This window comes from Chiloscyllium plagiosum, chromosome 12, assembly GCF_004010195.1.
Source record: "Chiloscyllium plagiosum isolate BGI_BamShark_2017 chromosome 12, ASM401019v2, whole genome shotgun sequence".
Taxonomy (NCBI): domain Eukaryota; kingdom Metazoa; phylum Chordata; class Chondrichthyes; order Orectolobiformes; family Hemiscylliidae; genus Chiloscyllium; species Chiloscyllium plagiosum.
Window position 1 is genome coordinate 49,606,884 of NC_057721.1, and position 72,089 is coordinate 49,678,972.

At 41.4% G+C, this 72,089-nt stretch overlaps 1 protein-coding gene across 3 annotated transcripts; it reads right to left on the reverse strand.

The window, feature by feature from the left end:
• Positions 1–7,538: 7,538 nt before the first annotated feature.
• Positions 7,539–38,797, reverse strand: pla1a (phospholipase A1 member A). Of its 3 annotated transcripts, none has more exons than XM_043701011.1 (11): positions 38,657–38,797; positions 34,442–34,646; positions 32,153–32,330; positions 29,370–29,478; positions 27,721–27,822; positions 26,870–26,962; positions 23,482–23,649; positions 20,267–20,356; positions 15,080–15,194; positions 12,225–12,392; positions 7,539–9,206 (listed from the first exon to the last, which is right to left on the reverse strand). In XM_043701011.1, the coding sequence occupies exons 1-11, from the start codon at positions 38,721–38,723 to the stop codon at positions 9,128–9,130; spliced, it is 1,374 nt and encodes a 457-aa protein (XP_043556946.1). In that variant the 5' UTR covers positions 38,724–38,797; the 3' UTR covers positions 7,539–9,127. The 3 variants fall into 3 exon arrangements, with proteins under 3 accessions (XP_043556946.1, XP_043556945.1, XP_043556949.1); XM_043701010.1 differs by lacking the exon at positions 38,657–38,797 and adding an exon at positions 37,564–37,701; XM_043701014.1 differs by lacking the exons at positions 23,482–23,649; positions 38,657–38,797 and adding an exon at positions 37,564–37,701.
• Positions 38,798–72,089: the final 33,292 nt, after the last annotated feature.

Genomic DNA, 72,089 nt, shown 5'->3' on the forward strand with positions numbered 1-72,089 from the left:
TCTTTAAAGAGCTTGTACATACTTCTGTAGTTTTGGAGATTTCCTTTAAAGCACAGTAAAGTGAGAGACTTCATGGAGAGTAGTGAGGTTGTGTTTCTATGGGTGGGTTTATAAGCAAACAATGCAAACACTTTTGAATTAGGTTCCAGAAAGAAGGATCCAGAGATTGTGCATTTTTGTCTTAGGGGAAATGCCCACAGCTTGATGAAAGCCATTTTGGTTTCAGGTTTGATGGTATCTTAGTTGAAACTGGATTAAAGCAGCTGCTCCTAAAGAAGGGAGACAGATTAGAACAATTGACAAATATATTATTTGAAGCTGGGAAAATCTAAGCTCGGTCATAAAAAGATTCAAGGAAGACATGAACTGATTCTCAAGACTGGGGGATTGAAGTCACAGCTGCACCCGATGTGGCCTCCTCTTTTGGGGAGACAGGTCGCCTACTTGCGGAACGTTTCAGAGAACACCTCTGGGACACCCAGACCAACCAACCCAACCACCCCGTGGCTCAACTCCCCGTCCCGCTCCACCAAGGACATGCAGGTCCTTGGACTCCACCATTGGCAGACCATAGCAACACGACGGCTGGAGGAAGAGCGCCTCATCTTCCGCCTAGGAACCCTCCAACCACAAGGGATGAACTCAGATTTCTCCAGTTTCCTCATTTCCCCTCCCCCCACCTTGTCTCAGTCAAATCCCTCGAACTCCTTTTCCAGCAACACATTTTCAGCTCTGATCTCCAGCATCTGCAGTCCTCACTTTCTCCTTATGATTAGATTAGTGTGGAAATAGGCCATTTGGCCCAACAAGTCCACACCAACCCTCTGAAGAGTAACCTACCCAGACCCATTTCCCTCTGATTAATGGACCTAATACTGTGGGCAATTTAGCATGGCCAATTCACCTGACCTGCACATCTTTGGACTGTGGGAGGAAACCACAGACACAGGGAGAATGTACAAACTCCACACAATCATCCGAGGCTGGAATCAAACCCAGGTGCCTGGTGCTGTGAGGCAGCAGTGCTAACCACTGAGCCACCCTAATGTGCAAACTCCACACAGACAATGGCCCAGTGGTGGAATTGAACTCAGATCCCTGGTGCTGTAAGGCAGCAGAGTTAACGACCATGCCACCATGTCTGTAGACATGTTATGCACCTGAGCTTTGGTCTAAAGTAAAGTCCTTTATAATAGGCCTAGCCACAATATTATTTCAGAAAGGCTGTGCATGTGGTGGCCATGTTCTCTTATTCACTGGTGATGTGATATCTTCATGACTGCAAATCAAAAATAACTCACTCGGGCAGTATCAAATAAACTGTTACTCGTCTGCCACCTACTGGCACATTTAGGAATAACGATGCATCATTTCTGTAAAAATATACAGTAATTCAGTGTCATATCAGCCGACATGTCTTGTTTCAGAGGAACAGGGGTCAAAACTAGGACTACAACACATAAAGCTTATTCTGTATCTTGTAGCTTGAGAATACATAGCAGCTATAGGAGATTACAGAGCCAGGGAAAGGTGGAACCAGAGAGAAATTTGAAAGCATGGATGACAATTTAAAATTAACTTGTCCCTTTACTGGGGGCAAGCAATGTAGTTTAGTGAGCACAGAAATAATAGGTGAATAAGACTCAGTGAGAGTTAAAGGCAACAGAGATTTGGCTGATCCCAAGTTTACAAAGGCAAGAATGTAGGTAAAAGGGCCAGGAATACATTAGAATACTAAGTTGGAGGGGTAACAAATAGGAATTTCAGCAACTGATGAACTGAGGCAGGGAAAGTAGTATAAAAATAGGAATCATACGTGGTCAGAGGCTCATCATCAAATATAACAATAAAGGGACAAAAAGGAGGATAACATGGAATGAACTATCAATGTGGGACAAAAAGGAAGATGCAGCAATCCAGGCCCAATGTTTATGCCTGCCTTATCTCTTAATGATATATAATTAGTTACTTAAGGGTGTGGACATGTGGGCAAAGTTCTCCATCTACAATGAAAATTTCTGTTTGTGAGAATAAGTTGTTAATGAACATCCTTGAACTAAAAATTATGCCATTTAAAAAGCAATGCTATTTTCCATCTTCATGCTACATGCACATATTTCTTGATTTAGCCCAAATGGAATTGAATCACCAGAACTGAGCATTTATTTACAAAGCTGTTTAAAGGAACTATTTGCACTCTTTGCTTTTCCTTCAAATTTCTTTTAGCATTCTTTTAGCTTTATTTTAGGCCTGCTCTTGTATGAAGAGGTTAGCAGGATAGATTTTGCTCCACCCATGTGACAGGAGGCATTTGTCAGCTAGATATTCTGGCTTGAAGCTCATTTATTCTACTGGTTGTAATTTTGCCTCTAGCAGGGTGTTGTGGCAATGCTTATGTTATCCTTCCTAATATAAAAAAAAGGGCTTGGATGTCATAGTATTGAAGAATCCAACAGACATTATCACTATTACAAACAAACATTACATTTCTCAGATACCATACTCTCAGGTCTAACATTATGCTATTAAGTTAAAACAGAGCAGCATCCTACCAGTACAGTGTCATGCTTCAAGTGAACTGAGGTAAGATGGAGAATGAGACCTTTATACCTTCAGGTCACATGCTATAATGCAGTGCATATGTCATGAGCATGTCTCTTGAAACTATACTGACTGAGGTATATAGCATAACACTACACTACTTGTTACTTTGCATTGAGCTTCAGCATTCATCATTTTTCATTCCTCTAATGTCCCTTAGCTTTGGTGCCTCAGACTCAGGCTTCATCTCTATGACTCTATGACTGATTAAAACAAGTTTTATTTAGCGCCAAAGCAACCATACCACATTTATCCAATAAAATATTGCTCAACATTTTTTTGCCCAAATATCAAATAATCTGTGATGCAATTCCTTCCATTCCTCCCACAATGCTTTGGGCAAAGAAATACCAAGCAATTTTCAGCAAAATTGGATAATGTAAGTGTTCACTGAAGTCATCAGAGTAGCAGATGTTTCCATTAGGTGAGAACTTTTACTGAAAAACAATAACCATGAACAAACCAGTAGCTTTTCTTGCCTATTAAAGAAACAATAGACAACAGAGAAGGAACTGAAATTTCTGAGAATCTTCAGAGGAAAACTTAAAATAGTGGAAATGTTTAGCAAGTCAGTCAGCATCTGCAGAAGGAAACTAGCTCCTGGGATTTGCGCTATGTTCTCCTTATCAATAACAAACTATTTCTATTTATAGACACCCATGGCTCCAGGGTTGACCCTCAAAATCTCCTGAGGACACACAAATTATGAAGCCTATCTGACATCAACCTTCTTTCATGGGTCCACAATCACCTGAAGAAGGAGCGTCGCTCCGAAAGCTAGTGTGCTTCCAATTAAACCTGTTGGACTATAACCTGGTGTTGTGTGATTTTTAACTTCTTTAATGGGGTTATCAATGAAAATGAAAATGATATTTATACAGTGCCTTTAACATAATTGTATGTTCCAAGTTGTTTCATAGGAGCATCATGGAATATAGTGTGACACTGAAACCACATAAGGAGGTATTAGGTCAGATAACCAAACGTTTTGCCAAAGACGGAGGTTAAGAAGTATTTTAAAGGGAAGGTATTTCAGAGAAGGGCCCAGACAGCTGAAGGAATGGCCAGTGTGGAATGATTAAAACTGGGGTGATCCAGGATTAGAGAAATATAGATGTTTCAGAGGAGCTGTTGGAGATTACAGAAATAGGAAAGAGATCTTATAAAGGATTTGAAAGCAAGGATGAGAATTTTAAAATCAGAATAGATACAGATGAAAGATATGCATTGAACCTATCTTCACTGGTGATATGTTTGTCTAGCATTCCATAGAATTCCAATAGTGTGGAAGCAGACCATCAAGTCCACACCACCCCTTCAAAGAGTATCTTACCCAGACCCAACTCCCTGCCCTATATTTACCATGACTAATCCACCTAGCCCTAGACACAGTAGAAAATTTAGCATGACCAATCCACCTAACCTGCACATCTTTGGACTGTGGGAGGAAACCCACCAGACACAGGGAGAATGTGTAAACACCACTCAGACACTCACCCAAGGGTGGAATTGAACCCAAATCCCTGACCACTGAGCCACCACAGCACAACTAACACACGTTAATGTTTACCCTCCATATAAGCAGTGTCTAAGTCTCCTAGGACAACTTTGCCACTTCTATGGCTGGAATCTTGACCCGGGGCTGAGGGTCAATTTCACCGGTTGAAGAATCGCTGAGATCTCCGAGTCATATCAGTTTGAGAAAATCTGTCACAACTTACACCGATCAAGCACTTAGCAGACCAGCGTCATGCATCGCCCCCAGAAAGTAGGATGTGAAAAATGTGTTGCTGGAAAAGCGCAGCAGGTCAGGCAGCATCCAGGGAACAGGAGAATCGACGTTTCGGGCATAAGCCCTTCTTCAGCCCTCCTTCCTGAAGAAGGGCTTATGCCCGAAATGTCGATTCTCCTGATCCTTGGATGCTGCCTGGCCTGCTGTGCTTTTCCAGCAACACATTTTTCAGCTCTGATCTCCAGCATTTGCAGTCCTCACTTTCTCCCAGAAAGTAGGAGCCAATCACCACAAGGTGCTGAGCAATTACCGATCTGTATTCAGCAGCAGCACTGAGGAGGAAACGACTGGAGTCACCTTTCCAAGACCTCAGCTCGAGGAGGAGCCCAGGCACGGCTGGGTGATAGCAGGATGGGTGTCAAGGGAGAGTGCTGGACAGGGTGTCAGCATCAAGGGCTGGCAAGTGGGTCTCAGTGGCCCCCCACCCCGAACCCCATAAACAATCTCTTCATCAGGCACTGAGAGCCTTAGGACAAGGCACATGCCTTTCAAGCTGACAAGCAAACACGCCCAAGTCTGCTTTTCATTCTCCACGCATGATGGATGACACCCCATTAACTTTACCCCATCTCCCCTCCAACCTACCACTGGGCTAATCCCAGCAGCAGTGGGATGAGGATCCATTAGTGAGCATTAAGAGCCCACATAAGGGCCACAGTTAGTGGGAACCCTGTCCTTCACTCTCCCACGTGATGAGGATGGATGCTGAGAGATGGTAGCATCCTCCCATCACCCATCTCCAATCTGATTAATGTCTGTCTGTCACCAAACTCGCCATAACCTATTCTTACATTTGACAGTGTTTCTGCTTAAATCAAATTCCACCATCAGCATTTATATTGAAAAATGATTATTCCTGTTCTCTGTCAAACCTGTTGCCCTCCTTGTCCTAACTAGATCCTCCAACCCACTGAAACAGCATTTCAGCAGATGCTTTATCCCTCCCTGTCATGAATTTAAACAATGGTGTCGGAATCTCATAGAGGCAATGGCAGATTTATAGCTGAATGGAACCCAAACTCCAGCGAAACCCATCTTGATGTCAGAAGCAACAATGGTGACCAGTGCTGTGGGAATGAGACTCGGCAAGTGAGATTTTGGAACTGGGGTCTGTAAGCTTTGGGAAAGGAGGGTTACAATTGTGAAGGGGGCAACAGGATTTATAAATGGGAATTATGGTAAAGCATGATGGGAATGGGGTCATGCTTAAGGGGCATCATCCATGGTCAGGGCCAGCCTGGCATCATGGGTGGAGCAATGAATAACTGCACATGGCATGGCCATCTCAAATACCAGGGGCTGGAGGAGGAAGGTGGCAGGTGAAAGTCCATGTAGGTGGATTGGAAGACTCAAAGAAGTATGAAACCTGTGAGTTTATGGGAAAGGTTACCAGAAAGGGGATCTGGATGTTTGGGGATGTTCAGGCAGATGTTGGAAACCACTTGACCCAGGAATACTCACTGCCATCTTCCATTGTGCTGAAAAGTAAAACTGTGACCATACTCGGTGTTGGTGGGTAAATAGGTCTAAATGTGTGGGACGGGTTACCGTGCCAATGATGAGAGGGTTTTTAAGGGAAAGGATGTTGCACACAGACCCATCTACTACACAGGATACAGATCTATGGGGCCTGAAATCCTTGGTCATCCTAATCTATTGCCCTTCCTATGCTGTATCTTCCTGACACATACATGGCTATTTGAATCATTGACAGATAGACTTCCGGGCACTGAGGCCACAAAGTAAAGATGTTGTACAAGGAGGGCAAAGGGTATCAGCCTGACTCAAGGCCATGTACACATATTGTTCACCTTGCTTCTACGTGATGGTTGCCACAGTGGTTCAGTGATTAGCATTGCTGTCTCACAACACCAGGGACCAGGGCTTGATTCCACCCTGGGGCGACTGTCTATGTGGAGTTTGCATGTTCACCCCGTGTCTGCATGGGTTTGCTCTGGTTTCCTCCTATGGTCCAAAGATGTGCAGGTTAGATGGATTGGCCACACTAAACTGTAGCACTGCTGGTCATTCCTCCACATCCTGCAGACCACACTGATCTGCATGGCAACCTCAGGGCAGAGGTCAGGTTGGCACAGGCCATTCACCAGGTGCTCTAAGTCCCTGTTTGTGAATTGTGGCACCATCTTGCCCCTTTCCACCATGTTTAGATTCTGTCTGTCAATCAGCAGGGCAGCTTTGGAATACTAGTGCACAGTGACCATTTAAAGATGGCACAGACACAAGAGCTGCCAGTCTTCCAGCAGATATCTGTTGAATGGCAGGGTGCTCCAGGAATGGCATATGGGAAGATAGGGTTGGAAGTGGATGTGAAGGATCCCATGGGGTGGGCTCAGTAATTCATCATTTGAGTTTGGCAAGATACATCAAGGAAACACACTAGACCCCACAGTGACAAGCCCTCGCAAAACCTCAACACATCTGTGGCTTAGCCCCTTCTTTCAAATTATTCAGTAAGCTCACCTCACAGAATAACCTCAATTCTTCCAGCTTCTGGATTTGTATGTTCAGACCTCGCACCATGTCTCCCTGGGGATTTGGGTGAGGGATATTCGCTGCACAGAATTCCTTCCCCTCATCCAAAAATGGAGTTTTACAATAAGCAAGTGCTTCCCCAGCGTAACTCACTGCCTTGCAACTCCCTGAACAAATGCTTTGTAATTAATCCCAGCAATCGTAGAATTGTCTGACTTCACCATCAATCTCTAACACCTTCTGCAATTCCATTCATCAATACCTCGAATTCCTACCAAACCGGTTGTGTAACTTCACTTTAAAGAAGCTGTACCTGCATTTTCAAGGCTTTGTGTAGGAAATCTTGATGCCCTTTCTCCAAGATCTGCATCTGCAACAGAGAACTGGGACAGGTGTACCACAGCATTACACCACACTGAAGCAAGCACACAAGAATTCTATGAGCTGCTATCATCAGTGTTGAGACCTGAAGAACACAGAGAATCATGAAAGAATCTGAGTGGGTCCAGGGATTTTTTATTTATTGTTCATTATCCTCATCTTTCTTTAGATCAGACCTAGTGACCATTTGTCTCCTTTTCTCAGTTTTGTTGAAATGTTTCCACTCAGAACTTTAATGAGTCCACATTTTAGATTCTGGTAGGGCCAGCTGTGCATTTCTAATATCTTCCAGTTTTATTGTAAATTTTTTTATCATTTACAGCTTTTTTATTCCATACATCACTAACAATTATTCAAATCTATAACCCTAACATGGCATTATATATTATGCAAACAACTACAGGCCAGCAGCATCTTTTTTTCACTCTTTTTAACTCGTTTTCTTTTTTCTCTTTTCTTCACCTTCCTGATGTCACAGGGAAGCCACGGCAGTGTGGCAGGGTCTCCTGACTTTGTAGGCCCGATGCATGGACTCCTGGAATTGGCAGCAAGGCGTTGACTGCAGCAATGACAGAACGGGGACTCCTGGTTGCAATAGGCCCAGAGCAGGGGGCCTGGATGAGACTTTGCAAAAGTCCTGGAGCTGTGTTTGGGACTCCAGCCATTGAGGGCAAACTCTATTTAAGTAGGTTCTTTTTATTGCTTTGTACCTCAAAATGGCAGCAGATTGTGGCAACAGAACACTTTTCACTGTGTCTCCCCAGATATACGAGACAATAAATCATTTATTCACTCATTCTTCATGTGCAAATGCACACCCGTTAATTTCTTGCACGTTATGTGCTAAAACAATAAAAGTTTCAGGCAAGTTTTTTTACATATTTATGTACGAACTGTAATAGACATATCATTACGATAGGTCTAATAAGAGGACATTTTTGTTTATTGTTGTATTGTAGCTGTCAACATTGTACTGCTTCTAGAATTAAACATTTAAAGCTGTGAATTAAGTTAATTGTTAATCTTTTATAGTCTAATTTTCTCTCCATTACTCTGGTAGAAGTGGAGGATGTGATCAAAATGAAGATAAAATGAATTGAAGGATCAAAATCTATGCTCATTAAGCCAATGGGTTAACTTGCAATTTTGACAGACATTTATGCTTAATATTTATTTAAAATATCAATCCTTGAAATTTTTAGACAGGCTGCCTGGGGAAGGTTGTAGTAAGTAAATATTTAGCTTGTATTTTGCAGATACTGGAGCCTATTATCTCCTCCAGAGATGTCACTTTGCAAACCAACTGAAGTCAATTAGGAAGTGATATATTTTAAAAAAATAAATGGTTGGTATGCCTAATTCTCATAATTGTTCAGGATGAATAGGTGAGGATAATTTGAGGAGGAATTGGAAAGAAAATTAGATGAATGAAGTTTAACAATAACCTTAATTTACTGATTGAAAGATTTAGTCTAAAAGTGGAGTAATTGTGAAAGCTACAATACAGCTATAAACAGGTCATATGTCTTCTTGTCAGGCTGCTTGTAACTATATGTCCCAAACAGATAGTATCCCTACAGTTAGTACCTCATTACACTAGCTGACATTTCCTTGAATTCCGTATCGCTACAGGACATTATAACAAAGTCAAACAGATTTTTACGTTCAATTCATGTGACCAAATTCAGGAGTCTTCTTTGTTCATAATCTACCCAATAAATCTTTGCAGTTAAATATATGGCGTAATGTTTGTTTTCCTTAGAAGGGAAATCTTGAAGTATTTAATCTTACTGTGTTATTTTGGTAACTAAAGCCATGTCTTGTTCTTGAAGCAACAGAAGATATAGAGACATGCCGTTTCTAAAGACAATTAGCAAGCTGCTCAAACAGTATTTCTCTGTATAAGAGGATGTTATAGATACAGCGGGGTGGTCTTTCACTAAAAAGAGAAAGAAGATTAGAGTTAGAGAAGGTAACAATCTGCATAAGACAGTCCATTACATGGGTCATTATCGGTTCATAGCTTGACCCATAGTATAGGGTGGCATGGTGGTACAGTGGTTAGCACTGCTGCCTTGTAGCACTAGAGACCTGGGTTCAATTCCCACCTCAGGCAACTGTCTGTGTGGAGTTTGCACATTCTCCCCATGTCTGCGTGGGTTTGCTCTGGTTTCCTCCCACAGTCCAAAAGAAAATGTGTAGATTAGGTGAATTGGCCATGCTAAATTGCCCGTAGTGTTAGGGGGGTGGGTTGCTTTTCGGAGGGTCGGTGTGGACTTGTTGGGCCAAAGGGCCTATTTCCACACTGTAAGAAATCTAATCAAACTTTGAAATACGTATGGATGTATAGTATACATTTTGCTCTTAAATATGTTCTCCTGTGTATAGTATATATACGATACATAGGAGAACATATATAAGAGCAAAACAATGCAGTTGCTGCAAGTACGAAATACAAAAAGGCAAATATGATAGGGACATTTAAGGGACTTTTAGATAAGCTCATGAACATGCAATGAATGGAGGGATCTGGACCAGGGGCAGGCAGAAGGTATTAGCTTAATTTGGCATCATATTCGGCACCACATTGTGGGCCGAAGGGCCTGTTGCTGTCCTGTACTGTTCTATGTTCTAAAATGGAAATGTTGGAAATAGTTAGAAGATCTGGTAGCATCAGTAAAGATAGAACTTCCAGAACTGGAGATAATTAGATACAAAGACAACACTAAATTTAACACATTTCAAATTTTTACAGAGGTGTATAAGGAGGGGATATGATGCGATGAAAAAGAGGAAAGATTCAGTGAAAAATAAACTGAAAGAACTACGGATGCTGTAAATCAGAAACAAAATCGGAAATTGCTGGGAAAGCTCAGCAGGTCTGGCAGCATCTGTGGAGAGAAATTAGAGTTAATGTCTCAGGTCCAGTGACACAGTTCTGAGGAAGGGTCACTGGACCCAAAAGATTAAATGAAAATTGCATGTTGACGCAAGACAAAAGGTTTTAGTAATGGGACAAGTAAATTCTGAGCATTTCCAGAGTTAGTTTGCTGTTATAACATTAACCTTTTCTTGTGCATAGTACTAAGATTCTTTAATTCCCATTACAGCCTTTTTTCTGCTTTTGTGATGTAAGTAAATGGAATTCTACACATCAAATTTCCTCATGCTATGGCTGAGATCGAGAGTGCGTCATTTCCCACATTCGTGACATGCAGGATCGACCTTTGTTGGGTAATAGTGATAGATGGTAATGCAGAATTTGAAACACAAACAGGTCTACCATGACCTTCTTGAATGGTGGAGCAGGCTTGAGGGCTCGAATGGTCTACTTCACTTCTACCTGCAGGTATCCAAACAAATTAATATCGCCAGCAACAGCTTAAGGATTTGAATTTTATATAGTACATTTAACATGGTAAAGCATCCTAAGACATTTCACCAGAAAAACATTGTGCTTAAAAAGAGATATGAGGAGAGATAACCATGTATTTGGGCAAAGAGGTATATTGAAAGGAGAATCTTATATGTGTAAATAGGAAGAGAGAGAGAGGTTAAAGAAGGGAATGCCAGCGCTTAACACGGTGGCAGCTGAAGGTATGACCACCAATGGTGGAAAGGGAAGGCAGAAACGGAGAAGTCTCAGAGATCTCCAAACGTGGTCAGGCAGAAGGAGGTGACAAAGATGAGGAAGAGGGAAAATCATTTAGGGATCTGTTAACAAGGGAAGAATGATACATCCTGACTGTTACTTAACCAGGAGCCACAGAAATCAATTTTAGCCAGCAAGATCATGTATGATGGTTTATCAGAACAGGGCTTGAGTATGGATATGGACAGCCAATGCATGAATATGAATGTGCTCCAGTTGATGTAGCAAAAAGCATTAGAAGAGTCAAGACCAGAGGTAATAAAGGCATGAGTGATGGTTTCATCTGAGGCACTAAGCAGAAATAGATAGTCCTGCTGAGGGAGTGAAACATGAACAGAATCTTATCTCAGATTCAAGTATGACGGATTACATTTGTCACCTCCAGAAGAATTATAAAGAACCATATTACTCCCCAAAATATTACCTTCATAAGAAACCACATCAGTTCGAAGATCATGAGATTGAGGTGGGGTTTGGAGTGCAAATTCTGCTGATTTTTATTAGGTCAGAAATACCTGTTGTCTCCTTTGTATACGAAGAGGAAAATTCAATTGAGTTCCCATTTGTGAATACCATTCAATTACTTTTGTGTACAAAAACTCTGACAATAGGTGTTAGAGAGGGAGAGGATTGGATTTTCAAAATAATTCCCATTTCAGTCAAACAGATTACAATTTTCACATTTCAAGTGGTCACTTTAATGAAAGTTACTGGTCCACGTGGAACCATGTCTTGAAGTTAGTCAACTCATTTAGAAAATGAGGTTCAAAAGAGATTTACCAGGATGTTGCTGGGAATGGAGGGTTTGAGTTATAAGGAGAGGCTGGATAGGCTGGGACTTCTTTCACTGGAACATTGGAAGTTAAGAAGTGACCTTATAAAGGTTTATAAAATCATGAGGGGTATAGTTAAGGTGGATGGCAAGTGTCTTTACCCGAGGGATTTCAAGAGTAGGGGGTATATTTTTAAAGTGAGAGGAGAAAGATTTTAAGAAAATTTCAGAGGCAATTTTTTTACAGAGAGTGGTTCGTGTGTGGAATGAACTTCCAGAGGAAGTGGTTGATGTGAGTACAGTTGCAATGTTTAAAAGACATTTCGACAAGTATGTGAATAAGAAATGTTTGAAGGGATATGAGCCAAGTACAGGCAGGTGGGACCAGTTTAGTTTGGGATTATGGTTGACATGGACTGGTTGAACGGAAGGGTCTGCTATTATGGTTCTTTGACTCCATAAAGAAAGAGAAGGAAGTTTAAGAAAAAGTCATACTATGATACAACTTCAGCTACCCACAGGGAAATATTTACCTGCCATTGAAATGGAGCTCCCTAATGCGTATCTTCTCAATATGAATTGGAGATCTTTTCTTACGCCAACTGGATAACAGTTGAATAGTGATGTCATCCATGTTCCCAAACCTGGCATCGTATGGTATTACTTTTCTTATTATGCTTTCACTTGATTGTTTTTTAGGTCTATAAGGAAAATAAAAGAGTGAGAGATCTGATAATGCTTTTCAATCTTGCTCCATAATTGTCCATGTTGGTTGTGAGAATTCACAAAATTTCTTGTTTGTTTTGCTGCTGGGCTTTATAATGTTGACTTGACAAAACTCTGGATATGCCTTTGCTCAGAATTTCTTTGAACCAGTTTCTGTTCCATCACTTTAACTTGGTCAGAAGTGTGGCTGAGTCCTTCTATATGCACATAACTGGAACTTACACTATACTCCCAAATAAATTCATGAGGATAGCATAGTAACCCTGATTTCAGCCCTTGATTTACTCGAATCAGTAGGATGCTGTGGAGTGATAAGTGAGTTGGAAATTCTGCTAGTTTCCATTGGATGAGGGACTTAAAAGTCCTTGTATTACTTTGCTTATAAAAGTGAGCTTCACCTCAGTTTATCAGTTCTGAAACAACTCCACAGATCCTGTCACCAAGTCACCTTTTACTTACACGTGCAGAGTCCTTGACTCTGGCACAACCACATCAGAGTCAGTATCCAGAATGTCAGAATTACTGATACACTTTTTTTTTTCTTATTTCTCTTTTTTATTTATTAACCCCCACACTACCACCTAACCGCGGTAGTGCTTATTTTTTCCCCAGCACCCATGGTGTGTGTGTGCAGGTGTGAGACACAGTGAAAGATACAAAGTGAACGAATCTTTATTCAATTTCCACCGCCAGGAAGATAGGAAAACACCCGAGTGGCCAGTGACAAACACTGTCCTTCACATCAAAGGGCAGTGCTGTGTGATCAAAACAGTGAAGGGGAGGGTAGGGACTAAATCAAAATAGAGTTGGAGGGGGAAATAATGCACTCCACTCCCTGCGGCGCCCACTTCTCCCTGAACAACTCCAGGGTGTTGGTGGGCATCGCGTGCTCCTTCTCCAAGGACACCCGGGCTCTAACGTAACCGCGGAAGAGGGGCAGGCAGTCGGCCCTAACGGCCCCCTCCACAGCCCGCTGCCTGGACCGGTTGATGGCCAGTTTGGCCAGGCCCAGGTGCAGACCAGATATTCTTTCCTCTGTCAGCCAGTATTCCCTGATTGGACCAGATTAGCAGCTCCAATCAGGGGACTCATATTCTGTGAGATCCATCTGGCTGACCTCATTACCATGACTACAACTGCATTTGATCTATTTCATTGTTTTATAAGACCATAAGACATAGTAACAGAAATAAGGCCATTCAGCCTGTCATGTCTGCTCGGCCGTTCAATCATGACTGATAGGTTGCTCAACCCCATTCTCCCACCTCCTTCCTGTAACCCTTGATCTCCATGACAATCAAGAACCTATCTAACTCAGTCTTAAATATACTCAATGACCTGGTCTCTGCTGCCTTCTGTGGTAATGAATTCCATAGATTCACGGCTCTAGGGTGTAGGTTTGCTCGCTGACCTGTAGGTTTGATATCCAGATGTTTCATTACCTGGCTAGGTAACATTATCAGTGGCGACCTCCAAGTGAAGCAAAGCTGTTGTCTCCTGCTTTCTATTTATATCTTTCTCCTGGATGGGGTTGCTGGGGTTTGTGGTGATGTCATTTCCTGTTCGTTTTCTGAGGGGTTAGGAGAAAGGTATAAATAGAAAGCAGGAGACACCAGCTTCACTTCACTTGGAGGTCGCCACTGATGATGTTACCTAGCCAGGTAATGAAATGTCTGGATATCAAACCTACAGCTTAGTGAGCAAACCTACACCCTAAACCTCAACCTGAGCTACAAACCTTGCAAAACTTCACCACTCTCTGGCTGAAGAAGTTTCTGTTTATCTCCACTCTATAAGATCTTCCTTTTACTCTAAGGATGGCCCTCAGATCCTAATTTCTCCTCCCAATGGAAACATCTTCCAAAATTCACTCTGTCCAGGCCATTCAGTATTCTGTATGTTTCAATCAGATCCCCTCTCGTCCTTCTAAACTCCATCGAGTATAGACCCAGAGTCTTCAAATGTTCCTCATGTTAAGCTTTTCATTCCTAGGACCATTCTCATGAACCACCACTGAACCCACTCCAGGGCCAGTACGTCCTTCCTGAGATTTGGGGCCCAAAACTGTGTTTTGATTAATAAGTGAATCAAGGGTTAGGTACAGTGGGCAGGAAATTGGGGTTAAGGCCACAATCGAATTAGCCATGATCTTATTGAAAGATGGAGCACACTCAGGGGACCTCATGGCCTATTCCTATTGCTATTTCTTATGTTCTTATTGCATTACATCCTTGTTGTTAGCTTTTGACCAGATTGTTGTGTATGTTTCACTTCTAATGTTACTACTACAGTAACTACTAAAATAACAGAACCTTGTGAAATGCAATTAGTCTTGCAAGATTCCATAGTGGTAGTACACTGTTCTGAACCACACTGTTTTTGAATTGGTTCCTTATGTGAAATTACATGGTTAACATCCAATTGTCACAAGTAATCAAAAATCCTTTGGAAGGAAAGTTTACAGATCAGATTAAGCTCCTGTAGCATTTCAGAAAGCATGAAATTAATATGATGTGCATCCTGTTTAAAAGAAAAATAAATTAAAGTTTTTTTTTGATTCAACTTGCTCTAGGGTTTTAATGTAGATCTTGGGAGTAAGTAGGACTTGAAACTGGGATTCTTGATTTGGAGGTAAGAGAGTCCCCTATAATTAAATACTTACATTGTTAGCTGAAGGTTTGATATGTCAGAATGGCTGTTGCTCAAAAATTTTATTTTGACACGTTGCTCATGAGATCCTAATTGTTCATAAAATATTTCTAGTAGAAAATGTTTCACTAGTTGGAGAAAAAGCAAACATTTAGTCAATGTGTCATATGTGGATGAAGTTTCTTTTTGTTTCTGCCTTTTGCTCACATTCCACTGAAGAGGCCATTTTGATTTCTACAGTATCAGTTTGTTCTGCTTTGTCCCCATACCAGTTTTACTTTTTATTAGTCTGTTGGGTCTATCAGTGTGTTCATTGTGATTTTAGTCAGTTTTGCAAAAAGTTCACTTTTGTACTGAGAACATCAATTTCTCAAACAGGAATTACTTTTTGCTTTGCTATTTCCTTCAGATGATGAATTGGAAGGGCCTGAACTGAGGGCAGTTAGAGTGAGACATGACAGAAAGTCTACCATCTGCACACAGACACCAACTCAGCTGGGATTTCAGGTTGGAAAACTGTTAATTAAATTTCCCTGTACCTTGATGCATCAGAAAGCAGTGCTTCTCTGTTGGGTGGTTTGTCAATAGCTAGCTGAAGAGATGCAGCCCATTTCAATTGGGAGAACAGCCTTGTCTGTAGTAGACAACTTCACCATTGCTCTGTATTTCTTCAAAACTGATCATACTCAACAATATCTGGTGGCCTTAAGTACAGGATGAGTATGTTCGTGCATTGAGCTTGATACCTATAGGTGGGCCATGGAATCTATTTCTTCCCAATTAAATCAGGGAAACAGAGAAAGAGCTTTGTACAGTTCTTCAGTCTGGCTAGGTTCTCATCAGTGGAAAGGACAAGTGACATAATGTACAAGTGCAGAAAATTGACCAGGAGAGGTACAATAGTTGTCATTAATCTTACATATGAAATGACTCACCCCCTCGTATCTCTGAACATGCACCAGTCAGAAAATTGCCATGCTGCTTTCATCATGTGACAATCTACTGTGTCATGACTCATGACAGTAATAGGTGGTTGGTTTGCTGGTTGGGGCTATTCCCGGCAGTTGTAACTTATGATATTGATAATGTGTCCACAGACAGCTCTAATGACACTCCTATGAGACGTGCATTTGAACAACCCATATAGAATTGTAGGTCTCATTTTAGATACATAGTGTAAGGACCAAATCTATTTATTATAATGTGGGGTGGCACAGTAGCTCAGTGGTTAGCACTGCTACCTCACAGCATCAGGGACCCAGGTTCTATTCCTGCCTCAGGCAACTGTCTGTGTGTAGTTTACATATTCTCCGTGTGGCTGTGTGGGATTCCTCCTACAATCCAAACATGTGTAGGCTAGCTGAATTGGCTATGCTAAATCGCCCATAATGTTCAGGGATGCGTAGGTTAGGCATGTTAGTCAGGGGTAAATGTAGAATAATAGGGGAATGGTTCTGTGTGGGATACTGTTCGGAGGGTTGGTGTGGACTTGCTGGGCCGAAGAGCCTGCTTGCAGACTATAGGGTTTCTATGATTTTGTGTTGCTTTAAAAAGCTGTTTACTGAAATGAGAAAGACCTGTTTTAAGCTCTATATTTGAAAGGGTGACTGCAGTTTTAAAAAGCAAACAAACTGACAATCCTAGGCAAGCATCATAAACAACGATTCAACCAGCAGTAATTGAAGTTTGAAGTGCAGTCAATTTGGAGTCATGCTGTTATACAGATGCAGCTTTTCCAACAACAAGAAGTTGATTGGTCTGTGGACTAATGACTAATTATCCATGTTGGAAACGTTTTTGCCTGCCAAGAAATGAGAGATTGATTCTAGGGTAACTGAACAGTTTGGAGTTGGGAACAAGTTATAGAGAAAGAGGTGGTCAGTTCATTCACAGCTCAGAAGCAGCCTCTGTGTTTAAAAAACTCATTGTAAGCCTGCAGAAAACCAGCCGACCTTTCCCTCAACAGTTGTCGCAAGCTGTGACTTTTAACTGACAAAAGAGAGACTTTTTAAAGTGCACTAGCCACCTGGTGTCTCTAACTAAGCAATGGACTGAAGTGACATGCATCTCAACAACAGAACATTTTCTCCTCCATCTAATAAGCGTGTGTGTGTGATGTGTGTGTGTGTGTGTATAAATGGATTAAGATTAGACTTTTAATTAGCAATATTATATGCTGATGGGTTTATAACTTGTAGCTAGATCTAATTACTTGTAATAAGTAATGATTCTTGTTCTGTACAGAAACCTGGTTCATATTTTCTATCAGGCTAGGTCTGAAAATTAGGTAAGTTGGACAAAATTGCATCCCTTATAAAATCTTTGACTTTTGTAATGACTCATAACAGTGGATAAATCTAGTGAACTATTAGCTATACAACATTCAATGAAAAAAAATTGCTACATTAAGGAGCGTGTACTTAAAGTGGAGGACCACAGAAACAAAGAGCAATTTCCCTCTGACAAATGCACCTAATACTATGAGTAATTTAGGCAAAAGTGAGGACTACAGATGCTGGAAACCAGAGTTTAGATCAGAGTGGTGCTGGAAAAGCACAGCAGGTCAGGCAGCATCCGAGGAGGAGGAAAATCGATGTTTCGGCAAAAGTCCCTCATCAGGACTACGGGCAATTTACCTGGGCTGCACAAGGAAACCAGAGCACCCAGAGGAAACAGGGAGAATGTGCAAACTCCACACAGACAGTCGCCCAAGGCTGGAATTGAACCTGGTGCTGTGAGGCAGCAGTCCTAACCACTGATCCACTGTGCCACCAGAGTAACCCACCCAGATCTATTTCCCTCTGACTAATGCACGTAACATTATGGGCAATTCAGCGTGGCCAATTCACTGTGGAAAGAAACCCATGCAGACACAGTGAGAATGGGCAAACTCCACACAGTCACCTGAGGCAGGACTCGAATCCAGGTCCCTGGCGCTGTGAGGCAACAGTGCTAATCACTGAGCCACTGTTCCGCCCCCAAACCTAGGCCTAGATATTGTCCAAGTCTTTGTACATTTAAGCATGGACTACTTCAGTATCTGAGGAGTCACGAATGGAAACTGAACATTGTGCAATCAATAAACATCCCCACTTCTGACCTTAAAATGAAAGGAAGATCATTGATGAAGCAGTTGAAGATGATTGGGCCAAGGACACTACCGTGAGGAATTCCTGCAGAGATGCCCTGGAGCTCAGATGGCTGACTCCCAATAAGTTCAGATGACACTAGATGTCTCTTTATGTGGTCTTATATACCAAAAATATTTTTCACTTTCTGAGATGCATCATTCCAAAAGAATCTATCGCATTGGTATCTAGGACCTTGGAAGTTGTGGTTCTCATTCTTCAGGAGAAAGTGAGTACTGTAAATGCTGGAGATCAGAATCGAGAGTGTGGTGCTGCAAAAGCACAGCAGGTCAGGCAGTATCCGTGGAGCTGGAGAGCTGAAGATTCAGGCATAAGCCCTTCATCAGGAATAAGGCTCATTCCTGATGAAGGGCTTATGCTGGAAATGTCGATTCTCCTTCTGTCAATCTGCTCCCGTAATTATGCTAAGGCTACTGCAAGTATCTTTTTACAGGAAACCTAATTAATATAGATCTCACAAAATAACACATTAAGATATCTCATTGTACACAGGTCCAAAAATAGCATAAGATACCAGATAAAAACAGGCTCCAACAGATCAGGCTCAGAAAATTCATAGAAGTTAATATAGAAGATAATAAAGCCTCTTGTAGATATTTAATTTAATTGAATGGTTTGCAAATAGAAACATAGCCAGATCGTGCACAGATCTAAGTGTGACCCCTAACCTTGTTGCAGAACCACAACTCTAGGTAGGATTCTGAATTTTCATCTGGGTGTGATTAGTGTGCAAATAGCCACATGTTCTTTTGGTGGAAATGTTACGTTCCTCCACAATCTGACTTAATAATGTTGGCTGGCATTCCTGTGGTTTGAAAAAATTGTTAGCAGTCAGAGCATATAGTGGGCAGCACGGTGGCTCACTGGTGACCCAGGTTCGATTCCAGCCTTGGGTAACTGTCTGTGTGGAGTTTGCACATTCTCCCAAAGTCTGCATGAGATTCCTCCAGGTGCTCTGGTTTCCCTCCACAGTCCAAAAATGTGCAGGTTAGATGGATTGGCCATACTATTGCTAAATGGGTCTGGGTGGGTTACTCTTTGAAGGGTCAGTGTTGACTTGATGGGCTGAATGGTCTGTTTCCACAGTGTAGGGATTCTATTTCTAAAATGCACAACTGCCTTCTACTAAAGGTAGCTACCCTATTTTAAATCAGTTTCCTGCCGCACTCTATTTCCGCCCAGTAAAGGGATAAAGTTAGACTGATTTTGTTCAAATAGCCACTCATGTTCTCATTGTTTTGTATGACAATATGGGAACAGTTGTATCAATTGTAATTATGAAGTGAACATTGCTCTAAGTAACTGTTGCTCTTTTTGCTTATATGCTGTTAAATTATTTATAAGCTGACATCTTTCTCATCAAATATTTTCTCGGTCCATCTTTGAAACAATAGCAAAGTACATTTTACAAGTTACAGGTATCCAGAGCCTCTTGTTACACCACTGGGTATGCTATTGTATCATTAGATATGAGGAGGTACAGGCATGCAGTTAAAGCAACTGTTCAGACTGTTTATGCAAGTGACTAGCCCCACTGTGCTCATTAAAATCTGGGCAGTCCCTTAACTTTGTAGCATATATAAATGCACAGCTTATTAAATGATAAATATATGAATAATGCCCTGAGCCTTTAGTGTATCTCATGTTATTGTCAGGAACCACAGTAGCTTTCAAAAAATGATGGAAATTTTGATTTCTTTTGATGTGTCTAAAATTGAGTTGTTTGAAATTCTACTCTGAGGACCTAATAAATATAGGACTACTCACCAGTCATGGTGTATTACAAATCAATAGGTCCCAAAGGTACATCTGAGTTATATATGGATTAATAAATTGTTGGGACTATGTTACAATGTTGTAACATAATCAAGAGTTCAAATGACATAATAAATCATCAGAAGAAAGCTTATTGAGTTCATACTGCCTCCAAGGCAACCCAGCACCATAATGACCTCTGTGATGCACATCATCCATGCATTATTAAAATGGTTTCATGTTTTGAATGACAGAGTGTGCAAGTATCTTTGTGGAGGGATGATATACTCACTTACCACAGAAAGGTGGCTGACTTGATGTCATCAGGTACACTTTAACTTCCTTTGGCTGCACATCTGCACTCAAGCCCCCACGCTCCAAAAGTCCTATAATGTGAAAACATTTTAATATCATATCTTACATAAAGCTCCTACAAGAGTAATGTAAAATACGTAGGTATCAGAAATAAGTCAAAAGTGGGTAGGAAAACTGTGATAGCAAAGTAAGACCATAAGACACAGGAACAGAATTAAGCCATTCAGCCCATCAGGACTGCCCCAGCTTTCAATGAGACCGTGGCTGATACACCACTTTTCTGACTTTTCCCAACAGTCCTAGATTCCCGAACTGATTACAAATCTATCTCAGCCAAGTGTTTGGTCACTTACTTAATCTGTTTATATCCCTTTGCAGACTCTTGTGTCATCCTCATCACTTGCCTTCTAATTTATGTTTCTGTCAATCACAAACTTGGCAATGGTACATTCACTTGCCTCATTCAAGACATGAATATTTATTGTAATAATTGTGACCCCAGCAATGATCCCTGTGGCACTCCACTAATTTTAGGTTACTATCCACAAAATACCCCCCTTAATCCAACTCTCTGTTTTCTATTAGTTAGCCAATCCGCTATCCATACTGCATCCAGTTCCCTGAGCTCTTATTTTGGCAAGTAGCTGAATACGTGGTATTTTACCAAATTCCTCCTGAATATCCAAATATACTGCACCCATCGCTTCTCCTTTATCTAAACTGTTTGTTACTTCCTCAAAGGATTCTTATTAATTTATCAAGCATGATTTCGCCTTCATGAAGCCACATTCACTCTGCATGGTTATATTATGCATTTCCAAATGCTCTGCTATTAGATCCTTTATATTCGGCTGTAAGATTTTTCCAGTAATAGACCTTAAGCTAACTGGCATTTTTGTCTGCTTTCCTTGTAAAATAAAAGCATTACATTGGCAGTTTTCCAATTCTCTGGGACTTTTCCAAAGAGTAAGCTAGTTAGAACCCAAGTTAGTTTAAAGTGCCTCCAATAGAACCAGAAAAATGTCCTGCAAGGGACTTAACCCCAGTTCTGTTGAGGTGCACTATATCCTATTTATACAGGCGCCATCTTCTCAAGAGCTAGTCCCAGTATACTGAGAATCTAAAAATGTTCTCCCTCATCATTATTCCTTTTACTTCTGTAATCACTTAAATATCTAGAGATTACTATATTTGAGGTTCTGCTTGCTGCTGTAGTTAACACTATGTGCCAGTGTTGTTATAACTATTCTAGTAATTTTGAGTGTTTGCATAAATTGAAGGAGTGTTAATTCTTCAATAGGTGCCCCAGAATCTTTGTTGTATATTTTCTAACTACTTGCTTCTGTTTAATGTACCATGGGCAGAATGCAATGTCCTATATTTATTGTACACAGTGGATGGAAACCCAAATCTCATCTTTTTTTGAACTTAGATGTTAATCTGTTTTCCTTGAGTAAATTACATTTTATGTTTGTAAATATTATTGATTCCTCTGAGAATTTCATGTAATCAGAATATTTCAAGCATGTTCTGCAAGGGCCATCCTTAGAAATAGCAGGAGCTGGGCAGTTCAAGAATAAGTAGGTGGATTATCAGTGACATATTGTCAGCCACCTCAACATGGATTCAGTCACAGAGCAGTTGCCCATACAGCAGCATCGTGATGGTACTCAAATGAGGCTAAAGTGACGAAACCATTCAAATGCTAAACCATTCTACATCTGGCCAACAGTGACAGATGTCCCTGAGTTTAATTCGTATGCAGGTCACAGCTGCCCTACTAAAGAAAAAGATGCTTCTACAATTGAGCTGCAAACATCAGGAATGGCTTGAAGCATTGCCTGGAGCACAGAAACTAATTTTACCTGTTGTGTGGTATCCTCAGAGCACAAAGCACCAATGATTTCATTCACATCATTATCTGTGCAGTCTCTTTTTATCCACAGATAAGGTTACTGCCAGGGCCCAGAAGAGAAATCAGGGGCTCTGGTGCTATTCCTGTTTCTGGATCCCTAATTCAGCTCCTTTGAGGTACCGCACATGCCAGTTAATGTGCTGACAATTTGACTTCAGCTTCCAGAAGTCAATGTCGTGCATAGACCTTGGAAATCCACACACTGAAAACATATCAGAGGGGGTATTAGTTTGAAAGGGTTAATGTTGAAGGCTGCATTAGGGCCCCCACAATCTGATGATATTATAAAGATTTGAATGGGGAAAAGATCACCTTGGATCTTCATCCTATAACATCCCATATCCACACGGCTCTCAGTAGTTTAGTCATACTCTTTAACCTTTTACTTGATTGTTATCATGTAATAAACAATATTTTGTTGCAGACAAGAGTAACCGGCTTTTCTCTATTACTGTAAAGTACGGCCTTTAGACCCAGTGAAGGAAAGAGAATGGTGGCAGCAAATTATCTTAACCTCAAGCTGGTGGTGGTTGACATCACTGTGCATGCAACAATACAAACGGAACAGGCCTGGTGCTGCCTAGCGCCTCTTACTGTCTGCTCTCTTTCTCCAGCCGAACTCATTGTCTTGCCCAGTCCATTGCCCTTCGTGAAACTGGTATGCATTCCCTTGCACTAACTGGCATAGAGTCACATGAAAGCATGTAGCCTGCAGCTTTCTTACTGTCACTGGTGGTGGTCTGCTCATGCTTGTCCAAACTGCTCTCCTGGGGGCAAGGCTTGGTTGGGCATGACTGACATCATTACAGAAGTGTACCAAGCGCAGATCCACTCCTCCTCCCAGAGAGAATCCAGTAGGCAGTGCTCAGAGTTTGTTGAGCAACATGCACATGACATTTGACAACACCCATCAATCAACCTCCACAAAACACAGGATTAATGCATTCAAAACATCTTTGGGATTCATTTCACAGTGTTTTCAAAGTGGCATAAACCACACATACACCATCCATGGTACATGGATAGAACAGACTAACCAGTGAATCTACAATGGATTCCTTAAAAGCTGCTCAGAATGAGATCAGTTAAATATTTTAAATAATTTTTGTCAGTTAGATTGAACATTACTGAGTAAATATACTAACCAAACAGCTTTAATGAAAGATTAATAAACTGAACAATGTTGACTCGCTGCACATATTCTACCTGACCTGCTGATATTTGTAGTATTTTCTATTTTTGCTTATTATGCTAATAAAAATGCCAGTGCATCGTCAGTACCTATGCGTGGACAACGCTGTAGTGGGTGGATATTGCAATTGGTGCATTGTCCATTCGCGAAGAGTTCATAGGTCTGACAAGGGAAAGCGACCAAAGGACATTGATTCTTGATGGAGCTGATATACACAAAAATTGCTCTGGTGTGGTCACAAACTAAGTATTTGTACACTGAAAAACAAAGAGCCATCTGTAAACAGTGACAGTAATCTATTGAATCAACATTGTTTTGAAGCTTAAGCAACTTGATAAATTCATAATACCTTTTGCTCACAATTACTGTACATTGTAAATTTCTTTTAGAAAATACTTTAATTTGACAAAGAATACATGAAAGAATAATGTAATCTGGAAAAATTTTGTTGAAACAATAAAGCTGAATAAAATGTGACTTTTTTTTAGTATTATTTGTTCTACTCAGTATGTTGCTTAAGATATTGAGGTTTGTAAAACTTGAAGACAGCATTCAAGACAGAACAGTAATAAAAATACTTTAATTGGTGTTGCCACCCCTGGGCTTTTAGGGGATGATAGTCCTTATCACCATTTGGCTTGAAAGTATCTGTTTGTGAACACTTGAGAAGGCATTGGTGAGACAAAAATCAAGCACAACTATATTGCTCTCCACAAATCAAATAGTGTGCCTACACTCTGTCCAGGTTCACAAGCAAAGAACAAGTGCTTGGGTGAATTACGGGCTACTGCTAATGGCACCATGGGAACAATACCCAAACAGGGGAGGAGATGGATAGTGAAAAGCATTCTAATGACATGTTTTTAAAAATTCTATAATGACTTATTATTGTGAAGGTATCAAAATATTATTAAACCACCACCTTCTTGAGTGCAATTAGAGGGGGGCAATAAATGTTGGTGTTGCCACAGATACCCACATTCCCACAAAAGAATAAGTTTAAATAAGATACTGTAATAGCTCCTCTCAGTCAATCCACAAGATCTCCATTTACTCAGTGATTTGAGAAAATATTGATATTGTATCATTCCAGTATTAGGAATTGTTTATATATCCCACAATCCTGCAAAGAGTACAAACCTGTTCAGATCAATCCATGAATATGGTTGATTCTGCTAATAAAAAATAAAATGAACAAGAAAGACAACATAAAATAATGAAAGATGAAAAACAAAAATAAATCAGAAATAGAAAATAATGCAATGAAAATACAAGTATAGACAAGAAAAACAAATACATATTAGATTAATAAAACTAAAACATGTTTGTAATCATACATAAATTAAAATGAAATAATTTTAGATTGTATACAATAGAATCCCTTTGGTGTGGAAGCAGGCCATTCAGCCCATCAAGTTCACACCAAATCCTCCAAAGAGCATCCCACCCAGACCCACTCCCCTACCCCTGTAACCATGCATTTTCCATGGCTAATTCACTTAGTGTGCACATCCCTGGACACTATAGGCAATTTAGTATGGCCAATCCACCTAATCTACACATCTTTAGGCTGTGGGAGGAAACCAGAGTACCTGAAGGAAACCCACACGGACAAAGGGAGAACATGCAAACTCCATACAGTCACCCAAGGGTGGACTCAAGCCTAGGTCCCTGGTGCTGTGAGATAGCATGCTAACCACTGAGCCACCATGCCATCCATTTAAATGAAATGGAATTCTTTAACTTATCCATGTAAAATGACAGGTACATTTTAGCCCTTGAGTTCCAAATTGTGAATATTGGTCTGTAGTAATTAGTAACAAGATCTAGTGGTCAAAACCAGCACCGCAAAAATGTTGCAGGAGAAAAGGCCAATTGGTTACCCTAATCAAATTAAAGCTTGTCTGGCTTTCTTGATGTAAACTTGGCTTCTTTTAACTAAACTGAAGCAAAATTTATCAAAACCAATTAGTTATATAACAACAATGGAAAAGTATTCACCTAAGATTTAATATGAATGAATATATGCTTACCACATTGATAGGGTATTGTGTTTTTCACAATAATGGAGGATAAAGGATTTGTTAATATTGTTAACATATAGAAACCCCTTTGTTGCATTATTTGTCTCTCTTAAACATCTATGCTATTAATGATAATAAGTTAAGTTTTCAGGCATCATTTATTTTTCAAACAGCATAGGCAGATGTTTGCCCCATTTTAAAACATTCACCATACATTTCATATCATTTTGTTAAATGCAGGGACAGTGGAATTCTATGTTAAACATCAGTTTAGGACGTATAATGCAGATTGTTCTTTCAGATTAAGATACTGGAGTTATGCTATTTTTTTCTGGGTAGGAGCAGAAAGGAACAGTGGAGAATCTTTCCTTCATAAATAACTTTATGAGGTAATTATTTTTTCCTGTGCTTTTGTTATGTTCTGGCTAAAATGATGTAAAAGAAGGCTCTTCACCAGGACCTAAGTGAAGCCTTACATAATTTCATAATATAGTTAATTTAAAATTGCAGAAATCAGTAAAATGCAAAATAATCAAATGCTTTGAATCTATAACATCCTTCGGGAGCAACTCTTCTCAAGCTTGTCATGATCCCAGTTTATAGTAATATTGAACAAGTCAGTTATCAGAGTAAAACACAGCATGACAGATCATTATAACAGTTTCAATTTTGCAGTTTGTTTACTGTGGTAGTCGCTGAATCTTTTCACCTGAGGCTTCCAATATCTTTTAGTAAAAGAACATAAATTAATTACATAAAGGAAGAAAAAGACCTATAATAGAGTGACATACATAAAACAGTTTAGAAAGATCTTAATATAATCAACAAAAAGAACGTTCAGCTTTTTTCTCAGCAGTATCCTTTACAAATACTCAATGCCAGTGAAAGATCATTTCCATTTAACTTAAGATGTCTTACTCAACTGACACTTTCCACTTTTTATGGCCTCAAGGCATCTTTCCAATTATGAGGTGCTGGATTCTTTTCCATTTCTGATATCCACCTGACTTTTATAAACTCTCACAACCTGAAAATTCTTCAAACAAAATAAAATCTGCTCTTCTTCTGATATGAAGTGTTTCTTCTAAACTGAAACCTAAATGTTCTTAAACGGCCCCGGTATTTTTTCATATGTCATTAAAGTTCAACTTAGTAAACACTTTATTAATTAACTACACAGATACATATCAAGGCATTTAACTGAAATCACATGCTTTCTTGGAAATGATGTATTTTGTTCACTGTTCCAAATGACTTTCTGATCTCTTAACAAAAATATATTCAGATACTGAAACGAAATATCTATTTTGCCTCAACTTTAAAATTCAAATTCACAAATTATAATAAGATGTTATCCGTCTCTAGCATAGCCTCAAGTAACTGAATCAATCATATCTGTGAGATTAAACCAGCCATGTTTTGGAATGCAAGTTTAATGATTCTAAAGCATTACCTGAGGTTAAAAAGGGTCTTGTACAACCAGGTTGGTCTTTTCCATCATTCAGGTAAAAATCAATATGCCCAACTGGTCGAGAAATTCCAAAGTCTGCAAATTACCAAAATCATACCGAATATTGGATTAATTTTGATCTTTTTAGCTAGCTAAAAAAAAAGGCAACAGACAGGCACACTAATATCAGGTATTTGTTAAAATAAATTGCATCAAAGATTGACAACTGAAAATTTGCAATTATCTAGCTATTACACACTGTTGGTTTTCCATGTTGCTTTCCATAATCAGAATTTATTTCAAGATGTAGAGTTAAGGCTGTTGTTTAATAGCCTTTTTAAACATGAACTGGCATTGTTATGGAAGTATAGATCTACAAATGCAAAATTGCAGATTTTCATAATCTTACAACCCGCAGAACATTGTTTATCAGGAATCAATGGTCCCCATTTCTCTCTAGACTACTCTTGTTACCATTATCCCTGGGATTTTCTGGTAAAAGATGTTGACAGGCCCAGGATAGCGATAGTAATGGTCCTGGATGCACAGAAAGGAAATAACAGGAAAAGACAAGTACATGTAGAAACCTCTTCACCATTCAGTCTTGCCAATTATTCACTTACCTGAATGGAATGATTTTTGAAAGGGTTCTATAATAGATAAGTAAACCATTCCATCAGGTTATCACGTAGGGTGCAGACAAATGTGTACCTCAATTTTCTTCCTTTACCAAAGCTGCAGCAGTTTTTGCTGTTACTTGTTCTGTCACCCAGACTCTCTCCTAACATGAAGAATGCTGAACATTATCTCCGACAGTGTACTGTGGAGAGGAGAGCAATCCTTCTCACACTTACAATCTGAGTCACTGTGAATGGCTTCAACAAAGACCGCATCCCCAGGATCAAGACGCTCATCAACACCTGCTTTTGAAAACTTGGGCCCTGCAGGATCTAAACCTGAAAGATAGAGAAAATAGGATGGTAATGAGATACTTTTTAAAATATGTCACTAAGATTACGTTTTCAGATCTACATGCAAAAGACATATATATAATTATATTTAATTATATTGGAAGTACACAGAAATGGACTGTTGGGCCAACCTTTACATGTTTGTATTTTTGCTCCATTCTCTCCTACTGTCACCCGTCTACATGTCAAATTATTCTTCTGTTCCTTCCTCATATCTATCTGGTGTTCCCTTCAATATATTAAAGGTAGTTGCCTTAACACATTGTAACTATTCTCGAACTTCTACTGAATTCCCTGTTGCATCTATTAGTGACTATTTTATATTTATGATCCCCGGTTTTGCTTTCTCCCCGCAAGCTGAAACATTTTGCTCTGCCTATTTGATCAGGTTACCAATCTGCATTATCTCTTCTAAAGAAAAGAGCCTTGGCCTGTTCAATATTTCCAGTATGACATAGCCTCTGGTATCATCCTTGTAAATACTTTATTGCACCACCTCCAAATAGATCAGGCCTTATTTTTGACCAAATAATATTGTTCCTGCTGAAGCATAAACTAGACACCAGAAATTAGAGCTAAAATTCACTTTACCCACTTAAACTCTGTTTATGACGCTGAGCCATTGCCTATTACAATAATTATTGTTTCTAAAAATGTTTTTTAAAGTCATAAAATATTTGTTACTTTCTATCACTTAGATCAAAACTCTGAATGCTTCAAGACAAGTTATAGTTCCATATAAGTCTAGCTTTATTTACCCTAAAATAGTACAGTGTAGCTGTATTCAGTGACTCAGAAAGTGAACTGTACAGCAACTATTCTAAGGCCATTTGGGTCCAACATGAAAGCTAGAATTATACCACCCACACCATTGGGCAAGGATAGCTGAAAGGTAATCTTTAAGTTCCTGGTTCTAACTCCTATGATTCTCAACATCTATACATGTGAAATCCAATCCCCAGCTACGTGTTATGTCAGCCCTTAATTCTTAGGAAATCCCTGGATTTATATTCTCTTAGGTCCCTCCCATCCTTTCCCCATTCCAAGTGATGGACCTACATACTCTAACCTCAGAATGCCTGATCTTTGCCATCGGATTGGCACGTTCTACTGGCCCCTGTACAATGGAGTCTGAGCATCAATCTCTGGCTGCCTCAGACCTTACCATTCCAACTGGGGAAAGGATCCTGCAAATCAGTGTTCTCAAAATATATCCACCTGAATTCCTCAACTTGTATCTGGTAATTGATCTCATTGCAATTTATAGTAGCTAACATTGTGCAATCTTTCACAACAGCCTACATTAAAACAGCAACTACTGTTCAAAACTGATTAATTGGACATCAAACACATCAGTACCTTCTGGAAAAGCCCAAACACCATACTTTCCATGTCCTTTTGTTTGGAAGTATGTATGTGTATTCTAAACAAAGAAGAAAGTGAGGGAAACAAATGGAATTTGAGGCATATTTATTCATGAGTAAAACCTTTCTCAGTAAAAGAGGTTTAAACAGTTCTTTGTATAAAGTTACCTGTGATCTGTCCCAGTTTTCCCTTGAACATGCGACCCACAAATCCGGCTACATGTGCCCCTAAACTGATTCCAATCAAATGGAAAGAGTCTTCTGTGCTTCCATGTGACTGAAAATATGGATATGGTTAATTTATATTTCATCGTTTTATTGGGGATACAGAAAACAAATACAACTTATTTATGAAGAACTTTATAAGTTTGCAGCAATTGGACAATACTTTATATATATATTGTAAAAAATGTTAGGGGCAGTTCAAATAGGTGAAAATAACATGAAAGAGTAGTTGTCTAGTTAGTAGAGATGACAAGACATTGGTTAACTAGATAGATTTAAGGTAAGGACATTTAAGGACCCTAGGACTGAATTTTACCAAAACCGGCTGAGTATCATTTTGGACAGTTTCACAGAAGGCTTCTCTCCATGAAAATCCTCTTGCATTTTCTCAGGCAATCCTCCACTGCTCATCTCGTTGTCCATGCACACATCTCTGTGGTGACTCCTCATGCTATTGTGTGCTCAGAAATAGCAGAAATGCTTGCCATTGCCAGGACCACCCAGGATTCCCAGCACTGGCATCATATTTGACGGCTATAGTGCACCATCAAGCACTGCCAGCCAAGAGCTATCCTTCACAAAGCAAGTGGAATGAGGAAAAGAGCTTCTGAAAGCACATTGGTTGCCCAGATAACACTGCATTGCACATATAAGTTCATGTTCATAATTACATTGAGAAAAAAGGAGGTAACATAAGAGGCAGCCAGTTAGACAGTCCCATCATCAAAACAGACACAATGGAGATGAGGATTCCTTGCAGGAAGCAGACTGTGTGGAGTATAGTCAAGGTAACTGTGTCAGTTGGGTTTGTAGTTGATATTGGTGTAAGCCTAACCCCAGAAGTAGGAGCGGTCAAGACAAGGAAGGAAAATGAAAAGTCAAAGATGGATTGGTGAATGTGAGAGAAGTGTAAACATTGGAAGCAAAACTTATTTTTCTTTCAACTGATTATTTACAACTTATATAGATGATTTGGAGTTGGGTGGAGTAAGGTGACAAAGTTTGCAGATGACACTAAGGTAAGTGGCAGAGCAAAGTGTGCAGAGGACTATGAAACTTTGCAGAGGAACATAGATACATTGAGTGAGTGGGCAAAGGTCTGGCAGGTACACTACAATGTTAATAAATGTGAAGTCATACATTTTGGTAAGAGTAACAGTAAAAAAGGTTTAGGGTATAGGTTTGCTCGCTGAGCTGTAGGTTTGATATCCAGACGTTTCATTACCTGGCTAGGTAACATCATCAGTGGCGAATTGGCAGTTTGTATTGGAGACATTTTGGCAGTACCTGTTTTCTCAAACATTCATGCAGGAAGTACAGTTGTTCGCGGGTGGAACTCTCTCGGATGGCATTCCTTTCCCATCTTTGGGCAAGTTGTAGCATGTTGCGCCCATAGGTTTTTGCAAGGTTTGTGAAGGTTTGTAGCTCAGGTTGAGGTTTAGGGTGTAGGTTTGCTCGCTGAGCTGTAGAATTGATATCCAGACGTTTCATTACCTGGCTAGGTAACATCGCCACTGATGATGTTACCTAGCCAGGTAATGAAACGTCTGGATATCAAACCTACAGCTCAGCGAGCAAACCTACACCCTAGACCTCAAGCTGAGCTACAAACCTTCACAAATCTTGCAGTAAAAAAGGTATTACTTGAATGGTAAAAAGTTGCAACATGCTGCTATGCAGAGGGATCTGGATGTCCTTGTGCATGAATCACAGAAGATTGGTCTGCAGGTACAATGAGTGATTAGGAAGACAAATGGAATTTTGTTCTTTATTATTAAAGGGATTGAGTTTAAAACCAAGGAGGTTATGTTGCAGTTGTACAGGGTGCTGGTGAGGCCATACCTGGAGTACTGCGTGCAGTTTTGGTTTCCTTACTTGAGAAAGGATGTACTGGCACTGGAGGGGGTGTAGAGGCACTAGGTTGCTTCCATGGTTGAGAGGGTTGGCTTATGAGGAGAGGCTGAGTAGATTGGGATTATATTCATTGGAATTCAGAACAATGAGGGGGCATCTGATAGAAACAAATACAATTATGAAGGGAATGGATAAGATAGAAATAGAGAGGATGTTTCCACTGGCAGGTGAAACTAGGACAAGAGGACTCAAGATTAGATGGAGCAGATTTAGGACTGAACTGAGAAGGAACTTCTTCACCCAGAAGGTTGTTAATCTGTGGACGTTCTTGCCCAGAGAAGTAGTTGATCCTACTTCAGTAAATGTTTGTAAAGTTAAGGTAGATTTTTTTTGAAAAATAAAGCAATTAAGTGATATGGTGAGAGCATGGGTAGGTCGATCTGAGTTCATAAAAAGATCAGCTATGATCGTATTGAATGGTGTAGCAGGCTCGTCAGGCTGGATGGCCTACTCTTGCTCCTAGTTGTTACGTTCTTATGTATAAAACAGGATTTAACATTGGAGGCACCTACAGAGCTAAGGCAGACCTGGGCCAAGGCAGGGGTAGGAATTTCAACTGATATCCTTAGGGAACTGATATCCATGGAAATGAAAAGCAATCACCAAGGTGAGAATGAAGGTAGGTTAAGGATGGAGATTTGCTTAGGATTTGATATGTGACATCATGCCTCCAAATCTACACTTTACCAATTTGTTATACATTACTTTGGTTTTAGTAAGGGATTGAATGGTTGATTTTTTAAAATGGTGTTGATACAGCTGCTTAGCTTAGAGGGTATACTTTCAGTTAACATATCTATTCAGGTATTTACCATTAAGTCTCTTATAAGAATAGAAACTTTCAAACCCAATTCAGCAGAATTCTGCACTACATTATGATATAAAGCTGTTGAACCAATAATCCAATCAACAATGACAACGTTCACATCCATTGCATCAAGCAATTCTTTTGCCAAGGTGTCAACCCAAGATGGTTTACTGCCGGTGATCCTAGACAGAAACAGCAAAATGAACAAACAATGAAATATCAACATAAAAATGTTCAAGCTCTTCACAACATTTTCTGTGAAGTGGAATGTTAATGAGTAAAGATCGAATAAGTTCACTTTATGACTTTCTCTGCTATTTTAACAAATGCATAACATTTCAGTGAAGAGAGACATTCCAGACAAGTGTATTTTAGTGCCTCACCATTTGTTTCTGCAACCTGCTTCACTAGTGTCCTTCGGGAAATCTGCCATCCTTACACAGTCTGGCCAACATGTGACTCCAGACCTATATCAATGTGGTTGACTCATAACTGCCCTCTGGGCAATTAGGCATGGGCAATAAATGTGGGCCTAGCTAGTGACACCCACAATACATGAATGAGCAATACAAAAAAAATTGGCATAAAGGTAATGATAATGGCTTCAGCCTTATTGACAGCAAATTATGGCCCATTGTTAGACACAAAAACAAGGAGTGGAATCATGCTGAGCTATAGGAAGTATTGACTGCTGCCTGGAGAACTGGTAGGTGACCTACTCTTCTTATCAGGAATGCACATCGAAACACAAACCTTTTAGGCAGCGGTGGGGCCACCAGTGGGCCTTCCCATGAAATTGCAACAGTGGAGGCAGAGATCTCACTGACTGACAGCTGGCAGGAATCAGGAGCCTGTTTGGATATGGCCAGTTGGATGTACATGCACAGGATTGTCAAAATGCCTGAGCTGTCAGAGCATTCATGTGTGTTTGCAAATGAATCTGAATTCAACTGAGCATTTGTATCTCCAGTAATTAATTTTGAAAGTCAGCATGTGCAGGCCTTTCCTTTCTATCGACATTTCTTTGGTTAATTAAGAAACAGAGTCATTCAGTGGGTGATATTAGGATTATGCCTAATTGAGCTGAACATGTAATTTCTATGGCATCAACATATCTAACAGAGTTCAAAAAAGTACAAACTTTGAAATCCAAAGTTCTGATTTGAAAATAGCTAACCATTTTCAAGTAACTGTACAAACAGAACACAACAACTTTCATCATGGGATCTTTTACATCCACTTCAGAATGGATGAGACCCCAGTTTAAAGACTTATCTAAAAGACAGTGTCTCTATCAAACAGCACTCCCTCATTATTGAGATCTCTGGTGTGAGGCTAGATTCCTGTTGCAGACTGATAACTCTTAAAAAGGTATTCAAACTTGTGGCTACTGACTGAAAGGATCACTCAGCAAGATTTCAAATTTTAAGACTGTTAATACTGCCTGAATGTTTCTATCATGGAATTAAACAGACAGATTAAAGTGTAACCATTCACAACTTGGTACTTTTAATAGCTCCCTGGGGTTTGGCGAATAGCAATTCACTGTCGTTCTATATGTGTCATTGTTTACAGCTGTTAGTATCGCACACTGTGCTTCACTTTTAACTTTTAGAACCAGGCCATCTCGGCTCACTGCCCTAACTTAAAGACACAGTCCCAAAATGTAGCAATTTTAGAAAACCTCGCATTCCTTACAGACCACAACATCCTGACAGAAGTGAAGACATTACCACTGAACCAAGGCTGGCTGATATTAACTGAGCAGACAGCAAGGACGCCCACCAAGACCTTGCCTGACTAGCCATCTCAGGTATTGTTAACATCACTGGGATTCCACAGCAAATTTCATTGGTAGCTCGGGTGGAAAGGTCCTGACAGCATTTTGCTCAGGGCAACCAACAATAATAGCCAGTGCTTAAGAGGGCTCTGCTGTTCTCCCCCGATAAACCTTACACCTTGCCTGCCATGAGCTCCCTTTTTCCTTAATGAGAGTGTCCCTCGAGGTAATTCCTGTAAAAGCCTCCCACGTGATGTTATTGGGCACTCTCTGAACTACAGGATTTTCTACTTCTTCCTATTGTTTAATCTCCTAAAACATGATTTGTAAAAAGCACAGGACGTTACAATTGGCTGGACACCATTTCCAGAGTAACAGATGGATTCCAATTTCATTACCCACCTACCTACAGTTAAAATTATTTATTATGATGCACAACTAATGACTTTTCCCTTGCGTTTGTGAGTATATTTTACGAGGCTTCTCCAAAACTATAAAATAGTCTCTGATTACCTGTATCCATGCATTATTAGCTTTGTGGGCAGACTTCCATTAAAGTTTGAATTCCGAATATCATTACTGTCATTGATAGGTTGGGCACAATCTGGGTTCTGACGGGTGTGCAGCATGAATTGGACACTGAGGTCCAACATTTGCAAAATATTCCTCCAAGAAGAAGTTTGAAAATCTGTACAATTCTGTGGAATGTTCCCTTTAACTGTAATGTAAACAGATTTTTTCCTCGTTAATTTTTGTACATTTTTTGCAGTCTGTTTTGTAGATGTCTAGTCTGGGTACGTGTGTAGGTGCTTACATAAAATGCACTTTGGCCTTTAAAATTGAAATGATAAATACATTCTTTTCCAAGTTAAGGCCGTTCTGATTTCAAGGTTTGTAAACACATAGGCCGAGACTTTCTACTGGCTGGTCCGTCATTATTTCAGCAAAGATGGAAACCCTGTGGAATCATAGCAGATACTAAAAGAATTGCCGGAGTGATTGAATAATCCGGTGGCGAATAGCGAATATCCCTACACCTAGAACCACCTGACATTCTCCATTTAAGTTGGAGACTTTTGGAGCATTCTGATGACTTATGGGAAAAATTACAGTTGCTCAGAATAAGTTAATAACCATTCAGTTAACCTAATACTTATGTCACTACCACATCCTCCACATCCTCTCCCCCTGCCATTACTCTCCACCCCCCATTACTGGACTCTACTAACCTGCAGTCTACCTCCTACTCATCTTCTTTCCTGCCTCAGTACTGTACCCCTCCCCAGCTGGGATCATGCTTGCCTAACACCTTGATACTCTATCCACTGAAGCCCTACATACCTAGCACTCTAGCATGCCGCCATCAGGAACTCTACTTACCCAGCAATCTATCGACTCACCCACCTGGCACTCTACTTACATAACATTCTATTCTCCCACCACCCAGTACTCTACATACCGAGCACTCCATCACACCAGCACCTGGCACTCTACATACCTAGCACTCCATCACACCACCCCCTGGCACTCTACTTACCTAGCACTCCATCACACCACCACCTGGCACTCTACATACCTAGCACTCCAGCGCACCACCACCTGGCACTCTACATACCTAGCACTCCATCACACCACCACCTGGCACTCTACTTACCTAGCACTCCATCACACCACCACCTGGCACTCTACATACCTAGCACTCCATCACACCACCACCTGGCACTCTACATACCTAGCACTCCAACGCACCACCACCTGGAACTCTACATACCTAGCACTGTATCAAACCACCACCTGGCACTCTACTTACCAGCACTCCATCACACCACCACCTGGCACTCTACATACGTAGCACTCCATCACACCACCACCTGGCACTCTACATACCTAGCACTCCAACGCACCACCACCTGGAACTCTACATACCTAGCACTGTATCAAACCACCACCTGGCACTCTACTTACCTAGCACTCCATCACACCACCACCTGGCACTCTACATACCTAACATTCTATTCCCCTCCAACTGGCACTCCATCACTTCACCCACTGTGAGTCCTATTTACCTAGTACTCTATTCCCCCTCACCCCACCCCACCCCACCCCACCTGGTGCCCTCCCATCTCCCTCCAATGGAATCCTAACCTCACTCACGTTATGTACATGCAGTTTGACAGTAACTGTCAAAGTGGCTGTCAGGGCCTTTCAGTGTCAGAATCCAGCAGCTGACTGTTATGAATAGGGAGCCTGGTTTGTCTTCCTCTGATGGTTCCATGTTACAGGGGGACAGTCATAATAGATTTACACCCCATCATTTCAGAGGAAGTCCTGAGGGGAATCTCCCTGCAGAAATGCTGAGATTCCTTCTCTCATCAAAAAGAATGGACAGAGTGGCAATTTGTATGAGATTCACACCCTTTGGGAAATCTGACCATTAAATTGCTTTGTCATAGAATCCTATTAGTGTGGAAACAGGCCCTTCAACCCAACAAGTCCACACCAAACCTCCAAAGAGTAACCCATCCAGACCCATTCCCCTACATTTAACCCCCGACTATGGTACCGAACCTACATATCCCTGAACACTGTGGACAATTGTGCATGGCCAATTCACCTAACCTGCTAGGGGAGGATTGTGGGAGGAAACCAGAACACCCAGAGGAAACCCACGCAGACACAGGGACAATATGCAAACTCCACACAGACTGTCACCCGAGGCTGGAATTGAACCCAGTCCCTGGTGCTGTGAGGCAGCAGTGCTAACCACTGAGGCACCGTGCAACCCTTTTCTTTAGTGCAACGGTAGAAACAAAGTTGAAAAATTGACTACAAAAACATAGTGACCAATTGCCCACTGTCAAGTTAACTCAACAATTGCTGCTGAAATTTGCCATGAACTCAAGTTTATTTTTCCAGGTTTCTTTGTATTGAGATATCCTCTTTCAGATAGGAAAGTGATGAAGGCACACTTTGAATGTGAATAGCCCTTTGGTCCAACTTGTCCATGTTGGATTTCAGAAACAGAACTAGTCCCATTTGCTTTTGTTTGGCCCACATCCCTCTAAACCCCTCCTATTCATGCACCTGTCCAAACGTCTTTTAAAATTTGCAATCGTACCTGCCTCTGCCACTTCCTCTTGTAGATTATTCCACATATAAACTACACTTACTGTGAAAAAATTGTTCCTCGGGTCCCTTTCAAATATTTCTCCTCTCACCTTAAAATTATACCTTCTAGTTTTGAACTCCCCTATGTGGAGAAAAGACCTTTACTGTTCACCTTATCTATGCCTCTCAGGATTTTATAAATCTCTATAAAGTCATCCCTGAACCTCCTATGCTCCAGGCTGGGGCAGGGTCTCCATTTTTGTCTTTGTACACTTACTGTTCCAGTTCAGCAGTGAATCTACTGCAATGTGGCCTTCATACTCCCTGTCTTTGTTCCTCAAGTGAATATACCTGTAATTGGGCTGATGAGTTTTCTTGGCTTCAATGAAGTGGGCCTCTTTCCCATGTTAACTTGACAAACTTGCAGATAAACATTAACCACTTGAGATCAGAGCTCTGTTGCTGTACATGAACTGAGCTAACATGTCAATAACCAAGTTAACTAACAAAGCAATATATTCAGTTACCTGCTGTGTAGCATAATGGAAAGATCAGTGATCCCAGGAGTAAAATTCTGTTCCAGTGGTGAGCCATTTTCTAAATAGGAGCTGTTCCTTTCATCTTCCACATCAGTGTGTTCACATCTCCACCAGCAGGCACACATTTCAACACAAAGACTTGTTTAGCAATCTATACTCTGGTTAATAATTCATAACCTTATCATTATGTTCAATAACAGTACAAGACAGTAATGTTATTCTTAGCATAATAGTTTAGCTTTCAATGTGTTTCTCCAAGAATATTTTACTGTGAATCCGAACTTTTGAAATCATTATAATGCTTATTAGTCTTTATATGCGATCAAAAAAATGAGTCATCCTTGCAAATCCAAACCATATGGCCACTGGGTAACAGCCACAATGTAACATTTTCCCCGAAGGTTATCACTATTGCACAAAGTTTACAACTATTTATCAGGAATGTTAAATGTCACATTTCCATTTTGTCCTGAACTTACTTGGAGATTATTTATATCAGCCGCAATTCCATTGCAAATAGGCTCAAATGTTTTCCCCACCAAATAAATTTTTGACAAAGGAACATCTCACTGAAGCGGCCATTGCTCTAAGATTATGAAGATAATGAGGTTTATTTTTAGCAAACAGGAGTCATTTACCCATGTAGGAAATCTGTTATAGCAGTGATGAGAAGGCCATCATTGTCACCTTGATTTACTGACAGCTTATTGGTGGAGTTGAGTGCTGCCACCATTTCCCGTGTCTATGCCCATATAGGGATTGTTTTGTGTCTGTGATGAAGTCTCAAGCAGAAGAGGCTTTTACCTTAGATAACAGAGGTAGTTTATTACACTTCAGTAACTATATACAGATTATATTAACTTTGAAACATTAACTATTACCAACAAGAGTTAGTTAAGACATGTAAGCCTGAAACAGTAAACTGGAGGAGAAAGTGAGGTCTGCAGATGCTGGAGATCAAAGTTGAAACTTTATTGCTGGAACAGCACAGCAGGTCAGGGATCAGAGCTCTGTTGCTGTACATGAACTGAGCTAACATGTCAATAACCAAGTTAACTAACAAAGCAATATATTCTATTACCTGCTGTGTAGCATAATGGAAAGATCAGTGATCCCAGGAGTAAAATTCTGTTCCAGTGGTGAGCCATTTTCTAAATAGGAGCTGTTCCTTTCATCTTCCACATCAGTGTGTTCACATCTCCACCAGCAGGCACACATTTCAACACAAAGACTTGTTTAGCAATCTATACTCTGGTTAATAATTCATAACCTTATCATTATGTTCAATAACAGTACAAGACAGTAATGTTATTCTTAGCATAATAGTTTAGCTTTCAATGTGTTTCTCCAAGAATATTTTACTGTGAATCCGAACTTTTGAAATCATTATAATGCTTATTAGTCTTTATATGCGATCAAAAAAATGAGTCATCCTTGCAAATCCAAACCATATGGCCACTGGGTAACAGCCACAATGTAACATTTTCCCCGAAGGTTATCACTATTGCACAAAGTTTACAACTATTTATCAGGAATGTTAAATGTCACATTTCCATTTTGTCCTGAACTTACTTGGAGATTATTTATATCAGCCGCAATTCCATTGCAAATAGGCTCAAATGTTTTCCCCACCAAATAAATTTTTGACAAAGGAACATCTCACTGAAGCGGCCATTGCTCTAAGATTATGAAGATAATGAGGTTTATTTTTAGCAAACAGGAGTCATTTACCCATGTAGGAAATCTGTTATAGCAGTGATGAGAAGGCCATCATTGTCACCTTGATTTACTGACAGCTTATTGGTGGAGTTGAGTGCTGCCACCATCTATGCCCATATAGGGATTGTTTTGTGTCTGTGATGAAGTCTCAAGCAGAAGAGGCTTTTGCCTTAGATAACAGAGGTAGTTTATTACACTTCAGTAACTATATACAGATTATATTAACTTTGAAACATTAACTATTACCAACAAGAGTTAGTTAAGACATGTAAGCCTAAAACAGTAAACTGTGCAAGTCCACAACTCAGTGAAACTGCTTCCACCTGTCCAATGCTCCCTCCAGTGACTGTTCATTCATCAGGGTGGGCAGAGCTTTAGCTTAGTTCATATGATTTCATATCCATTATCTTATTCAATGTTTCTTCTGAGCATTTTCCCTTTAGTTAACTGATTATACAATGGTATAGCCAACGATATTTCATTTGCCCTCCCTCACATCTCTGACTTCAAAAATTCAAGCTGTCTGCATGATTAACAATTATTCCAGAATACATTTGTTCCAAACATATAAGATTGGTAAGTCTTTGACTTGAGAAATGCTGCATTTAATGTTGGTCTTTCAATTATTTCTCTTCTGGAGAACCCTTTATCTCATTATTTTTCGTTGAGGACTTGATAGCCTGTTGACAGTGTTGTTGGTGGCTGGCTCAATACCTGATCTGGAGAACCTTTGATTTCATGGATGTTCTTCATAGACGACAACCTCGCTGCTGACAACAGAAGTAGTTTCATTTTTAGTACCATGTTCTGGACGTGTAACTGGTTCCTCTCAAGAGGTAGGGCATTGTGGGTATTTTCTATCCTGCAGTGTGTTACTTAATGGGCTACAGTAGATTTCTTTCACACCAATGTCAGCAGTAATTTTGACTGTTCTGCAACACTACCACTGTATATAACAGACTGCTGTGCTGACAGTACCAAACTGATTAAAAGTTCAGCAATGATCAATCATGTGGACTGTATTGCTTAGCTTTAATGGCAGCATTTGGTTGCATTCTGACATCTTGCTGACAATTATCATCCTCTGAGAATTCTTCAGTGATACCAGGGATGGAAAACATTTCCTATGGAATAAATCTCCAACTCCAATAGAAGTGACTTTCACTGGTTGAAGTCACTTCTTAGGTTCAATCAAAAACCTTTGAAAGTCTATGAAGTCTTCCATTGACTATGTTCAACCTGTAGATTGTAGTTTTCTTATTTACTTATGATTATACTACATTGAGGAATTACAGGAGGGAAAAAACTCATCTGTACTTAGGAGAGATTTAGTGGTTTTGATTGCGTACACATCTGTTATTCTTTATGTCACAGTGACACTTGCAACCTTCCTTTGATCTTAGGGCTGATAATACCTAAACTGTGTATCTCTAGATCTGTAGGCTGTAACTCTTGTGATTGAGCCATAGCATGCAGTTGGATAATTTAGTGAACCTGCCCTTTTATCAAATTAAGCAAGATATCCATTGGCATAAATAGGTTCAGTCATGTTTGGTTGTGATGTGTTGTTTTGGATTTCAGCGTGTCAGGGTACCTTTAAGAGACATGCTCATGACATCATCACTGTTTCAAAGTATGACCAAAAGTTATAAAGCTCAGACTTCATTTTACTTGAAGCATGACACGCTATTAGTTGCACAGTGCTGCTCTCTGTAACTTAATGACTTAAAGCAACAGCTTTAAAGGGACCATGGCCAGTAAAGGATAAAAACAAGGGAAAATAAAAATAAACAGAAACAAAAGGAGGGATAAATAAGAGGAGAGAGAAGCAAATTAACATCAATTTACTTCTGAAAAGAGAGAAAAGACCTGCAAAGAGAAATGGAAGGCTGGCATTTAATTATGAATTGGACAACATCCGTTGGCTAATTTATGGAACTTCACTAGATCAGAGAACTTATGTTGCTTTAACAGAGTTCTGATCATCTTGCATGCGTTGGCAAGGAGGGTCCTCATAGAATTATTACATTGGGCTTTCCATGGAAAATCAGAATGAGCCAGAAAGATCTGGAAGGTAAGATAAGAATTAAATTCAGGATAAGCAGACTCCAACTCAGTTGTTGACTCATTGACCTAGGAGCGAGTGGAGATATATTCATACTTTGCATCCTAAAGACGTGTGCCTGAGGAAGTGGTGCTCCAAGGTACAATCTACCACAGACCATCTCATAATGTATGACAGATGTGTTGGCTTAAACATTCTGTGGTGCCAATGTACAAGCTCATCTTGGATTCCTGAAACCTTCTACTGATAGATACCAACAGTTTGGAGTAGAGTGGTGCTGGAAAAGCACAGCAGTTCAGGCAGCATCTGCGGAGCAGGAAAATCCGACAGTTCGGGCATAAGCCCTTCATCAGGAATACAGGCAGAGTGGACCAACAGTTTGGCAGTGGTAGGACTACCAGTACACTCAAGTCTGTCAGAACTCATGAGATTCAAACCACACCTGCTATGGTGGAATAAACCACACAAGATGCAAAAATCAGTCAATGATCTCAAATGCCTTTACACAGACATATTTGACACAACCACAAATTTCAAGTGTGATATGGTTTTGCATCTCAAGGATGAAGCAACCCCATTTATTGATTGGCTAAGGAGGTCCAGTAGCAGCAACATTCAAGAGATGTTTCAAGTGGAACTGAAAAACTGAACATCTGGGTAATAAGGACACCTACATCACACTCCTATTTATTGACTTCAGTTCCACGTTCAATACCATAATTCCAACAAAACACATCTCCAAACTCTGAGACCTAAGTCTCTGCTCTGCTCTTTGCTACTGGGTACCTTGATTTCCCGACCTACAGACTGCAATCAGTAAGTATAGACAACAAGATCTCCTCCATGGTATCCTCAACACCAGTGCCCCACAAAGCTGCGTACTCAGTCCCTTATTTTACTCCTTATACACTCACGACTACGTGACCAAATTCAGCCCTAACTCCATTTACAAGTTTGCTGATGACACTATAGTAGTGGATTAGATCTCAAACAATGATACTACAGAGTACAGGAAAGAGATAGACAGCTTTGTGGCATGGTGTAAAGACAACAATCTCTTCCTCAATGTCAGCAAAACAAAGGAGCTAGTCATTGACTTCAGGAAGCAGAGTGGAAGACACACCCCTATCTATTTCAATGGTGCTGAGATAGATGCGGTCAAGAGCTTTGAGTTCCTAGGAGTAAATATCACTGACAATCTATCCTGGTCCATCTGTGTCAACACTATAGTCAAGAAAGCACACCAAAAGAGTCACAGTCATAGAGTCAGCCCCTTCGGTCCAATCAGTCCAAGCCAAACATAATCCCAAACTAAATTAGTCCCATTTGCTTGCTCCTAACCTCTCCAAATCTTTCCTTTTCATGTACTTATCCAAGTATCTCTTAAATGTTGCTATTGTGCTCACATCCACCACTTTCTCAGGAAGATCATTCCACACACAGACCACTCTGTGGAAACAAAAGTTGTCCCATGTCTGTTTTAAATCTCTTTCCTCCTCAGAGGCAGCTTCTGGGTGTTCCAACAGCCCAATGTATGACTCTAGCCCCAGTGTGTTGGCGGGGGGGGGATGTGGCTGGTGTGTGGGGATGTCTTGGCCTGGTGCGGTGGGGAGGTCTAGCCCCGGTGCGGTGGAATGGTCTTGGCCTAGAGAGGTGGGGGGTGTTTTGCTCTGGTGTGGCAGGGAGTCTAGCCCCGGTGTGGTGGGGAGATCTACCGCCGGTGTGGCAGGGAGGTCTAGCCCCGGTGTGGTGGGGCTCTTAGACCGGTGTGATGGGGCGGTGTCGGCCCACTCTGGTGGGGGTATCTTGGCCTGGTGTGGTGCTGTGGTGTTCGCCTGGTATGGTGGGGCAGTCTTGGCCCAGTGTGTTGGCCTGGGTGGTGGGGAGACTTAGCCCCGGTGTGGTAGTGGCCTGGTGTGATAGGGGGGTCTTGTCCCAGTGTGGAGAGGACTACCCTAGTGTGGTGGGGAGGTCTAGCGCCAGTGTGGTGGGGGCTCTTGGCACAGTGTGATGGGGAATCTTGGCCCAGTGTGGAAAGGTCTACCCCAATGTGGAGGGGAAGTCTAGCCCCAGTATGGGGGTGTGTGGGGGGAGGTGTATTGGCCCAGTGTGCTGAGGGTGTGTAGGTACGTGTGGTGGGGCAATCTAACCCCAGTGTGATGGGGTGATCTTGCCCCAGTGTGGTAGGGTGGTCTTGGCCTGGTGCGGTGAGTGGTCTAGCCCAGTGAGGTGGGGTGATCTTGCCCCAGTGTGGTTGGGTGGTCTTGGCCCGGTGTGGTTGGTGGTCTTGGCTTGGTGTGGTTGTGTGATCTTGACTCAGTGTGGTAGGGTGATCTTGGCCCGGTGTGGTTGAGTGGTCTTGGTTGGGGTAGTGTGGTGGACTTGCCCCAGTCTTGGCCTGGTGCGGTTGGGTTGGTCTTGGCTTGGTGTATTAGGGTGGTCCAGCTGCGGTGTGGTGGGGTGGACTTGCCCCAGTGTGGTATGGTGGTCTAGCCACAGTTTGGTGGGTGATGTAGCCCTGGTATAGTGAGGTGGTCTAGTCCAGGTGTGGTACAGTGGTCTTGGCCTGGTGTAGTACGGTGTTCTTGGCCTGGTGTGGTGGGTTGGTCTTGGCCCAGCATGGTGGGTAGTCTTTTCACAGTGCAGTAGGGTGATCTTGGCCTGGTGTGGTGGGGTGGTCTAGTCCTGATGTGGTGGAGTGGTCATGGCCCAGTGGTGGGGGCTGTCTTGGTCCAGTGTGGTGGGGCGGTATTGCCCCGATGTGGGAGGGGTATCTTGGCTCGATGTTGTGGGGCAGTGTTGGCCCAGTGTGGTGGAGGGCTCTTGGCCTGGTGTTGGCCTGGTGGGTGGGCTTGGTGCGATGTTGCCCCGTATGGTAGTGACGTCTTGTTCTGTTGTGGTGGGGTAGTCTTTCCCTGGACACAACCACCTGATGAAGGAGCGGCGCTCCGAAAGCTAGTGTGTATCCAATTAAACCTGTTGGACTATAACCTGGTGTTGTGTGGTTTTTAACTTTGTCCACCCCAGTCCAACGCCAGCATCTCCAAATCATGACAAAGTGTCTTGGCAGCCTTTGCGATAATGGCCTTCAGCATCACTTGTTCTGCAGCCATTCTTTTAATCCTACCCAGTACCAATGAGAAGTAACTCATTTTTGTCTCTTCTTCCAAATTACTAACATGCTGTTAAGTGTGTGCACATTTCCTGGAGCCAGCTTTAATTCATAATCGGTACTGTGGTGAGGTGCGGTGATAAGAGGGATCGTTTTGCTGCTGCTGAGGCTGTGGTGCATAAGCCTATAAAAATAAGAAAAACACATTATAAGCGCCTAGTTCCTGCTGCTTAGATAAGACATGACATATTTCAAGATGCAACACGGTCTTAGCTTTACACCTACTGAAATATTTTGCATTTTAATGTATGTAATTATACTTCATGAAGCACAAATGTGATCGTATCTTCCAACCTATGCATCCCACATGCTACTTCTGGACTCCACCTTCTGAACCTGCACCATGATCGTTTTTAATTGGGTAAGATGTTTAATTTGCTGTGTTTTACTGCCTCTTTGCGTTAGGTGTCTGCAATTATAAGCAATTATATGAGGAGCCAGCTATGAAATGAACACTTATTTTTACTGTTTATATTAGATTTATAGCCTCTCAATGGTTTAACTGTCTATAAAGCACATTGCCTCCAGAATTTTAGACAGCTGGCTGAGGTTTTCGGAATTGTATGTGTGAGCAACTATGTAGTCAATCTATCATTATGGTGCTTTCGTCAAGGACACAGGCTGTGCATTCATCTGAATGTTTTAAAAACAATAGGGACATTTAATTTCCAATTAACACAGTGCAATAGCAGGAGCTTCACTCACCTCCCTCTAATATTTGCTGAGGCTGCCAAATCACTTGGAAAATGTAACTTTCTGTGTTGTGTGAATTGAAATACATTACCTGTTTATAAAGAATGTGGTTAAAATTGCTTCCCCCTATGATGAAACCAAAGATATCAGCTCACCACCAGAGCAGGTGTGTTCATCGCAGTGGGAATATAGAGCAATACAGGAAATAATGGCAGGCTTCGAATGAACAGTTAAAACATATGGGTTAATTCTGCCATTTCCAATCATCATAGTCAGTCACAGGTAATATAAATTCCAGACCATAATTCATAGGTAATTAATTGGTTCTGCAATTTAAAAACAAAAGTAACGCCATCCTTTTGTAAATCATGGTTTGTGCTTCAGTTATAAATGACCTTTTTAGTTGCCCTGGTAAATTGCTGTACTTGCAGTTTTGTTTGTATGTCTTAGAGTTTTCAGGAAATCTCTCCAATTTCAACTGTTTTGTCTCCGCGCTAATCTATGATTGTTATGGTCATGTATCCTCCTATTCATTCACACTGATAGAGAGTTTATACATCACATGTAGAGCTAAACATCAGTATGAGTTAAACTTAGTTGCATACTTACCTGATTTTAACCTAGTGTTGCACTTATTCTGTTACAAACTTGATGGATCTAGCCATGGACTGTTCACATATTCTGTTATTATGACACAGCGGTAAATGCCTCTGCTAATTAAACCAAAGACACAGAAAGGTTCACCTCGCCTTGTAATCTGTTAAAGTATGAGTGACAGAGAACTACCCAAATTCCACTATTTAACAAAAAATATCATTTTTATTCTTTAACTCTAAAGTGAACATTAAACAACAACTATTTATACCTCTAAGCATCCTTTCTCTTAAAGGTTTGTTATCTACCTTCTACTCTATAACAATCTACTGATCAATAATGTCCCTATTAAATTTACAGCAACTTAATCCTTTCAAAACCAGACAGTGGCTCTTGTCTCTGGTATTGATCTTTCTCTGTTTATAGATCTCCCTGGGATGTCTTCAGTCTTTGGCTGCAACGATCTTTCATATGAAAAAAGTACCTTTGATAGAGAGTGTTTTTGGGCAGTTTGTCTGACAATGACAGTTGGTGCTCTTTCTCCAGTTAACTGTCCAAAATGTCCACTTTTTATACCCAAACAACAGATTGTCTCATTGGTTCAATGTTGTCAAAACAGTAAAATTCAAATTCAATTGGGTTTTAATATCTTGGGGCATAATTTAAACTGATTGGCTAACTTGAAACTATGTGAAAACAATTCAGGTATCTAGGTTACAGCCAAATGTTACATCTTCAAATTGTCCGATACACTTCGTTCCTGCTCGTCAGTCATATGACAGGTGCTTGCCAGCTTTCACTCTCTCTTAATGGTACAGTACATACCTTTAACTTCATAACACTATCAATTGTACATTCTTCACACAGCACTGTGTTCTGGCTTGTTAGTTGTTTTGGACTGTGTGTACTGTGTTCCCAGGAGATTCTGTTAATATCACAATAATGTTTGAGATTAATGCTGTGAAAGAAATGTTTGAAACAGATTCACCATTGGCCAACACGTTGGAATAGAGAGAGAGCAGGATAATGACAGAAACACAGCTCCCAACGTGTTCCCACTACCACGTAATTTTATTGAGGGCAACCTAATTGGCTCCCTGCTTGTCAATGGCAGGAAGCCAATTAAGAGAGGGATTAAGTACTTAGGTTACTTTTCGCAACACTGCTGCTTTTTCTGGCCCATGACCTCTCACAATGTGCTTGGCTCATCCGCTGACAGGAGGTGCGTATGCAGGGAGAGAACCCAATGGCTCCAGCTTTATTTGAAATACGTAAATAATCAAAATACCATGGGAAACTTGCATTCAGGGATAGTCACACACTTAGCCAATGTGAAGCTGGAAGAGCACAGCAGGTCAGACAGCATCCGAGGAGCAGGAAAGTCAACATTTCAGACCAAACCCCTTCGTCAGGAGGGTTTCAGCTCGAAACATTAACAGGAGCAGGCAATGAAAAAAAGCATGGATGCTGCCTGATCTGCTGTGCTCTTCCAGCTTCACATCTATTGACTCTGACTTAGAGTCATAGAGTCATAGAGATGTACAGCATGGGAACAGACCCTGCGGTCCAACCCATCCATGCCAACCAGATATCCCAACCCAATCTAGTCCCACCTGCCAGCACCTGGCCCATATCCCTCCAAACCCTTCCTATTCATATACCCATCCAAATGCCTTAAATGTTGTAATTGTACCAGCCTCCACCACTTCCTCTGGCAGCTCATTCCATACTCGTACCACCCTCTGTGTGAAAAAGTTGCCCCTTAGGTCTCTTTTATGTCTTTCCCCTCTCACCCTAAACTTATGCCCTCTAGTTCTGGACTCCCCAACACCAGGGAAAAGACTTTGTCTATTTACCCTATCCATGTCCCTCATAATTTTGTAAACCTTTATAAGGTCATCCCTTAGCCTCTGACGCTCCAGGGAAAACAGTCCCAGCCTGTTCAGCCTCTCCATATAGCTCCCTGGCAACATCCTTGTAAATCTTTTCTGAACCCTTTCAAGTTTCACAACATCTTTCCGATATGAAGGAGACCAGAATTGCACGCAATATTCCAACAGTGGCCTAACCAATGTTCTGTACAGCTGCAACATGACCTCCCAACTCCTGTACTCAATACTCTGACCCATAAAAGAAAGCAAACCAAACATCTTCTTCGCTATCCTATCTACCTGCGACTCCACTTTCAAGGAGCTATGAACCTACACTCCAAGGTCTCTTTGTTCAGCAACACTCCCTAGGACTTTACCATTAAGTGTATAAGTTATGCTAAGATTTGCTTTCCCAAAATGTAGCACCTCGCATTTACCTGAATTAAACTCCATCTTCCACTTCTCAGCCCATTGGCCCATCTGGTCAAGATCCTGTTGTAATCTGAGGTAACCCTCTTTGCTGTCCACTACACCTCCAATTTTGGTGTTATCTGCAAACTTACTAACTATACCTCTTATGCTCGCATCCGAATTCATTTATGTAAATGACAACAATTGGAGGACCCAGCACCGATCCTTGTGGTACTCCACTGGTCATAGGCCTCCAGTCTGAAAAACAACCCTCCACCACCACCCTCTGTCTTCTACCTTTGAGCCAGTTCTGTATCCAAATGGCTAGTTCTCCCTGTATTCCATGAGATCTAACCTTGCTAATCAGTCTCCCTGGGGAACCTTGTCAAACGCCTTACTGAAGTCCATATAGATCACATCTACCGCTCTGCCCTCATCAATCCTCTTTGTTACTTCTTCAAAAAACTCAATCATGTTTGTGAGACATGATTTCCCACGCAGTCCTTACTGTCTCCTGGTCACCCGCTTACAGTGCAACTGTGTCCCCTGCTAGCTGTTGTCAATGACAGAGCTAGAATTAAGGAAATCTGGAAATGGACCCAATTTGGGCTAGTAGTTCAAGAAAGCAGCTCACCACCACCTTCTCAAAGTCAATTAGGAATGAGCAATACATGAAGGTGCAACCAGGAATGTGTGCAAGCCCATGAAGAATAATAAAAGAAATTGCAGCAGAGAACAAAGCAATTCATCCCATTGTGTCAGTGCTAGCCCTTTAAAAGAGCTACCCAACTAGCTCCAGTACCCCTCTTGGTCTAGTTTCTCTACTAACTGATGTCATGAATGCCAGGCAGTAAATATCCTCTTCACCAAGTCACAACTACACATCAGGTCTTGTCCTCAGCATGGTCCATGAATTAAGAAATTATATAAGCTTGCTTGTCCTCTTTTAATGTTCAAGTGCTTCCATTAAAAGTAACCAGCAGCTCAGCTTTATGCTTTAAACAAGATAAAAAAAAGGTTAGTTAATTTCTGGGTGGTACGGTAGCACAGTGTTTAGCACTGCTACCTCACAGCACCCAGATTCAATTCCCACCTCAGGCAACTGTCTGTGTGGAGTTTGCACATTCTCCCCGTGTCTGTGTGGGTTTCCTTTGGGTGCTCTGGTTTCCTCCCACAGTCCAAAAATGGGCAGGTTAGGTGAATTGGCCTTAGTGTTAGGTGAAGGGATAAATGTAGGGGAATGGGTCTGGGTGGGTTGCTTTTTGGAGGGTCGGTGTGGACTTGTTGGGCTGAAGGGCCTGTTTTCACACTGTAAGTAATCTAATCTAAAACTATTGCTAGAACTTATTTAAGTCAAATGTTATTAGCATGGGATGTGGGCAGCTTTGGCTATGCCAGCATTTATTGCCCAAACATAATTGGCCAGAGGGCAATTAATAGTCAACCACATTGCTGTGGGTCTGGAGTTACATGTAAGCCAGACCATGTAAGAATGGCAGATTTCCTTCCTTAAAAGACATTAGTGAACCAGTTGGGTTTTTCCCAACAATCAGCAATGGATTCATGTTTATCATTAGACTCTTAATTCCAGACTTGTATTGAATTCAAATTCCACCATCTGCCATGGTAGGATTTGAACCCAAGTCTCCAGACCAGTTAACAAATTTTTGAATTAATATTTGAGTGATAACACCACTAGGCCATTGCCTCCTTTGTATAATATAAATGCGAAGACTTAAAATATGAGCAAAAGTTGCAAATGAGATCAATCCCTACTATTGTTGCAGGCCTACCTTGTTCGAAGAATCACTTTCAGAAGTGAAGGTCTTGAAACATTGTAATCAGGATTCAAAATAATGAAATATTCTGTAGTTAAAGGTTGGTCAGAGATTACGCTTACTGCTGGACTGAGCAGGTCAGATGCAGGGCGTGAATGAAGGCCTCTTTGTTTTGTTTCTATGGCTCTGCTGATTGTGCCTCTTGGTAGCTTAGTTCCATACAGCTGTCCTGAACATTTTCCACTTTTTCCCTGTTGCTTAGTAGTGGCTGCTTTGAGATGTTTCTCTCAAAACATTTCCTCACAGCCAAACCTTTTTACCGTGCAAAATTTAAAAATGTTGATATCCTAAGACTGTCAAATTATGCTTCCATGGAAGGTATTGGATTAGCCGAGGTATGGACAGGCTGTTGGTGAGATAGAAAGAGCTATTCATATATTGAGGAAAACCATTGCCAGGGAGCTTCTTTGCTTCCTTGAAAATGTTCATTAAATGTCAAAAAGACTCCAGTAATTTCTTCCTGAGAGATGTACAGTCTGGACCTAATTCCAACTGAATCTACAAGGGTAGTCATGTAACATCTGGGAGTCATTTTGTAAGACCCTCTGCATCTATATTAAAAACAGAATTGCTTTCTCCTCGAAATATATACTCTAACTGCACATTTGGGGCAACTTCCCCTGAGACCTCCTCATCTTTCCTGAGGAATGAGGCCCGGACGCCTCACTTCAGTAAAATGAGATGTCCTGCTCAAGCATAATCTGAGCCATGGTATTGTCCTGATCTTTATTTCATTTTTATGGCAATTAAACCAAGTTTTAACAGTAGATGGTGAATTTTTGGAACTGTTTTGGAACTGTATTGAAAAATAAAAACCTTAAATTGAACAAACACTTAAATATTGTACTGTATACAAATAAACTTGTGAATACATCATCAGCATAGAATCTATCACTTAATTGACAAACTATGGTCATTTTAATAGATATATGCCTACTCATCTACTGGAAAGGTTTCTCTCCTGGACAAAACTTAAAACTTTTGACTGATATTCCCAAATTACAAAATTCATAAAATCAAACTGTGCTTTCTCATTCATAATGGAAAGGATTTAATGTCTGGGGAATTTTCTCTTCCAACAAAACTTCCCATGAGCTGCTATTGGATGAACTGTGATGAAGTGTATTTCGCCTTTGATTCTGATATTGTGTTACATCCTGTAATAATACTTTGCAGCTATCTATATGCAGATCAAAATAGTTACTGTTTGCTTCTAGTCAAGAAACTGCTGTTCATTCCAATTAATGAATCATATGTAAAAATCTGCTGTACGGGCTTTTCAAAATCCTCTATCAAATCCATATAGTTGTTTGTAAAAATGACTTGTTTTCCACTTTATTAAACTATAGTATTCAATTCACTGGCTTCTAATGAAAAAGCAAGTAATTAAAATCAGAGATGTCAAGCCTGATTAAAGAAAGTGAGAGATTGCAATCACATTAACACATGGGAGCTATGTATATATTTTTAAATGTATGAGATATGCTAAGATAAGTGTGTCTGTTTTCCTCTCACTGATTTTGTCTCCTTCACTTATAACTGCTTTTCACGTGTGGTTCCATGTGTAACATTTGTTGCTAGGTTTCATTTGAAAATATATGTTTATTAAAGAAAAGTCCTCACTGTTCATATTAATTCCGTACATTGCATTTCTGGGTTGGGAAGAAGCTTGGGATTTTGACTGTGATGCAACTTGTACTATCAAGGCAATAACATAAAATTACAATGGGATCAGAAAATGGTGAACATGCTTGTCAGATCAGAGGTTAGAAACCTGAAATGGAACTCTGGACTGCATTTTAACATTTCTTTTGGCAAAGTACAAGTTGTGTTGAGTTTTATGGAGGGATTCTTGCCACGAGGCCAAGCAAGATTTCTCATTGTAAATTGCCAAATTTTCCTCAGAACCTACCCACCTGCCCCGTGCTTCTCATCTGATTCTACTCTCATCTTAGCTATGCCGTTCCAAGACCAATGCACCACTCAGCAGGTATCTGCCAAAAGACCGGGATCTCTCGCTTCCACACCATCTTTGAAACACCACACTGCATTCAGACAAGCATTGGCAATCTGGCATTGCCCTTCACTGAGAGTGGGCATGTCACAGCAACCACCTAAGCTCCTATCCTCACGGCTGTCCATAGGCATTTCTGGCATTCCCTTTCACGTATAACGCCATTCCCTCACCCTATCCACTTTTTCTGTCCTTAGGCACATTCTATGACTCTTTCCCCAATGTCCAGTGGTCACCCGCAGCTTATCATTGTCCTATTGGAAACATCAAAATCAGGCAAGCATTTGGACAAGAGCAAACGTGAACTTCTATCGTCAGCCAGCACAAGGGAACATAATGGAAACAAATACAGTCTACAACTTGCACCCAAAATGCAAACCAAATGCTGGCAACTTGACCTTGACAGTCCATGATTGTCCTCTAGTAGGTGTCACTCAGATCTTTTCTGCCTTGTATTACCTGATGCACCTGAGCTGAACCACAGAGTTTTCCCAAGCTCAATGTCCCCATCCGTCTCCTCAATGACTACTCTTGTTCCGCCATCACTTCAGCATTTAGCACATCACCATATCACCTGCTCCAATTGTAGAATTGCAGAGCACAGTATGCCACAATGGGACAACACACCCTGTCTAGACTCTACTGGAGAGACCCATGGCACCCCCTCCAGATTGATACAAACAGGGAAACTGATCTAATGCCTGCTCCATCAACACTGTGCCTCGCACAGTCCCCAAGTCCCATCAAGTCCCCCATGTCCCTTTTTACCTTGCACTACCTGACAACTCTTTTCCACCTAATTCCACTCTAATGTAGAAACACACCATGTTGAATTTCACCTCCAACTGCCCTCCTTTCTCCTGAATCCCAATATCACAATTTAATCATCTCCACCCTGTCCCGTGATGCTCCCACCATGGAAGCTACAGTGGTGGTCACTGCCAGTTATAACCCTCACTGTAGCCTTGTAGCCTTGTAGCCAACCAAGCCTTCTGCTGCTATTCCACATACCAGCTCAAACGCCATCCTTGTTCCTCACTCCATAAATGTATCTGCTTCTCCCCCCTACCCTCCCATCAGCCCACCTCTTTTGATAGTGATCCCTTCACTGCCCTGACTGACTCCCTTTGCCTCCCACCCTCAATGATCAATGGACTGACATCCAAGACTGTATTTGACCTCCAACTGCATTCAATGAACAGCCTAGACGTGACTGACAGACTCCTGACTGCTGTGTTTGCAGATTCCTGACTTTTATATACGATTCCTCTGAATGCCATCTATTGTCTATTGATCCTACAGGACTGATTGTTGAGCACTCTCTGGGCTGCAGTCACACAGTCACACTGAACTGAGTCTCAGGTGGGCAGATGTTTAATCAGTAAGGGAATCAAGAGTGACAGGTGGTCCTTGACTTATGAATGTCTGACTTACAAATACTCATAGTTATGATAGAGATCCCATAATACTATTAATTTTAAGAATCTGACATGTAAACATTCAATTGTACTTACACACAGATAAATTTTATTGTACTGTTTGTATTCTGACCTGTGTACAAATCAAATTACAAATATACTCAGGAACAAAACTCCTTCATAGCTCAGGGACTGCCTGTGTAGGAAAAAGGCAAGAGGTGAAGTTGAGAATTAATAGGTCAGCCATTATCTCATTGAATGGTGAAGCAAACTTGATGGGCTGAATGGACTACTTTTGTTTCTACATCTTGCGAACTTATCTAATGGTCTGCAGAATGTAACACAGGCGTTCAATTTGCAATGCCCAGACTATTGTCCAATCTATCCCTATACTCAGCCCTGAGTATAGATAAAGCTATTTATCCACGTATGTGAGATTCACTATATAGAGAAAACTTGAAGTTGTCTTTGAGTTTCTCAGCGTACACTTGCCTGGCAAAGTTCCACACCTTCATAGTATTACAGCAGTGTTGAGTTCTCCAAAACACTACAGAGAAGGCCACAGTTCAATCCAGCAAGATATATGTGACCACACATTTTCAGACCAAACTTTGAGCAACAAACCACTGCATTCTGTCCTCTGCTGCTCTTATGTGAATATATGCTTGCAATTCAGGAAGGAATCGATGAAGTCACTTATGTGAATACATGTACCCTTGAGGTGTGCAACCCGAAACCAACGATAGCACAGAAACGAGTCAACTCATTGAAGATTTAACAGATTTCCAAATTAGCATCTTACCAAACTCTAGCTAGCATCAGAGGGGAGTTTTAGAAGCAGTCACTTTACTTTGATGTGAATGTGAATCCTTAAGTGATCAGTTTTTACAGATGAGCAAACGCAGTTGCAGAACATAACACCAAAATCCAAAATCCCAGCAACCAAAGTAACAGGGAACAAATTCATTTTGTGACCTTGCAGTGATAGATATTACTGGACCATTCTTCAGCACTGCTTTTCATTTGTATTGAACTTTGAGTTGTCAACATTTTTGAGCCTTGTAACTGCTCTTTTGAAGCTGTGGAAATGTTTAGGCCGCCATGTATACTCAAACCATCAGGGTCCTTTAGGAAACAAAATTCTTCCACTCCTGTCTCTCTAGGCACTGGATGGGATGATAGAATGTGGCACAGCTATTAGTGCTGGTGCAGGTGGGGTAAAGGTAGTGAGTAGGCATCACGGAGAGTACGCAGGGTTATTGGAGGGCGTGGGGAGTTTGAGGTTGGGTGGGTGAGAGCAAGTGATAGAAGATACTGTGTGTGACAGTGAGAATGGTAGAGCGTGAGCTTTAGAAGGAGTTGGATAAAGCAGCAGGGAGAGGGTGAATGTGAGGTAACAGAGAGAAGATGGTTATATTTACTGTGAGGGGTGGAGAAGACCATTTACCTTTGCCCTGCATTGCTGAAGCTTCTGATGAATTGTGGAGACTATTTTGTCATGGGTATTAACTTCAGAGCAGGCTGACAGGGTCTGGTGACATGGTCTCCTCTGTTGGTCCTGGGGGAAGAAGATGCACCACTCTGGCCAGCAGAACCTTGAAATCCCTGTTTGAAATTTTCTCTCAACCTGATGCTATCTTTAATTTCCCTGGTTAACCAAAGCTAGCTTATCCTCTTCCTCAAATCTTTCTTCCTCACTGGAATGTCTGTGCTGTGAGCCATGAACTAATTTCTTAAAATCCATCACTGATTCTCAATCATATTTGCTGCTAAACGTTTTTCCCAGTACACTCCAGATAACGCTGCCTCATGCCTTTTCATTTAAATTTAGTACTTTTGCTTCTGACCCAAGTTCCTCCCTCTCAAGCTGAACACTTAATTTTGCTTTGTTATGATCACTATTTGCAAGGAGATCTTTTACTCTGTCATCATTTAGTAATGATTCGGAGATGCCGGTGTTGGACTGGGGTGTACAAAGTTAAAAATCACACAACACCAGGTTATAGTCCAACAGGTTTAATTGGAAGCACACTACCTTTCGGAGCGACGCTTCTTCATCAGGTGATGAAGGAGCGTCGCTCCGAAAGCTAGTGTGCTTCCAATTAAACCTGTTGGACTATAACCTGGTGTTGTGTGATTTTTAACATCATTTATTAAGGCTGTCTCATTAAACTTCATTAGATTCAAAATAGCCTGTTCCCTGGTTGGATTCACAACATGTCAGTCTGGGGACCTGTCCCAAAAGCATTCTCTAAATTCTTCCACTTTGCCAATCTGACAATCTACATGAAGAATAGCATCACCCATGATTAATGTACTGATTTGATCCAAGCTGTCATTATCTGTGAGTTATTCCCTGTCCTACCATATAGTTACTGTTAGGGCTACTCCTATCAGTGTCTTCTTGCTCTTTCTATTGCTTACCCATAAGAATTCTACTTCCAACTCAAGATCATGTCTTGCTATCATACTTATTCCATCCTGTGCCAATAATGCTTCCCCACCACCTTATGCCTTTCCTTTCCTGTTCATAATCTAAGGAACCTATTGTAATGATAATCATTAGTACACACAGCCCAGTTCTAAGTGTGCTACTCAGTTGAGGCCTGCACTTCTCCAAAAGGAGTTGCACTCTGGCCTCAGCAGCTTATTCACCTGGCTAGGAAACATTATGAGCAAGGAAAAAGCTGACTAAAGGTGCAGAGGACAGTGAGAGAGCTTTTAGATATTTGGACACTGCACTGGGGGCTTTAACCTTGGAAATTGAGAGCAGGAGAGAGAGAGAGAGGCAATCTGCTGAATGGGCCTCACTGTCGAGCATGCTCCCCTCAAACCAACTACAGAACCTGGGACAACGTGAAGGCAAGGTGGGAGGGACAGATTGAAAGAAATACCTTTTGAGAGCACTTTGTTAGGTGACATTGCACTGTCTGTGAAGCATCACATTTGATTAATTTTGCACTATGTCAGTTTGTTTGAGCCTCTGTTTAGCCCCAAATGTAATTGTCAGCATTACCTCCCTCCCATTCATACTGTATCTCCTCCCACTTACAAATTCAGTTTCCCCATTTCTCAGTTATCACCCTCCCATCCCCCAGCCAGTAGTCCCCAATCCCTGAATTTGATATTGCTTCATGTGGCAGCACCCTGCACAGGGCTGGCTGTGCCTCAGTCCCAAGCATGCGGAGGTAGGGAGCCTCTGAATGACCGAGAGCACCTCGAGCAGATAGCTGTCTAATTCCCCGGATTGGTTTAGGAGGCTGCCCTTGACTTGCTGCATAAGGACGTCATGCCTCCGTGGACTTTGGTAAAGGCTACTCCCCTGAGACTTTGCATCATGGTTACTGCTTGCTGCATTTGCAGTGTGTTTGCTGCATAAGCTGTGGTATTCGGAGATTGACATTTCACACTGCTGTGCAACAAGATGTCGGCCTCCTTCACTGAGGACTATTAACCTACAAGGCAAGAAGCATAGTGTGTGACTGTGCTAATCAGCTGACAAGGCAAGACTAGTGAGCATTAAAATAAGTGCTAATTGAGTAAGTGTTCTGAGGGCTCTGAGATACAGGTTGGTCCAATCCAAGACTGGATGCCTGACCTGTCTGAAAAATTGTGGTTGGCACAGCCTTTCTAAGCTGATTGCCAGTTCTCCCTGCAGTACAGGTCTGGACTTTCCAAGTGCCCTACAAATGGTTTGGAGAAGGGTTGGAAAATGTCAGATGCCAATGTCTTTGGACAAGGGGTGCCTATGGATTGTACCCTGTGATATTGTTTTGTGCTGAGCAATATGGTAGCTCCTTGCAAGCAGCAGTGAACTGAGGTCACCAGGTTCCCACTCTGACTTCAAATACCAATATATGATGTGGGGGACAGTCTCAGACAAAGCGCATTAAAGGCCATCAGAGATTTCTCAAATAAACTTAAAATGACTGGTGGGCAAAGAGGAAACTTGAAACAAAAAGGCAAGATGCAGGCTGAAAAGTAGAAGGAACTCAGAGTGAGCATTGCTGCCATAGCTGGGGGCCATCGTGAGGCACAACTGGAGACAGGGAGGTCAAAAGCCGTAGAAGAAATTTAAAGTGTGTTTGTAGCACCAGGAACTTTGCACAGCCAGAATTAATGTGATAAAGAGACAATTTAAAAATCTAAGATTATGCCTTCAATAATTATAGCTGCGGATTCTTCAGCTACAAACAAAGGAGTAATGGTGTTTCTGGAAAACTGGAAAAATAGAGGGAAACTGGTGCTTCTGTCTGCAAGGTGTTTTCAGACATGGAGATATGCAATGTTGTCATTGCGAAGAATGATCTCTCAGCCACATGGGCTTAAGAGATCTTTTTTAAACTGCATCCTTAACTAGAAAGCACTCATAAAGAAATGACCACAACTTGTAGTCCATTTGTGCTATTCACTGGCCTGTGCAGCAAGAACCAGTCCTTTTCTACCAGGACCCTGTCAGTGAGTGGTGACCTGACATATTCCTGCTGGATGGATTGTCTTGTCTTATTGCATTTGACCATTGTTCAGGATGGTTGGAGGTGAAGAAGTTATACACCGCCATAACAAACAATAACCTGACTGCTGTCATACATAATTCTTTGAAGTTTGTGTCACATATAGACAGGGTGGTTAAGCAGCCGTTTAACAACTCTATCAATTTAGGTGGCAACTTTGAGGGATCTATAGACATGAACCCCAAGATCCCACTGTTCCTCCACACTGCCACAAATCCCGCCTTTAATTCTGTATTCTGTATTCAAATTTGATCTTCCAAAATGAATCACCTCACACTTTTCCGGGTTGAACTCCATCTGCCACTTACCAGCACAGTTCTGCAACCTACAAAAGCCCTCCACACTATCCCCCACTCCCCCAACCCTATGTTGAAGTTGTACAGGATGTTGGTGAAGCCTGTTCTGGAGTACTGTGTCCATGTCTGGTCACCCTGTTATAGGAAGAGTGTTATTAAGCTGGAAAGGGTTCAGAAGAGATTTACCAGGATGTTGCTAGGAATGAAGGGTTTGAGTTATGGGGAGAAGCTGAAAGGCTGTGACTTTTTTTTACTGGCGTGTGGGAGGTTGAGGAGTGACGTTATAGAGGTTTATAAAATTATGAGGGGTATAGTTAAGGTGAATGGCCAGTGTCTTTTCTCTAGGGTGGGCGATTTTAAGTTAAGGGGACATATTTTTAAGGTGAGAGGAGAAAGATTTAAAAAAGACATGAGGAGAAAGTATTTTATACAGTGATTCGTGTGTGGAATGAACTTCAGAAGAAGTGGTGCTTGCGGGTACAGTTACACTGTTTAAAAGATATTTAGATAAGGACATGAATAAAAAATGTTTGGAGGGATAGGGGCCAAGCACAGGCAGGTAAGTCTAGTTTAGTTTGGGTTTATGGTCGGCATGGTCTGGTAGGACCAAAGGGTCTGTTTCAATGTTGTATGACTCTATGATTTTATTCTACATATTCCATCTTAAGATAATAGTCTTTTCTAATGAGACTATTCAGTAGTTTCCCTCTCTCACTTTAAACTGAGTAGATCCAGTCAGAAAGTCAGATGATGGTGGCAATTTACCCAATCCTACGTTGGCAGTATTTAGCATTGCAAACTCGTAAGACACTTGGATCTAATTTGTTATTGGATTGCTTGCTCTGTCTGTGACTTGTTTCTTGCACTGCTTGGCATGCAAGTAGTCCTGTGTTGTAGCTTCATCAGCTTTACTTCACTCTTATATCTACCTGATGCTGCTCCTGGCATTACCTCCTGCACTCCTCATTGAACTAGGATTAATTTCCTGCTTTGTGGTAAAAGGAGAGTGCCATGCCATGAGGTTACAGATTGTTGTTTATTACAGTTGTGTTTCTTCTGAATGCCCACAGGATTTCATGGATGCCCAGTCTTGAGACATTAGATCTGTTCAGAATCTAACCCATTTAACACGGTGGTAGTGCCACACACCCTGACTCAGAGTACTTTAATGTGAAGGAGGGACTTTGTTTGCACAAGGACGGTGCGGTGATTTCTCTTACTGGTGCTGTCATGGCTAGCTACAGGTAGCTTGGTGAGGATGAGATAAAGTATGTTTGTCCCACTTTTTGGTTTGAAAATGTGTTGCTGGAAAAGCGCAGCAGGTCAGGCAGCATCCAAGGAGCAGGAGAATCGACGTTTCGGGCATGAGCCCTTCTTCAGGAACGTCGATTCTCCTGCTCCTTGGATGCTGCCTGACCTGCTGCGCTTTTCCAGCAACACATTTTCAGCTCTGATCTCCAGCATCTGCAGTCCTCACTTTCTCCACTTTTTGGTTTCTCCAGATTGCTGCAGACCTACTCTAGCAACTATATCCCTTAGACTTCGGCCATCCTGGTTGGTATCGGTGCTAACAGCAACTCCTAGTCATGGCAATAGAACCCATTCACCAGGACACGTCCTGTGACCTTGCCACCCTCAATGTCTCTTGTAATTGGTGTTGAGCTTGGAGGAGGTGATTCGTCAGCTAAGTGATATTCAGCAGGAGGTTTCCTTGTCCATGTTTGACCTGAGAGTTTATGGTGTCATGAGACGAAGTTGAGCACTTCCAGGGCAACCCCCCCCCCCCCCTCCCTACTGTGCTTGCCATCTCTGCTGGGTCTATACTGACAGTGGGACAGGGCAGAGATGGTGATGATGGTGTCTGGGCATTGTCTGTAAAGAATGACTATGTCAGGCTGTAGCTTGACCAGTCTGTGAGACAGCTCTCCCCATTTTGTCACAAGTGCCCAGATGTTAGTAAGGAGGAGTTTGCAGTGTGGCTGGGGCTGTTTACTGTTGTCATTCCTGGTGCTGTGATTGGTATCACATGGCCCCTCCTGTATCTTTTCTTTTCTGACTTTGGTGTAGTTAGATGCAACTGAGTGACTTGCTCAGCTCTTTCAGAGAGCATATAAGAGTCAATCACATTTGGAATAATTGTTCCTGGTTAGCAAGGTACAATTAGTAAATACATTTGTCTGTAGAGGACATTATTTTCAAAACACCAATTAATTTTCTTCACATTTCAAGTGTTTCTGATAGGTACTTCATAACAAAATACCAATAAATAGAATTGAATTTCCTGTCCCAGCTGATGAATTAAACTGCATTTACTTCAATGCAAGAGCCTAACAGGGAAGGCAGATGGATTAAGGGCATGGTTAGGAACATGGGACTGGGCTATCATAGCAATTACAGAAACGTTGCTCAGGGATGGGCAGGACTGGCAGCTTAATGTTCCAGGACACAAATGCTGGGATAAAAGGGGGGCAAGAAAGGAGGGGGAGTGGCACTTTTCATAAGGGATAGCAAAATGGCTGTACTTAGGGAGGATATTCCAGGGTATACATCCAAGGAAGTTATTTGGTGGAATTGAGAAATAAGAAAAGGATGATCACCTTATTGAGATTGTATTATAGACCCCCCTAATCATCAGTGGGAAATTGAGAACCAAATTTTAAAGGAGATTTCAGTTATCTGTAAGAAAAATAAGGTAGTTATGGTCGGGGATTATAACTTTCCAAACATAGATGGGACTGCCATAGTGTTGAGGGTTTAGATGGAGTGGAATTTGTTAAGTGTGTACAAGAAAAGTTTCTGATTCAGTACTGAATGTACCTACTAGAGAAAAAGTGCTGAACTTGACCTGCTTTTGGGAAATAAGGCAGGGCAGATGACTGAGGTGTCAGTGGGGAGCACTTTGGGGCCAGTGACCATAATTCTATTAGTTGTAAAATAGTGATGGAAAAGGTAGACTGGATCTAAAATGAAGTTCTATGTTGGAGGAGGGCTAATTTTGACGGTATTAGGCAAGAACTTTCAAAAGCTGATTGGGGGCTGGACAATGGGAGGGCTTCAAAAATGAGGTAATGAGAGTGCAGAGACAGTTAATTCCTGTTAGGGTGAAAGGCGAGGCTGGTAGGTGTAGGGAATGCTGGATAACTAGAGAAATTGAGGTTTTGGTTAAGAAAAAGAAGGAAACATATGTCAGGTATAGGCAGGAGAGATCGAGCAAATCCTTAGAAGAGTACAACGGCAGTAGAAGTATAATTAAGAGGGAAATCAAAAGGGCAAAAAGGGGTTATGAGATAGTTTTGGAAAGTTGGGTTAAGGATAATCCAAAGGGTTTTTGGAAATACATGAAGAATAAAAGGGTAACTAGGGAGAGAATAGGGCCCCTCAAAGATCAGCAAGGCAATTTATGCGTGGAACCACAGGAGATGGGAGAGATACTAAACAAGTATTTTGCATCAGTGTTTACTGTGAAAAAGGACATGGAAGATATAGAATATGGGAAATAGATGGGGACATCTTGAAAAATGTCTGTGTTACAGAGGAGGAGGTGCTGGATGTCTTGAAATGCATAAAAGTGGATAAATGTCCAGGACCTAATCAAGTATATCCTAGAACTCTGTGGGAAGTTAGAGAAGTGATTGCTGGGCCCCTTACTGAGATATTTGTATCATCGATAGTCACAGATGAGATGCCGGAAGACTGGAGGTTGGCAAACGTGGTGCCACTATTTAAGACAAGCCAGGGAACTATAGACCAGTGAGTCTGATGTCGGTGGTGGGCAAGTTGTTGGTGGGAATCCTGAGGGACAGGATGTACATGTATTTGGAAAGGCAAGGACTGATTAGGGATAGTCAACATGACTTTATGCATGGGAAATCATGTCTCACAAACTTGATTGAGTTTTTTGAAGAAGTAACAAAGAGGATTGATGAGGGCAGAGTGGTGGCCGTGATCGATATGGACTTCAGTAAGGCATTCAACAAGGTTCCTCATGGGATATTGGTTCGTAAGGTTAGATCTCATGGAATACAGGGAGAACTAGCCATTCGGATACAGAACTGGCTCAATAGAAGAAGACAAGGTGGTGGTGCAGGATTGCTTTTCAGACTGGAGGCCTGTGACCAGTGGAGTGCCACAAGGATCAGTGCTATGCACACTACTTTTCATCATTTACATAGGAGGAACAGTTAGTAAGTTTGCAGATGACACCAAAATTGGAGGTGTAGTGGACAGCAAAGAGGGTTACCTCAGTGTACAACGGGATCTTGATCAGATGGGCCAATGGGCTAAGGAGTGGCAGGTGGAGTTTAATTTAGATAAAAGCAAGGTGCTGCATTTTGGGAAAGCAAATCTTAGCCGTACTTATACACTTAATGGTAAGGTCCTAGGGAGTGTTGCTGAACAAAGGGACCTTGGAGCCCAGGTCCATAGTTCCTTGAAAGTAGAGTCGCAGGTAGATAAGATAGTGAATAGGATATAGATAAGTTGTTTGGTATGCTTTCCTTCATTGGTCATTGCATTGAGTATAGGCATTGGGAGGTCATGTTGTGGCTGTATAGGACATTGGGTCAGCCACTTTTGGAATATTGTATGCAATTCTGATCTCCTTCCTATCGGAAAAATGTTTTGATTTTAAAAGCGTTCAAAAAAGATTTAAAAGAATGTTGCCCAAGGTTGAAGGATTTGAGCTGTAGGGAGAGCTCAAATAGGCTAGGGTTGTTTTCCCTGGAGCATTGGAGGCTGAGGTGACCTCATAGAGGTTTATAAAATCATGAGGGGCATGGATAGGGTAAATAGACAAAATCTTTTCCCTGGGGTGGGGAAGTCCAGAGCTAGAGGGCATGAGTTTGGGGTGAGAGGGAAAAGATATAAAAAGGACCTAAGGGGCAACTTTTTCATGCAGAGGATGGTGCGTGTATGGAACGAGCTGCAAGAGGAAGTGGTGGAGGCTGGTACAATTACTCCATTTAAAAGGCATCAGGATGGGTATATGAATAGCAAGGTATTAAAGGGATATGGGCCAAATGCTGGAAAATGGGACTAGATTAGGTTGGGATATCTGTTCAGCATGGACAAGTTGGACTGAGTGGGTCTGTTTCCATGCTGTATAGCTCTATGACTCTATGGATTGAGTTTTTTGAAGCAGTAACAAAGAGGATTGATGAGGGCAGAATAATGGATGTGATCTATATGAACTTCAACAAGGCATTTGACAAGATTCCTCTTGTTAGACTGGTAGGCAAGGTTAGATCTCATGATAGAACTGGCCATTTGGATACAGAACTAACTCAAAGGTAGAAGACAGAGTGTGATGGGTGGAGAGTTGTTTTTCAGACTGGAAGCCTGTGACCAGTGGTGTGCCACAAGGATTGGTGCTGCATCCACTACCTTTTGTCATTTATTTAAATGATTTGGATGTGAGTATTAGAGGTATAGTTAGCAAGTTTGCACATGATACCAACATGGAAAGTGCAGTGGACAGCGAAGAAAGTTACCTCAGAGTACAACGGGATCATGATCAGAGGAGCCAGTGTGCTGAGGAGTGGCAAATGGAGTTTAATTCAGATAAATGTGAGATGCTGCATTTTGGAAAGGCAAATCAGAGCAGGGCTTATACACTTAATGTAAAGTCCTGGGGAGTGTTGCTGACCAAAGAGACCTTGGAGTGCAGATTCATAGCTCTTTGAAAGTGGAGTTGCAGGTAGATAGAATAGTGAAGAAGGCCTTTGGTATGCATTCCTTTATTGGTCAGAGTATTGAGTACAGGAGTTGGGAGGTCATGTTATGGCTGTACAGGACATTGGTTAGGCCAATTTTGGAAAATTGTATGTAGTTCTGGTCTCCCTGCTTTAGGAAGGATGTTGTCAAACTTGAAAGGGTTCAGAAATGATTTACAAGCATGTTGCCAGGGTTGGAGTAGTTGAGCTACACAGAGAGGCTGAATAGGCTGGGGCTGTTTTCACTGGAGCATCGGAGGCTGAAAGGTTTATAAAATCATGAGGGGCATGGATAGGGCAAATAGACAAGGTCTTTTCCCTGGGGTGGGGCAGTCCAGAACTAGAGGGCATAGGTTTGGGGTGAGAGGGAAAAGATATAAAAAGGACCTAAGGGGTAACTTTTTTACACAGAGGATGGTGCGTGTATGGAATGAACTGCCAGAGGAAGTGATGGAGGCTGGTACAATTACAGCATTTAAACGTCATCAGGATGGGTATATGAATAGGAAGGGTTTGAGGGATATGGATCAAGTGCTGGCAAATGGGACTTGATTAGGTTAGGACATCTGGTTGGCATGGACAAGTTGGAATGAAGGGTCTGTTTCTGTGCTGTACATTCCTATAACTTCATGCAGCTTTTGAAAAAGTAAGGGCAAGAGCATGCACTCAAATAGTTACAAAATCAGCTGGGCCAAACACAGAGTTTCAGCTGACAGAGTATTCCTTTCTTGTGGTACATCAGATTACATTTGAGATGAGGCCCTCAAAACATAGATATACAATCTTACCCATTGTTCGAACCTCAATCTGAAGTTACTCACTGTGTTTGCAAGGGAAGAAAAAACTGTCCTGTATTTACAATCCTTCATTTCCTGAAACCGACATGAACAGTTACTACAAGTCCTTGAATCCTGTGACCTGTGTGTCTCTCACAATATAATCGATTCCTTATAAACAAATATTTTGTTTCCCACAGACATTTGGAAATTGATATCATTCAAAAAGTGCTAAGGATATTGGAATCAGTTGTAAGTTAGGGAGCTGGACTGGAAATATGTATGTTAAAAATGAACAAATCCTGTCTGTAACAATCCTGTAAAGTGCGCTTGGTTTCGGTACACCATGGTGAAGGTGTTGGTTCCTGTTTAAATAAAAGATCGACTAATATTTGGTTAATAACTTGGTTGTAGGTTTCAAAGATCAGAAAAGATTTACAAAGTCACAAGATCAGTGTGGTCTGGTTTGAATTTTGTGTATCCATGCAGTAGAGGAGGCCCCATGACCTAGATCTCTTTACAAATGATAGACAAGCATTTACCCACAAACAGGGATGCCAGCGCTGAACCTCTCTCAAGTGCAGTATACTGTGCTGGTGGTTGCTTAACCCAATCTTGAGCCTCAATCAGTGACCAGTTTTTTTTATATTTGTTCATTGGTTGTGGGCATTTCAGCGTTAATTGCCCATTGATAAAACCTTATGAATAGTGCACTGACCACCTGGTTAAACCACTGTAGTCGGTATGGTATCGGTACATTTATAGTGCTACATGAAAGGTGGTTCCAGGATTTTAACATTGTGATGAAGAAGGAATGGCAATGTAATTCTAAACAAGGATGGTGTAAGGATGGGGAACTCGAGATGATGGTTTCCATCAGCCTGCTGCCCATCTCCTTTTAGGTGATAGAAGTTGTGGGTTTAGAGGGAATGTTGGTACGTTGTTGCAATTCATCTTGTAGCTGGCTCACCCAATGACTGCTGTGGGGAGAGATATAACTTTAAGATGATGGATTAAAGATCATGTGAGTTGGTTTATCATGAATGGTGTCAAGCTTCTTGAATATTGTTGGTGTGGCACTTAATCAGGTAAGTGGTGAGTAATCCATCACATTCCAGACTTGTTCTATGCATATATAAACTTTGAGGAGTGAGGAGAAAAAGTCCTCCCTGCATAATTTTCAGCTTTTGACCTGTCCCTAGCCACAGTATTGACACAGTTGATCTAACTAAGCTTCTGGTCAATGGTAAAATCCTAGGAAGTGGGGAATACAGCAATTGAAGAGTCATTGATTAGATGGGCAATGGTTAGATTCTCTCTTGTTGGAGATGGTCATTGCCAAGCACTTGTGTGATGAATGTTAGTTGAAATGTTATCATTTCAGGCTGAGCATTCTTCATGTCTCATTGCATTTGAAGCTCTGCTTCAGCATTCAAGGAGTCATGAATGGTGCTGACAATGACAATGGTGCTGACAACTTTCTTCTTGATTAATCAGGAGAAAGTGAGGACTGCAGATGCTGGAGACCAGAGTTGAAAAGTGTGGTGCTGGAAAAGCACAGCAGGCCAGGAAGCATCCGAGGAGCAGGAGAATCGACGTTTAGGGCATAAGCCCTTCTTCCTCATTCCTGAAGAAGAGCTTATGCCCGAACCATTGATTTTCCTGCTCCTCGGATGCTGCCTGGCCTGCTGTGCTTTTCTTGATTAATCAGTTGAGCAACAATGTCTGGACTTCAACACTGGACAGGTTCCTACAGTTTTCAGTGGTGAGCTTTCAGGTTGGAGGGGACCTCTCTGGAGGTTTCGTAGTTTTTAAAAATGACACCAGGTCCATGCTGTCTGCATGAAGTGATGCTGGGATTGATGTCATGTGGCATGCCTCTCCCTCACCAGTGCCAGCATATTGGTCGAACCCCATACATCAAGGCTGGTAATTGATGAACTGTTGCATGATCATGACTGATTGGCTCCTCCATGTGGCACTGCACTCACTTCTGATTCTGCTGCCAAGATGGGTGCCACACATACTACATTCAGCCCCATGTGACATTACCTGGACAAATGCTGTGACACTACTTTGGTATTAGGAGAAGAACTGAAGAGTAATTCGCAAACAGTGTGGCAGGTTCATTTGCTAATAACATTTAATTGAGTTTATTCCATTTCCAAATCAATTCACTGGCTTTGAAATAACTCCAGTTGCCAATCATGGTTCATTGGTCCTCCTCCAGTTTCTGAGTCATATGGCAAATTCCACTCAAGGACTTGAGAATGAAAATAACAAAGGTGACATTAGTGACACAGCACTGAGGATGTGCTGTATTGTCACCAGAGTGCTGTCTTTCAGATGAGATATTATGACAAGGCCTTGTATTCTTCCTCACGTCAATTTAATAGATTTTGGAGTAGGGTAAGGAAGCCATGATGTCCTGGCTATTATTTTCCCTCAAACAACATCACAACACTTTGTCTGGTCACTGTCACACTGTTGTTTCTGGAAAATTGCTTTGCATATCGGTTTCTGCCTTTTTTAGATTAGATTACATTAGATTAGATTACATTACAGTGTGGAAACAGGCCCTTCGGCCCAACAAGTCCACACCGACCCGCCGAAGCGAAACCCACCCATACCCCTACATTTACCCCTTACCTAACACTACGGGCAATTTAGCATGGCCAATTCACCTGACCCTGCACATCTTTTGGACTGTGGGAGGAAACCGGAGCACCCGGAGGAAACCCACGCAGACACGGGGAGAACGTGCAAACTCCACACAGTCAGTCGCCTGAGGCGGGAAATGAACCCGGGTCTCCGGCGCTGTGAGGCAGCAGTGCTAACCACTGTGCCACCGTGCCGCCCACTTACAACTGTGACTACATCTCAAAAGTCCTTCATTGATTGTAAAGAGCCTGAGGACATTCTGTGCTCATGAAAAATGCTGTACAAATCTTTCTTTCAACAACCTGTGGTTTATTTTTGTAAATTCTTTGCATCTCATTTCTGTGGGATTCCGGGAACTAAAGAATTCATTAGTCTCTACAAAATTGAGTTACTGCAAGAAAAGGTCTACTCAGTTTTGTTCCCTATGTTATGACATTAAATTATTCAAAAACTAAATTTTGATTAATGAACATCAATAATTTTGTAGTGACAGTGTTATCTGTCAGCAATCTGTCAACTAGTGATTAAGGACAAAGAATTACTGAAAGAGGAATTTAAGTATGATTGGTTTATGTAACAATATTTCACATTAATCTACGTCTTGCTGTTAAGATACTTTTTGTGATATATTTTATGGAATGCCATATTTATATAAAGTGGAACGTCAGTTTCACAAGAAAAAAATGATACATTAGAATATTAAGCAGCGAAGCATAATTGTCAAAAAATATTTCATTTATGATTGTCAAATTAACAGCAATTCATCTCATCATCAACATCCACTAAATGGTAGCTGTTCAATAAAAACTGATTGAAATGGATTGTCAGGAGTATGGGCTTGCAAACATCCAGACAATGTGAACAGAGCTACACCTACTTATGTGCCCCACATAGTACCAGGAGCATGTTTTTGATAGACAGTGTGGGTTTTTTTCATGAAACTAGAGTACGTGACATTTTTAGATATTAATTACTAGTGAAACATTCTACAGGGGTTGATGTTGTGTCATGGAATTTTTAATTTAGCAAAAACAATTCTCCAGTTATAGTACACTTCCAAGCTTGAATATTCCATAAATTATGCATCTTACAGATGAAACCTGAAAATACTATCGCACTGAAGCTTTCATTTCAAATGTGACTTCACATGATTTCATGTGTCTGTACCAAAATGTTTTGGAAATATTTTCCCATTCTGTACTTCTTTGTCAGAAGTTATTTTAAGTGGAGCTTTGCCTGTCAGTGAGAGTGACATAATCTACTGTTTCTTTTTGCTCATCTTCTTAATTTCTGGGAAAATTAGCATATTTGTAAGTTGGGAGAAAAGTACAGCCACTAAATGACACAGCTAGGATTTATCCTTAATTTTGTACTTCCAAAATAGTTTTGCAATGAGTTTCTTTTACCATTAATCCAGAAGATGTTATAACAAAAGAATAGAATACTGTCTATGCATATATAACTCTCAATCCTCTATTCTCACCATTACATGGTGAATAGTTGAAATCCCATTTCAGATCTCTGTCACATTCCACAAGATCTAAAATTCCACAACACCAGATTATAATCACCTGTAAAAGGAGCGAAGTTCTGAAAGGTTGTGTTGGACTATAACCTGGTGTCATGTGATTTTTGACCTTGTCCATCCCAGTCCAAAACCAGTAACTCCACATCATAACATTCCACAAGAGACTGAACTTTTTATCCTTACTCTTTGTCACCAAATTCCCAATCAATTGTTGACCTATGCTACTTACAAGGGAATGAGTTGCCTCAAATTCCATGTTGCTTCCTATAGTCACACACAGGCTTGCTGTTTCTGTTGAGAAATAGCAAATTGCCAATGTGGATCAATTTCCCTCAAAGAGTTACTTACTATTGTTTTAACCTCTAATTCCATCTTGGTTTCTCTCGTCTCTGGACTACTTGTCAGCGTCCCAGTGAGGATGTTGGTTACATTCCTATTGAGAATTAACCCGACCAACTTATACAGTTCCCACCGCACCCAGAAACAATCTCAATATCTCAGGAACCAAAAGCCTCCCTCCTGCAAAGTCTCTCCAGCTGTGCATTTATCAGCTCTATCCTTCTATTACACTCACTAATGCAAGGCACTGGGAATAATCTGGAGATTGCGACCTTTGAAGTCCTGATTTTAAATTTCCGACTTAACTCCCTGTAGTTTGCTTGCAGCTCCCCATTTCTCTTTCTTCCTATGTCAACGGTGTCAATATAGTCCAGGACTCCCGGCTGTTCATCTTCCTCCTTAATAATGACCAGCAGCCATTCCATGATATCCTTGACTCTGACATCTGGGAGGCAACACAGCATCCTGGAGTCTTGCCTATTGCCAGGGAATTGCCTGTCTATACACATCACTAACAAACCCCCAAATCGTCCTTCACAGTTCTTTCCTCACCATGTGGGATACATATATATAGATTAGATTAGATTACTTACAGTGTGGAAACAGGCCCTTCGGCCCAACAAGTCCACACCGCCCCGCCGAAGCGCAACTCACCCATACCCCTACATGTACCCCTTACCTAACACTACGGGCAATTTAGCATGGTCAATTCACCTGACCTGCACATCTTTGGACTGTGGGAGGAAACCGGAGCACCCGGAGGAAACCCACACAGACACGGGGAGAACGTGCAAACTCCACACAGTCAGTCGCCTGAGGTGGGAATTGAACCCGGGTCTCTGGCGCTGTGAGGCAGCAGTGCTAACCACTGTGCCACCGTGCTGTCCATGAACCTCTCAGCCTCTCAGCCCCTATACATATGCTGTCCATGAACCTCTCAGCCCCATGCTGCCACTCAGGCTCCGAAACCGAAAGCTTGAGATGCTCCAACTGGAGACAACCCCTGCACATGTGGTCATCCAGATCACCAGCACCATCCCACATAGAGTCATAGGGTCATAGAGATGCACAGCACAGAAACAGACCCTTCAGACCAACTCGTCCATGCCGACCAGATATCCCAACCCAATCTAGTCCCACCTGACAGCACCCAGCCCATATGCCTCTAATCCCTTCATATTCATATAACTATCCAGATGCCATTTTAAATGTTGCAATTGTACCAACTTCCACCACTTCCTCTGGCAGCTCATTCCATACACCCACTACGCTCTGCATGAAAAAGTTACTCCTTAGGTCTCTTTTTTATCGTCCCTCTCTTACCCTAACCTCTGCCCTCTAGTTCTGGACTCCCCACCCTAGGGAAAATATCTTGTCTATTTGCCCTATCCATGCCCCTCATGATTTTATAAACTTCTAAAAGGTCACCCCTCAGCCTCTGACGCTCCAAGAAAAACAGTCCCAGCCTATTCAACCCTAGCCCTACAGCTCAAATCCTCCAACCCTGGCAACATCTTTGCAAATCTTTTCTGAACCCTTCCAAGTTTCACAACATCCTTCAGGTAGGAAGGAGACCAGAATTGCATGCAATATTCGAAAAGTGGCCTAACCAATGTCCTGTGCAGCCATAACATGAACTCCCAACTCTTTTATTCAATACTTTGACCAATAAAGGAAAGCATACCAAACACCATCGTCACTGTCCTATATATCTGCAACTCCACTTTCAAGTAACTATGAACCTGCACGCCAAGGTCTCTTTGTTCAGCAACACACCCCAGGACCTTACCATTAAGTATATAAGTCCTGCTAAGATTTGCTTTCCCAAAATGCAGTACTTCACATTTTTCTAAATTAAACTCCATCTGCCACTTCTCAGCCCATTGGCTCATATGATCAAGATACCATTGTAATCCAAGATAAACTTCTTCGCTGTCCACTACACCTCCAATTTTGGTATCATCTGCAAACTTACTAACTATACCTCTTATGGTTGCATCCGAATCATTTATATAAATGACGAAAAGTAGTGCACCCAGCACCGATCCTTGTGGTACTCCACTGGTCACAGGCCTCCAGTCTGAAAAACAACCCTCCACCACCACTCTCTGTCTTCTGCCTTTGAGCCAGTTCTGTATCCAAATGGCTAGTTCTCCCTGTATTCCGTGAGATCTAACCTTGCTAAACAGTCTCCCATGGGGAACCTTGTCGAATGCCTTACTGAAGTCCATATAGATCATATCCACTGCTCTGCCCTCATCAATCCTCTTTGTTACGTCTCAAAAAACTCAATCAAGTTTGTGAGACAAGCCACCTTTACTATCCCTAATCAGTCCTTACTTTTCCAAATACATGTACATCCTGTTCCTCAGGATTCCCTCCAACAACTTGCCCACCACTGACGTCAGGCTCACTGATCTATAGTTCCCTGGTTTGTTTCTAACACCTTTCTTAAATAGTGGCACCACGTTAGCCAACATCCAGTCTTCTGGCACCTCACCTGTGACTATCCATGATATAAATATCTCAGTAAGAGGCCCAGCAATCACTTCCCTAGCTTCTTACAGAGGTCTAGGGTACACCTGGTCAGGTCCTGGGGATTTATCTACTTTTATGTGTTTCAATACATCCAGCACTTCCTCCTCTGTAATATGGACATTTTCAAGATGTCATCAACTATTTCCCTGTATTCTATATCTTCCATGTCCTTTCCCACAGTAAACTCTGATGAAAAATAGTGCAGGATAAATGTTCCCAGGCATACCTCAACCAAACAGAGTATCTCAATATCTCAAGAAGCTAACAGAATATGGACCTTAATTATAATTTGCCCTTATTCCCACTTAAGTATCGACTAGAAACATTTCTCAGCGTGTGTCAGCTTCTCAAGTAAT

Coding starts and splice junctions, on each gene's coding strand:
- pla1a (XM_043701011.1), bottom strand. CDS start 38,723: ATGGCTCACCACTGGAACAGAATTTTACTCCTGGGATCACTGATCTTT. Junction 32,331..34,441: donor CTAATAATGCATGGATACAG/GTAATCAGAGAC, acceptor GTTTCTGTCTAG/GATCACCGGCAGTAAACCAT. Junction 9,207..12,224: donor GAGCTCCATTTCAATGGCAG/GTAAATATTTCC, acceptor TTCTCTTTTTAG/TGAAAGACCACCCCGCTGTA.